The sequence below is a fragment of the Aegilops tauschii genome, chromosome 2 (genome assembly GCF_002575655.3).
Source record: "Aegilops tauschii subsp. strangulata cultivar AL8/78 chromosome 2, Aet v6.0, whole genome shotgun sequence".
NCBI lineage: Eukaryota > Viridiplantae > Streptophyta > Magnoliopsida > Poales > Poaceae > Aegilops > Aegilops tauschii.
This window is the reverse complement of record NC_053036.3, coordinates 578,060,077-578,131,756: the sequence shown is the minus strand read 5'-3', so window position 1 is coordinate 578,131,756 and position 71,680 is coordinate 578,060,077. Positions and strand designations below refer to the sequence as shown.

Below are 71,680 nucleotides of genomic sequence, written 5' to 3'. Positions count from 1 at the left end.
TACCATAATTGTCCATCTACAACTTGTACATTTTCACTTCATATAGTAAAATATTGCCGTGTCTTCTAAAATAGTTTTATTGTCGGAGCCTCCCATAGAGTCTTACCATATAAGTTAATTAGCAGGCTCACACAAATGGCTTGCGTCAGAGAATTGACAATTACCTGCGTCAAAATAGCACATCCACAAGCAAACTAATCAGCATCTGAATGAAATAAACCATCATTTTCATCAGAACGCTACCAAAAGGTTGAACCAACATAGCAGCATACACTTCTGCCTAAAGAGAAAAACGGTAGAACACTTACCGTGAAGAACTCTGTGTTCAGAATCAGATGCACTTAGTGGAGAGGAGGGAGGCCTGATTGCATGCAACTCTCCAGTCCAGTCCAGGTAAGATGTCACCGTCCACCACCATGGGGCTCGGCAGGGAGGGGGCGGCGGGGCTGGCTGGGAGAGGTGGGACGGATGAGTGGTGCGGCTAGGCGAGGCGGAAACGGACGGGGCCGGTCAGATCCGGTCGTCGCCATCGTCGGTCTGGTCGGGAGGAGGCCGGCAGTCGCGTGGGACGGTCCGGCGGAGCCCTGCAGTGCGGGAATGGAGAGAGAGAGAGAGAGAGATTAGTGAGGAGAGGGAGAGGGAAGGGAGGAGGAGGATGCTGGGTGCGGCTGACCGGCAGAGGGCGTCCGCGGCGGCTTGCAGGTGCGTGGGAGGCGACCGGAGGCGGGGTTGGCTCGGGGCGATCGGGAGGAGCGGCGGCGCTTGCTACGATCCGTTTTTTTTTTTCTTTTTAAACTGACCCATTCTTCTTGATAAGGCGTGATTCGGGTGGAATCTTTTCGGAAATCACGGGCGGGGCCGCGGGATCGAGGACGCGGAGCGCTGCGAGGATTGGCAGACGATGGCGTCTGCTTGGCAGGACATTTAATCTGAGACGTTGATCTAAGTGATAAACCGTTGACGCAATATGGGCAATAGGATATGTGTAAATTGCTCTGATCGAAGGGTCATAGTTATCCCGTGTACAGTTTGTTGTGTGGCTTTAGAAGCCAACTCTTGTTTTCATTCGCCTGTGTCGTTCTACTCTATTCCACTTCTCTCTGTGGTTACAAAAATCAGAGAATTTCAAAAAATAATAATATCAGAGGACTCGTGTTTATTGGAATAGACTTTTCAAAATCTCTCCCGGTCCAAACTACTCCGCATGAATAGGTAAACCAGTCTAACATCCAACAACACAGCAGTCAGCAGGTTGAGATACGATAGTACTGCAACGAACTAAGAATTGCGTACACTGAAAATAGATGCCCGTGCTGACAATACTCAATCAAAAAATCAGTCCTCTTTAGTAACATTCATTCATTCATAGGATAGGTACTACAGAAGCTAAAAAAGGAAAGAAGAAGAAACACGTGGGAGCACTGCACATTCTCTCTTCACTATACATTCTTGCTACAAAGATAAATACATGGTACTGTATGATGTATCTCAACATTCTCCCTGCCTTGCCGACTCCCCACTCAAGGGGAAAACAGTATCTGCGGACCGCAGTACATGGCATGGCATACCAGATTTCATCATGGGACCCGCGCTACTGAATCAAAGGGCCCATGTACTTCTAAAATTCCTGAAAGCTTAGCGTGGAGAGACTGCAAACAAGTGCTCATGTGCAACCAATTATTATGATCCTCATAGACTTCGGACAGAGGTACTTGCAACAAACTTATCAAAGTAACAATCTAGCAATTGAGCACAAGCTTAAATAACAGCTTCATTCATTGCCATGAGGGAACTCTCGAGTTCCAAGGACGGGTTTCAGTTTTGTGAGAGTGAACAACATCAACAATATAGCGATCAATGTTTTCGAACACTATATCGACGAAAAAGGGTTTCCCCTGTTTTGTATTATAAGTTGTTTGACTTCAATTTCAATAACAGAAGGAAACACGAGCAAGTGACTGGCCCAAGTAAACTAGGCCACGTTTTTTCTCTCGAAATAACTAATCATTCAACCAAGTTGAACTAGAAGTAACAGTAGTTTGTACGTCTATTTGGGGAGCTTCAGTACATGGATAACAGCAGTGGCAACGGCATAAAGCTGAAGCAAAGCGAGCCTTTACATTGATTCAGTTACTACTGTCAATATAGCAATGAAGCTTCTGCTGTTAATAGTTACACCTGAATTTTGAGTGTGAGTAAAATCTTAGAAATTAAACCACCAGTTGGGACAAATTCTGGCAGAGCAGGCATTCAACTGAAAAATGAAAAGATAGAGCTGGGTAGCGCAGCGGGGGATGCATCGATGGCAGAGATTCGTTGAGTGCAACTGTAGCGATGGCCCCAACCAACAGATACGAAATGGCTGTCAGCCAAGAACCCGGTGGCCCGAGCGAAATAGGAAAACGAAGACTGAGCTTCAAATCTCGCACCCAAGTCTTCATTCAGTCTTGAGCCGCTTACTTCACTCGTCACGTGGCAAAGCCATTGTTTTTCTGGGGTTCCTTCCTTCCCGATCTGGACGGAGAAGAGGTGCATGAGCACTCCAGTTCCAACGGGCATGGGCGCATAGACAGAGGAAGCAGAGCAGACGTACATCGTGAAACTGAAAATGGGGACTTGGCTCGGATCTAGCGTGTGGTTAGTAGAGTTTGCTCGTTCGAATGAGTGCTCCCTGCTGAACCACCTCGGCCCTAGGATGCTACTTCTTCAGTAAGGGCCCAAAAACAAACACAAATCTCAGCGGATCATATCCTGTACATGATAAGCACACTCATACCCTGTGCTCTGCTCACAAGACAAGCAATAGGTGTAGTGTGTCATGGCTGTGTAGCTTGTGCATTCGAATCTTGTGTTGTAAACAGAAATCACAGGATTTTTTTCCCCAGAAAAGAAAAACAACATGGCAACAACGATTGGTTCAGATTACCAATTGGGTATCAAAAGGTAACCAGGAAGACTCTGCAGTGAACCATTACAGTGTCTTTATCTAATTATGCGTTAGCACAGGCAATGCGCTAGAACTTTAGCTCGGAAACATAAAAGCACGGTCCTACAAAAATGGGGTTTTCTATTGATGCCTTGAATAACATATAGCTTACCTATAGACAAAAAAAATAAAAAAGTAATTATGTTTCGGAACCAGGCAAAACCAGATTGCTGTGCCATAGGAAGGATAGGCAACCAAAAGTGACACCCAAGCATAGGTTCAGATATGAAGATACTATTATCAAAAAAGGCTTTTGCCCCGCTTTATATATAAAGGAATGATCAACAGCATCCAATACAAATGCACACCCGCACAACACATCCAAACACACCCAAGGCAAGATACATAGGCACTAAGCGCAGCAACACCATCCCTAGCACTAAGCGAAGAAGTGAAGCCTCATATGACGAGCCGTGGGCTTCAAGGCGACGCCTTCAGGAAGGGGACGACACCAGAGTGCCGCCACCGCACGATCCGAGGATCAGAGTTTCCCCTGGAGCAACACGATAGGCAATGAGAGCCGCGGCGACACCTTCAAGAAGGGAACGAGCTTCACCGCTGCCGGTCCGTCCGAAGATAGAGCAGGTTTTCACCCCGGCTACCATTCACCGCCACTGAACGCCACACCCCAGCTACCACGCCGCCCACACGACCGTGGCAACTGGGCAGCACCAAGCCACAGGCTCTACCCATGAGCACCGCGGACCCACCACCAGGGCCGCCGCCCTGGCATCCAAGACCTTGACACCACCTCACCCGAGATTCGCCGCTACCCCAACCAAAGACACGAGCGGAAAGGATCCACCTTTCGACCCCCTGGGCTGCCCCCAGTGCCGAGACCCAATAGGCCGGCCAAACTGGCCTCCATCGCCCCGTCTGGCGGCACCGGGCGCGAGACGAGCTCGGTCCTGCTGTCGGGCGCGAGACGAGCATGGTCATGCTGCCGGGCGCGAGACGAGGTCGATGCTGCTGCCGGGCGCGAGACGAGGTCGATTCTGCACCACCGGGCGTGAGACGAGCGATGGACCGTGATACGTCTCCAACATATCTGTAATTTTTTATTGTTCCGTGCTATTATATTATCCATCTAGGATGTTTTATATGCATTTATATGCTATTTTATATGATTTTTGGGACTAACCTATTAACCTAGAGCCCAGTGCCAGTTTCTGTTTTTCCTTGTTTTTGAGTTTTACAGAAAAGGAACACCAAACGGAGTCCAATTGGCGTGCCAATTTTTGATGATTTTTTATGGACCAAAAGATGCCCCCGGAGTAAAATATTTGGGCCAAAAGAGTCCCGAGCCATCCACGAGGGTGGAGGGCGCGCCCTACCCCCTGGGCGCGCCCCTGCCTCGTGGATGACTCGAAGACCCCCCTGGCGTGAGACCGACACCAAAAATTCCTATAAATACATAAACCCCCGAAAAGAAACCTAGATCGGGAGTTCCGCCGCTGCAAGCCTCTGTAGCCACCAAAAACCAATCGGGACCCTGTTCCGGCACCCTGCCGGAGGGGGGATCCATCACCGGTGGCCATCTTCATCATCCCGGCGCTCTCCATGACGTGGAGGGAGTAGTTCACCCTCGGGGCTGAGGGTATGTACCTCTAGCTATGTGTTTGATCTCTCTCTCTCTCTCGTGTTCTTGATATGGCACGATCTTGATGTAACGCGTGCTTGGCTATTATAGTTGGATCTTATGATGTCCCCCCCCCTCTATCTTTTGTAATGGACTGAGTTTTCCCTTTGAAGTTATCTTATCGGATTGAGTCTTTAAGGATTTGAGAACACTTGATGTATGTCTTGCGTGGGATACCCGTGGTGACAATGGGGTATTCTATTGATTCACTTGATGTATGTTTTGGTGATCAACTTGCGGGTCCTGTGACCTTAGGAATCTATGCATAGGGGTTGGCACACGTTTTCGTCTTGACTCTCCGGTTGAAACTTTGGGGCACTCTTTGAAGTTTTTTGTGTTGGTTGAATAGATGAATCTGATATTGTGTGATGCATATCGTATAATCATACCCACAGATACTTGAGGTGATATTGGAGTATCTAGGTGACATTAGGGTTTTGGTTGATTTGTGTCTGAAGGTGTTATTTTACTACGAACTCTAGGGCTGTTTGTGACATTTATAGGAATAGCCCAATGGATTGATCGGAAAGAATAACTTTGAGGTGGTTTCGTACCCTACAATAATCTCTTTGTTTGTTCTCCGCTATTAGTGACTTTGGAGTGACTTTTTGTTGCATGTTGAGGGATACTTATATGATCTAATTATGTTATCCTTGTTGAGAGAACTTGCACTAGTGAAAGTATGAACCCTAGGCCTTGTTTCAACGCATTGCAATACCGTTTTTGCTCACTTTTATCATGAGTTACCTTGCTGTTTTTATAATTTCAGATTATAAAAACCTATATCTACCATCCATATTGCACTTGTATCACCATCTCTTTGCCGAACTAGTGCACCTATACAATTTACCATTGTATTGGGTGTGTTGGGGACACAAGAGACTCTTTGTTATTTGGTTGCAGGGTTGTTTGAGAGGGACCATCTTCATCCTACGCCTCCCACGGATTGATAAACCTTAGGTCATCCACTTGAGGGAAATTTGCTACTGTCCTACAAACCTCTGCACTTGGAGCCCCAACAACGTCTACAAGAAGAAGGTTGTGTAGTAGACATCAAGCTCTTTTCTGGCGCCGTTGCCGGGGAGGTTAGTTCTTGAAGGTATATCTTTAGATCTTGCAATTGAATCTATTAGTTTCTTGTTTTATCACTAGTTTAGTTTATAAAAGAAAATTAAAAAATGGAATTGAGGTTGCCACATATGGTCCATCTTTTTAATGTCTTTCGTGAAAATAAGGATTCCGATAATTGTGTCAAAGTGTTAGAAGAAGAATGCAATAAAATGTTTAGCATACAATCTTTGAATGATGAGCATGATTGCAATGTTGGTAGTATGAACTCTTTGAATATCCATAGTACTAATGATGATTGCACTAGTCATGATAAAAATATCTCTTATAAGCATGTCAATTTTTGTGGAGTGCATAGAGCTTGCAAACACACATCAAATAGGGGAGATAGATTTTGCAAGAGGCATAAGTATTTAGAAACTAAATGGTTGCAAGAGAGGCTAGATGCTTGTGCTGAAAATTTAAAATTTCTTTGCCATCCTTGTGAACTTTGCAATGAACGTGATCATTTAAATCTCCAATGCAAATTATTTCATGATCGAATAGTGTCCAAAAATTGTGATGACTTGATTCCCCTTGCGCATCATAATGAACTTAGTTTGCTTGTGGGTTATGAACAAATGAAACGTATAACTAATGATCTTCCAGAATTTCTTCTGGATAAAGTTCTTGATTTTGATCTAGAGGAAATTTATATGTATTGTGCAGTGAATTGCATTGAAAATCCTTATATTGTCAATTACATAAAGACAAGAAAACAAATAGAAGATGAAAATAATACTAATGAAAGGGACGAGATTTCCCAATATCCTCATATTCTTTTCTTATGATGAATCAGGTAACGAGGAGGAGCTTTCTATTCAACCAATCTCATTAATAAGGAGCTCCAAAAAGAGGATTAAACCCACACATGATGCGAAGAAGAAAAAAAGGCGAAGAAGCAAAGGTAAAAAGGTATCCCTTCCAAATGATGTTGCTCCTATTACTCGTTGTGATGATGATAATTGATATACTATTGGTGCTATCCATACTATTAATGATGAGACTGATTATGCTTATGATATGCAAAGGCCCAAGCTTGGGGATGCTATGTTTGATCAGAATGACATGTTTGAGAATTTATTTGCTGCAATTAATGTTTGTCCCAAGCTTGGGGATGCTATGTTTTATGAAGATGATATTTTTAAATTTCCCAAGTTTTTATATGCAAATTTATTACGATGATAGCATGCCTCTTATTTATGATGATTATATTGATGAATGTGGGTTTGGAAGAGTGTCAACTTTAGGAAGTAATGATCCCACTATTTTGGAGGGTGTTGAATCTTATTGTGACAATTATGAAAGTGGATTTGGAGAGGTCATGACTTTATTTAATAATGATTCCACTATCTTGGAAGAGGTTTCTATTGATTATGATGAGAACAAAGTTGCTACTTATAATGATTATTATGATGACACTTATGCTATAAAAAGTAGTGATGACTATATTTATAAAACTTGGCATGATTATGATTACCCTTTTTCTGAACATTACTCTTTTAATGTGGAAACAATTTATAGTATTCGAGTTTCTTATGATACTCCCACTATTCCGAATGAGAATAATTTTGCTTATGTGGAGAGTAATGAAATTTATATGCTTGTGCATCATGAAAATAGTGCTTTATGTGATAGTTATATTGTTGAGTTCATTCATGATGCTACTGAAATTTATTATGAAGGAGGAACATATGCTTGTAGGAATTGCAATAATATCAAGTTTCCTCTCTATGTGTTGAAAATCTTGAAGCTATGCTTATTTTGCTTTCCTATGCTAGTTGATTCTTGTTCCCATAAGTTGTTTGCTCACAAAATCCCTATGCATAGGAAGTGGGTTAGGCTTAAATGTGCTAGTTATATTCTTCATGATGCTCTTTTTATATTTCAAATCTTATCTTTTATGTGAGCATCATTGAAATTATCATGCCTAGCTAGAAAGGCATTAAAGAAAAGCGCTTGTTGGGAGACAACCCAATATTCAACCCTAATGTTTTTTTGTGTCCACATGATTAAGATACTGTAGTAATCATGTTTTATAACTTTTGTTTCAATAAAGTGCCAAGTAGAACCTTTGGGAAGACTTGAGTGAAAGTTAATGTGATCTTGCTGTAAAAAACAGAAACTTTGCGCTCACGAGATTAGCTGTCAAGTTTTACAGAAGAGTGCTTTTAAGTTGATTCTTTTTGCAGAAGATTGATAGACAAATTCCTCATGTCCACCAATTTATTTCAGAATTTTTGGAGTTACAGAAGTATTCAAGAGTTACAGATTACTACAGACTGTTCTGTTTTTGACAGATTCTGTTTTCTATGTGTTGTTTGCTTATTTTGATGAATTTATGAGTAGTATCGGAGGGTATGAACCATAGAGAAGTTGGAATACAGTAGATATTACACCAATATAAATAAATAATGAGTTCACAACACTACCAAAAGTGGTGATTTTATTTTCTTATACTAACGGAGCTTACGAGTTTTCTGTTGAGTTTTGTGTTGTGAAGTTTTCAAGTTTTGGCTAAAGATTCGATGGACTATGGAATAAGGAGTGGCAAGAGCCTAAGCTTGGGGATGCCCAAGGCACCCCAAGGTAATATTCAAGGACAAACAAGAGCCTAAGCTTGGAGATGCCGCGGATGGCATCCCCTTTTTCGTCTTCGTTCATCGGTAACTTTACTTGGAGCTATATTTTTATTCACCACATGATATGTATTTTGCTTGGAGTGTCATGTCATTTTATTTTGTTTTGCTTGCTGTTTGAATAATATCCCAAGATCTGAATTAAATGTTAGAGAGTCTTCACATAGTTACATAATTATTCAACTACTCATTGATATTTACTTATATCTTTTTAGAGCACGGCGGTGGTTTTATTTTGAAGAAATAGATGAACTCTCATGCTTCACTTATATTATTTTGAGAGTCTTTTAGAACAGCATGGTAATTTGTGTAGGTTATGAATTTAGTCCTAATATGATGGTCATCCAAGAGGGATATAACAAAAACTTTCTTATAAAGTGCATTGAATACTATGAGAAGTTTGATTCCTTATGATTGTTTTGAGATATGAAGATGGTGATATTAGAGTTATGCTAGTGGAGTAGTTGTGAATTTGAGAGATACTTGTGTTAAATTTTGTGATTCCCGTAGCATGCACATATGGTGAACCGTTATGTGATGAAGTTGGAGCATCATTTATTTATTGGTTGTCTTCCTTATGAGTGGAGGTCGGGATCGCGCGATGGTTAACTCCTACCAACCCTTCCCCTAGGAGCATGCTGTAGTACTTTGTTTTGATGGCTTGTAGATTTTTGCAGTAAGTATGTGAGTTCTTTATGACTAATGTTGAGTCCATGGATTATACGCACTCTCACCCTTCCACCATTGCTAGCCTCTCTCGTGTCGCGCAATTTTCGCCGATACCATACACCCACCATATACCTTCCTCAAAACAGCCACCATGCATACTTATTATGGCATTTCCATAGTCATTCCGAGATATATTGCCATGCAACTTTCCACCATTCCATTTATTATGACATGCTCCATCATTGTCATATTGCTTTGCATGATCATGTAGTTGACATCATATTTGTGGCAAAGCCACTGCTCATATTCTTTCATACATGTCACTCTTGATTCATTGCACATCCCGGTACACCACCGGAGGCATTCACATAGAGTCATATTTTGTTCTAAGTATCGAGTTGTAATTTTTGAGTTGTAAGTAAATAAAAGTGTGATGATCATCATTGTTAGAGCATTGTCCCAGTGAGGAAAGGATGATGGAGACTATGATTCCCCCGCAAGTCGGGATGAGACTCCGGACGAAAAACAATAAAAAAAGAGGCAAAAAAAGAGAGGGCCCAAAAAATGAGAGAAAATGAGAGACGGGGCAATGCTACTATCCTTTTACCACACGTGTGCTTCAAAGTGGCACCATGATCTTCATGATAGAGAGTCTCCTATTTTTGTCACTTTCATATACTAGTGGGAATTTTCATTATAGAACTTGGCTTGTATATTTCAATGATGGGCTTCCTCAAATTGCCCTAGATCTTCGTGAGCAAGCGAGTTGGATGCACACCCACTTAGTTTCTTTTTGAGCTTTCATACCCTTATAGCTCTAGTACATCCGTTGCATGGCAATCCCTACTCACTCACATTGATATCTATTGATGGGCATCTCCATAGCCCGTTGATACGCCTAGTTGATGTGTGACTATCTTCTCCTTTTTGTCTTCTCCACAACCACCATTCTATTCCACCTATAGTGCTATGTCCATGGCTCACGCTCATGTATTGCGTGAAAGTTGAAATTTTTTGAGAATACTAAAGTATGAGACAATTGCTTGGCTGAAACCGGGGTTGTGCATGATTTAAATATTTTGTGTGATGAAGATAGAGCATATCCAGACTATATGATTTTGTAGGGATAGCTTTCTTTCGCCATGTTATTTTGAGAAGACATGATTGCTTCGTTAGTATGCTTGAAGTATTATTATTTTTATGTCAATATTAAACTTTTGTTTTGAATTTTATGGATCTGAATATTCTTGCCACAATAAAGAGAATTACATGGATAAATATGTTAGCATTCCACATCAAAATTCTGTTTTTACCATTTACCTACTCAAGGACGAGCAGGAATTAAGCTTTGGGATGCTTGATATGTCTCCAACGTATCTATAATTTTGGATTTTTCCATGCTATTATATTATCCATCTAGGATGTTTTATATGCATTTATATGCTATTTTATATGATTTTTGGGACTAACCTATTAACCTAGAGCCCAGTGCCAGTTTCTGTTTTTCCTTGTTTTTGAGTTTTACAGAAAAGGAATACCAAACGGAGTCCAATTGACGTGCCAATTTTTGATGATTTTTATGGACCAAGAGAAGCCCCCGGAGTAAAATAGTTGGGCCAGAAGAGTCTCGAGCCATCCACGAGGGTGGAGGGCGTTCCCTACCCCCTGGGAGCGCCCCCCTTTCCTCGTGGATGACTCGGAGACCCCCCTGACGTGAGACCCACGCTAAAAATTCCTATAAATACATAAACCCTTGAAAAGAAACCTAGATCGGGAGTTCCGCCGCCGCAAGCCTCTGTAGCCACCAAAAACCAATCGGGACCCTGTTCCGGCACCGTGCCGGAGGGGGGATCCATCACCGGTGGCCATCTTCATCATCCCAGCGCTCTCCATGACGAGGAGGGAGTAGTTCACCCTCGGGGCTGAGGGTATATGTACCAGTAGCTATGTGTTTGATCTCTCTCTCTCTCTCTCTCTCTCTCTCTCTCTCGTGTTCTTGATATGGCACGATCTTGATGTACCGCGATCTTGGCTATTATAGTTGGATCTTATGATGTTTCTCGGGTTTTGGTTGATTTGTGTCTTAAGGTGTTATTTTAGTACGAACTGTAGGGCTGTTTGTGACACTTCTAGGAATAGCCCAATGGATTGATCGGAAAGAATAACTTTGAGGTGGTTTCGTACCCTACAATAATCTCTTCGTTTGTTCTCCGCTATTAGTGACTTTGGAGTGACTCTTTGTTGCATGTTGCGGGATACTTATATGATCTAATTATGTTATCCTTGTTGAGAGAACTTGCACTAGTGAAAGTATGAACCCTAGGCCTTGTTTCAACGCATTGCAATACCGTTTTCGCTCACTTTTATCATTAGTTACCTTACTGTTTTTATAATTTCAAATTATAAAAACCTATATCTACCATCCATATTGCACTTGTATCACCATCTTTTTGCCGAACTAGTGCACCTATACAATTTACCATTGTATTGGGTGTGTTGGGGACACAAGAGACTCTTTGTTACTTGGTTGCAGGGTTGTTTGAGAGAGACCATCTTCATCCTACGCCTCCCACGGATTGATAAATCTGAGGTCATCCACTTGAGGGAAATTTGCTACTGTCCTAGAAACCTCTGCACTTGGAGGTCCAACAATGTCTATAAGAAGAAGGTTGTGTAGTAGACATCAGACCGCAACTGGGAGAGGGCCAACCCTTGGACGAAAGTAGCGCCCCGGCGACGAGGAGAGGAATCGAAGGCCGATACAGGCCGCCTACGCGTCAGCCGATGCTGGAACATGCCAGCCGCCGCCACAGCCGACCTGCCAAGCACACCACGGTGAGCCACCACCACGCCGTCGCAGCTCACCCCACGCAACCACCGCCGCCACCACACGCCGGCGGTGCCGAAGCCTACACCCCGAGCCGCCCGCCATCGACCAGGGCCAGAACCAGGCGGATCTAACCAATCTCACCGGGCACCCACCGTTGCGCCCCCTTGCCCTGCCCAGCAGCCACTGAGAGGAGGAAGAGGGAGCCCACCAGCTGTCACTTCGCCACCCCCGCTGGCAGAAGCCCACAGCAGGGGCAGCCGCCCACGACCCGCACCGCCCCGGCCCGCAGCCCCTGAAGCTAGATCTGGACGACTGCAGCAGCCGCCGTAGCTGGCCAGGGCCGCACCTCCATAGCACCGCCAGTCACACCGCCGACCAGACCCCGGCGCCGCGCGCACTGGACCTAAGCCGTGCTACCACGCCCGTCGTGAAGCGCAGCATCCCGGCGAAGAAGACTCAGCCCGCGCCAAGACCCCGACGCGAGGAGACAAGGCCTCCCCCCCACACCACCGCCGCCACCGGCGGGGCTTCGCCCGACCGCGCCCTCTGGCGGCGGCGAGGGAGGAAGAAAGGGAGGAGGGGGGCCTGGCGGCAGCGGTAGGGCTAGCCTCCCCTGTCGCTCGCGGGAGCGCCAGTGGAGGTCGGGGAGGAAAGCGGCAGAGGTCCGCTCGTTAGTCCTGTTTGCCAAACAGTCATGAAGATACTATTGCAAAGAACTGCATTTCATTTCACTGAATATACATGTCCACACCAAGAGAACAAATGAATTTTGTTGCCCTGTTTTCGTACCACCCATCGAAACTGCTACAGGTTGAAGCTACAAGGGAAATAGTACTAGGTGTGGAAAAACAACCATTCTCTCTTCCTTATAGCATTACTAGTGAGAAAGTGGCTACAAAGAGAAACAAAAGGCACGATTCATCTCAAGCTTCTCCCTTTCTGATTCTTCCCTTGAGAACAAGAGTCTCCAATCGCGGGCAGATGATTTAGGCTCCTGATTCAGTCTGCCCACGTGCTTGCGAAATACCTGAAAGCTTAGCATGGCTAGATTGCAAACAAGTGCTCATGTGCAAACAATTATTGAAATCCTCATGAACTTCAGGCAGAGACACTTCCAACAAACTTATCAAAGTAGCAAGCTAGCGATTGAGCATAAGCTTAAATAGCAACTCCTATTCATTGCCAATACAGAATGGGTTCCATTTTATGAGAGTGGACAGCATCAACAATATAGCAATCCAGTTTTTGAACACAAGTCACTAGGAGGTTTGACTTCAATGTCAAGAACAACAGAAAACAAGAGAAGTTAACAATTTTATTCCTTTCTGAACCTTCCAGAGCAGGTATCTAGTCAAATTACCTCATCATGGCCCAGAATTACTCTCATCACATAATTATAGTCCTCACTGGCCAGTGGCCGAAGTGTTTCCTATCTACTTTAGATTTGTGGAAGCCTATCTGGATCTTGGTAGGGTAATTAAAAGAATGGGCAAATCTGAAATCTAGATTGTAAAGCTAAATAAGAGTTCAACTCCAGTGCAAAGAAGTCTTCACATTCCAGTCATTGGAAAAAAATTGTAGTGTCTAGGGGATGTGGGAGGGAATGGACTCACGCCAAAGAAATGATCCGAGGATGCGACTGATACTCAAGCTATCAATATTGCATAGGTAGTAGCACGATTAGCCATTCTGCATTCTACACATGAATATGGAAGCACTGCTGACTATTTCTTCCTGCTTGAGGATGAACCTTTGATCTTTTGAATGGCGGCCCTCTCTCTTTTTCTTTATTTCTTTTTTTGATTTTTGTGAGAGAGGCATCAATATTGATGAAATTTGCAGGGTCAATGACAACAAAGCGCTTTTGAGTCTTCTGTAACTTGATGAGTGTGCTTATGGAATAATCAACTACTGGGGGATAGCGAGAGATGTGCTATATAGGTAGGTAGGTATGGTGTGACATATGGAAGAAATCATTTATTTTCTTGTATTTGTATATGTATACCAGCAGAGTTTGTGATATCCTGATGAGGGAATGCAACGCCGGTTGTTGAAGAGGCTAGCAAACATAAGTTACTCAAAAAGAATGACTGGATTTCAAAGACTTCAGACTAGAGGAACATCAAACTTAACAATACGCACTAAAAATTCAGATTGCAATAATCAAAGGCGAATGAAATATGCTGTTTTTGGCATTGGTGGGACAGAAAAAATACTCCGGATCAAGAAAAGAATAAAATCACCTTCACCATACTAAACTCAGGAGGTTCTAGGAATAAAAATTAGCAAGCTCGAGTCTTTTTGTTCAATCAATGTTCATCAATCACCTAGTAACAAGTGTTCTCTACCTTTACAACTATATGTATCAGCTCAAAACTCTCTTGTGTTATTTAATTCAGCATGACAATCATCCAGAGATTATGAGAGTGCTCAAAAGCTAGACTGCCAACTTATGAAGGAAGCAGGAAGTTCTCTAACCTAGGTCTCATGAGGCAATAAGAGTTTGACAATTGCACATTGAATACAACCTATCATAGCTAAAGCGATCATGAATTTCAGCAGGGGTTTACCAACCTTTCCACATATGTGCTACTACTGCATTGTTGAATTCCAAACCTGTCCACAGGCCACATCTATCAAGCAAGCAAGAAGCTTAGTTCAATCTAAAAATTTTGGAACTTGAGATAAATACACGAGTAACCATTTAGACTTTTACAAGGATATGGATAGAAAACATTGGGCATACCAATTAATGACAGTCCAAGATTTCAATTAGCTCCAGGCAACACACAATCACTCTGATGGTATGAAAGGTATCCTTGTAAAGGTCCTGTAATTAACCAAATTTCATTAAGAAACAATAATTATGACGAATGGAAGAGCACCTTGTATCAGTATCAATGTAACACCGAACTGAAAGAAACTGCAAACCGTAATTTCAGTAGCAAATCAGCAATATAACAGTTATTTCACCATTATGATCCTCCGCCGAACAAGCTAAGTACACCAGCGAGTCTTATTGAGCGACGATCAAACTGTAACTGCAAATTATCTTGAAACCAACCAGAACAAGCATAAGAACACCTGCAAAAGAAACAAATAAAATGTTGAATTCATAATAAAATTGTTCATGAAGGAAGAGAAGGAAATCCTGAATGGGATCGGCTGAGGATCACGTTCGTTTTCTTGATATTTCTCAGTTCAAGAAAAAACATCTAGGTATCAGTAATATCATTGGAGGAGTTGAACATGTACTTACCAGATTTATCTATGATTTACAGCAAGAAGATGCCACACAAGATCCCCATGTGCGAACTGAGGATTCGACAAGGCTAAAAAATGTACAACTCCAAAGTCGCAAGAGAACCTGTAAAGAAGATCAAAAAACAGTGTTAGATTTTGCAGTAATGAGGTAAACCGATCCAAAATATGACTTGATATGCGAGATCAGGAAAAAGCAAGGTAATGTGGTATTGGGATCAACAGGAAGCTTTCTTTTTACCTTGGATTAGTCTAGTGCTCTAGTATGATTTTCAAGATAGTTCCTGATTAACTGTTGTTCTAGCTCCTCGATGATGCAACATGGTGCTTAGTTCTCGCAAATCAATGCCAAAACAAGCACTGAGAGCATCGCTGCTGTACAACCTATCAATGTTCCATGGTAAAACTGTTTTCACCACTCAAATGGCCCTTTCTCAAAATTGCACTATTCTGAAACTGCTGCTCTCTGCGAAATCCCTGCAGATCCAGTGCTCATATGAAATAACACTGAAGAGACTACAAATTTCATGTCCAACCTTGCATGACTTTGTCCGTCGACTTGATGAAGAAATGGGACTTTCTCTTCTCCCTCCACTTGTTTCCTTGACAAACACAAGGAAACCTGCACAACATGCCAAAACAAATGGTGAATACATTATACGCCCTGGGATGGAAAGAAGAAAAAGAAAACTAAAATCCTAACAGTTGACAGACACATGGAAACCTGCAGCAAAAAACAATGGTGAATCTGAGGGAACAAAGAACTAGTCCTGTGCTACGCCAAAAAGGAAACAAGGTAAGTTTTGAGAATAATTAAAATTTCGCATGATCTCTGGACAGATACCAATAGATACAATATCCTCAAATTAGGATAACAAGGTTAATTTTGTACAGACGAAAGGAAAAAAAATCTCACTTTCGTGTATTATTCTGCTAGGAACACACTCTCGTATTTTGTGTACTGAGTACTGACCAATTTACATAAGCATAATGGCAATAAATTTTCACTTGAATAGACAGGCTCTCCAATTGTTAGTCACACACTCGTATATTAATAAAAACCATGCGCTCAAGAGCACTGATTTAAAGTAATAGAACTAGGAGCAATTTTTATCAGACAGATAACAGTAAGCAGATACTTCTTCAGACAATTTGCAGGTACTTACCATATTATGTACATGAAGAAAATACCACACGGGACCCTCATGCACTGCTGTCCATGTATGGAGAGAATCCCAAAAGGGTAGAAGAATGCACAACTCCTAACAGAGAGACTCAGAATAAGAGGTAGACCAAACCGAAAGAAAAAATGAGTTGGCCTCTGTGGGATTAGGAAAAAGCAAGGGCAATAGTGGAAATCAGGAATAGGTACGAGTAAGGGAGTGTCTGTTACCTTGGATTAGCATTCGGGATGGTTCCCCTTAACCGCCTGCACTACTTTGATACCTCCTCGTTGCGGCACCCAATGACAATTAATTGTCGAAGTGAACTTGGGAGGCCTTCCTTAGGCAGCGAGAGGAGGGCTGGACAATCGTAGATCTGTAATGTCTTGAGGTTGGTGAACTTGTTTAGCCCTGCAGGGAGGTGTTCCAGCTTGCCGCAATTCCAAAACTCAAGTTGCTGGAGCGAGGTGAGGAGGTGAAAGGCCTCCTCCTGCTCCTTTGTGAAGCGTGTCATCCTCGAGTCCCCATCAAACTTCAAGTCGGTGAGGGAGGAAGAGAGGAGGCTACAGAGAGCGGGCGTACCGAGGAAACCTTGGATGTCATCTGTGTCGAGCTTCTGCAGTTTGGATTCTGTCATCCCCCACATGGGATTGGGATCCCACCCACCAAAGAAATTGGGGCTTTTAGAGACTTCTAATCTGCTGAGCTGGCCCCGAGTAAGGAGAGGCAATAGGCCCTCGCATCTTAAATCCTCTCCGCAGTCAGATATGTTTAATCGGGTGAGAGAGGTGAGGTTTGAAGGGTCAGCACGCCCTTCACGGACGTAAGTTGCAGGTCCAGCAGGGAGGAGGGGAAAGGGTGGCGAAAAGAGGAACCTTCTAACCAAAGGGTAGTTAGGGCTTGGAGGGCTTCGAGGGAATGAACTACCAGACCAGCATTGTGGATGTCCAACGCCTGCAGAGAGTTGGAGAGATGTGCAGGGAGGAGCAACAGCCCATCATCATCCACCGTGTTCGCCTCCTCCTCCACATCTGCTATTTCTTGCTGCTCATCTTTTGTTTGTGTATCATCAATTGTAACATCTGAATATGTTGACGATGACACTGGTGCTCTTGTTTGCTGCAAATCCACCCCCACAGCAAACTGTGTTATGTTTTCACAACGATATACTTCCAGTGTGGACAGCTTTGGGAGGTGAGACAGGAACTGTGTCTATTCCTTTCCACTAGGACCAGACCATCCAATACTAATGTACTCAATAGGATGCTGCCATTCGACTCCACTCTGAACTTCTGATGGCACCACCCCAAGATTTGAAGACCATGCCGTAAATTTCTTCAATGAGGTCAGCATTAGAAAATACTTCAACTCTAGAGATGGGCAATTAACAATTTTCAATTCCTGAAGCTCTGTTAATTTACTGAATAGCAACAACTGATCTAAGTTATGCAGACCACCCTTTCCACTAATTTCCAATGATAGTCCAGAAGATGATTTTGAGTAGACCAACTTGTCCGGTAATTCTGATCCCACATCACGTATCTCGACAGAGCATAGAGATTGAGTCCATGGGATAGGAGGTAGTAGCAAGACTTCAGGGCAGTTTTGAATCCTAAGCTCTTCTAATTTGGGAAACCAATCTATGTTACAATCTTGTTTCAGTGGGTAAACAATGTGGCTTGTACATGGCAACTCTGAGAGTTGAGGGCAATCTTTAATAATCAGTACTTGCAAACAAGGGAACAAATGACCAGCCCCTGGTACCCATTTTTCAAAATTCTCTAAGCCAATGAGTGCTATGTTTACTAGCTTGCAGAAGCTTTGCTCTAGAGGAAATTCCTTTATTGTGGAAATATTCGACAATACTAGTTCACGAAGATTCCACATCTTCCCAAATGAAGGAAAAATATCCCAAGAAACAGAGAAGAGAAGGAGAGATTGTAGAGCCTGAACAACCAGGTTATCACCCAGCCATGTTGGACAAGAAGGGCCACGGTGTCCTGTAATTCTCAGCTCCTGAAGATTTCTATGTGGTTGAAGGCTCTCAAGAACCACTACTTCCGCGCCAGGCTCACTATTAGGGCGCGCACTATCCCAAGCTAGTGTTAATTTGTGCAAGTAGTCTTTCTGTATTAGTTTTGCTTCAACCGCTTCTTCTTTCGTGTGTATCTTCTCAAGGTTATAAATGCTAACTTCCCTTAGCTCGGTAAGATGCTCTAGTTGATTGAGTTCAAACCCTTTGATTTCCTTATTGACTGCAAAAGCCTTTAACTCCTGTAAGAGTTTTAGTTTCCCCACATTATAAATACCCAAAAGAAGCTCATCCTGTTGGGCGAGAAAATGGCATAATTTTGCAAGGTTACTCATGTCTCTAGGTAACAGAAGAGAACCATACCATTCTTGTAGATCCAAAATCTTCAAATGATAAAATGTAGATAAAGTCGTTGGTAAATTCATATGGCTCATAGAAGTACCTAGCTTTAGGTATCGTAGGTGCAGAAGTGATGAAAAGTTATGCAAAATGGATTCCAAGGGGTATGATAATGTGGCAAACAAAGAACATGGAGAGCATTTGCTTCCATGAACAAATCACCCAAAATGTTGACAGAACTTTTGTCTCCTCCTCCAAATATAATTAATGTTTGCAAGTTTTCAACCTTCAATTTTGCCTTAAGTTTCATTAACTCACTCTTAAATTTTTCATCAGTTATCCCATTACTATCATCTGGACCATCTATTACGATCGACAAGTGACGGATATATGGCCGAATTTCTATTGATCTCACATTAGAGTGATGCAAACTAAGATATTCATGAGATGCAACCTTTAAAGCGAAATCATGCAATAGATCATGGATGACATAATGCCCCTCGGTTTCATCTTTTTTGAAAAATCCACTGTTCACCAAATCATTTAGATTGTCCAGACCTACATCTTTAATTGTTTTATTTTGATCACCGGGATGTAAAATATCTAGTCCTATCCAGAAATGAATGAGTTCTTCACTGTGAAACTTGTAATCTTCAGGAAACAAAGCACAACTAGAAAAACATTGTCGCAGATGATAAGGTAGATAATCATAGCTAAGTTTCAGTGCAGGCATAATGTCACCCTCACCGGTCTGAACTTCCCATTCTCTACTTTCTAGGACTCTTGTCCAATGATGCACATCAAGGTGGTTCCTCAATAATCTACCAACAGTTTTTGCTGCAAGAGGGGACCCCTTTAGCTTTTCTGCTATTTTATCTCCAATATTAAGCAAGCCGTCATGATCTTTTTGTGATTGCTCATCGCCAAATATGCATGCTCGGAAAAAATTTCTAAACTCACCGTGTTCCTTCAGATCTATTGAATTATCAGTTGTTTTAACCATTTCTGCTATAGCTGGAAACCGAGTTGTAACTAGAATTACGTTACCCTTTGCTTGTCCTTTTGTGAGTGGTACTAAAAGCCTCTTCCAATCCTCAGATTCACACTTCCATATATCATCTAATATAAGCAAAAACCTTTTAGAATTTAATCTTTGTTCAATCAACTCTTCCGCTCTACCCTTTTTTTCACCTTCCACACTAGGTATAGCTTTTTCAATATCTTCAATAAGCTTATTAACAATGAAGTTTTGGGACACACATATCCAGATCTTGATCTGAAAATGTGTTTTCACTTCTTGGCTGTTATATATGTGTTGTATAAGAGTTGTCTTCCCTATGCCACCCGGACCAACAATTGGCAAGATAGTTAGGTTATCGCAACTATATTTATCATCAGTGATAATATCTATGATTCTCTTCTTCGCAGGGTCCCTCCCGTACAATGTTGATTCTATAATGTCAGAGGTGGTGGTGGGAGGACTCTTGGGAATGTCTGTGGTGGTAGTATGATTAGAACCCAACAACTCAAGATTAAGAATAACTGTTACCTTTGCACATAAGGGCTGCAGTTGCTCTACAATATGCTTCATTCTTGTAGATAAATCCACCCTATCAAACTCTAATTTTCGTGCTTCCTTCACATGCTTTTGCTGTGGTGCCTTGCGTATGCAGGCACCACAAAGGACTGACTTGCCAGAAACATCATCATGAACGGGTGGGAAGGATGAGCAAGGGAAGAGTTTACCGACAGTACGCACGGTGTTGAGAGCACCAGAAGCAAGCTTGCGAATGCATCCGCTGGCCTCCCCATCAGCTTGGTCTGTGTTTGGGACCAATGGGGTATTGCCACTTGCAGTTCTCCCGGCACATGGCCAAGTGCAGCACTGAACTTGCTGCCTTGTATCTTCTTCCGATCTCAGCTCCCCGGGATGACGAGGGTTAGCAGCAGCACACGAGCGTGCAGAGCACCCAAGCAGTTTGCCAACAGCTTTGGCGGTGTGGTGAGCGTGGAGGAAGAGGTTGCATACACAACCCTTGGCATGTTCATCAGCAGCCTCCGAGGTGCGGTAGAGACCGTCCTGGATGCGGAAGTAATCCAGCTCATCCAGCACGTCCTCGGCCCCGTACGCTAGCTGCCGCAGCTTTTGCAGCAGCTCGTTCAGGGCCGGGTTGTCGATCTCCCTGCCACGGGTGTTGTTCAGCATCCCCTGCACGTACAGGAGCTCCATCTTGAGCGCGTCGACGTTGGGACCGAGATCCTTGCTAGCAGCCCAAGCCTCCAGGAAGCCATCTGAGACAGGGCCCAGTGCCTTGCCTACCACCCACCACGCCGCACTGACGGCAACGTCCATCGGCCCTCACGCTGCAAACCATTAGCAGAAGCAGTTAGTCCCAAGTTATGCTGATATCACATGGTGCTGCTAGAGTAACTAGAAAGAAAGATTTACTCACCGGTATGAAGTATGAACTCCCTTGCCGTGAAGGCAGGCGATGTGATGCGACAGAGGGAGCAATGCCGGAGAGGGTGTTTGCTGTGCAAACTGCAGAGAGATGTGTAGGAGTGACAGAGAAATGCAGGACGAGGGGGATATAAAGATGTGAGTAGCGTCGAGTGAATTCATTTGAGTGGTTGGGATCAATAAAATAATCCCTGCCAATTAACTAAGCACTCAGTGATGCGGTCTCAAATAAAATTAAGACTTGGGTTCAGACCTCGCACTGGCTCTCCTAGCTAATTTTTGTGCCAGTGGGGATCATGGGAAGTAACTAATCGCTGGGGTCCCTCGGCTGGCCCTGCCTCCCTTTGGAAGTTAATTTCTTGAGGTGCTACTTTGTGTTAATTGTCATGCAGCCAAATTAGCGAGAAGGACATGGAACCTTGTGCTAGTGTTGTATAAACAATGATGTTCCTCCCTAGCTGTGTTACTCTGATTCAGTTACTACTGTTATTCTTCTCTTGTTAGTTGTTACTGAAGACGATGGCAGGTGTACACTGAAATTTTGACTTGGTGAAAACTTGGAGATTAATTAAACCACCCGCGGATAAAGCTGGGTAGGGCAGTGACAGTGAATCGTTGTCAGCTATGTGGTGAGTAGTAAAAGTACGAGGCAGGGCCAGCCGCGGGACCCCGGCAACAACAACGTAGCGCTCAGTTTTAGGCCTCGCTGGTGTCGTACGTGATGGATGGACTAACTGCCCATGACTGTTTATTTTACTGGCTGAAAGCATTTGGGAATAAGCCACGCTGCAGCGACGCGATTATGACGATGCTCCCTGTGGGCGGCGGCCTCAAAATCTGATGTATAAAAAACCCAAAGCGGCGGTCGACGTGTAATTGTGGGAGGGGAGAATTTACAAGGGCACCTGCAGGCGCGTGCCAGCCAGTTTTGGTGATGGCTCACCATCGTGGCAATCAGGCAGTGTTAAGATGCAACTTGCAAATAAAACATACGAGAAAAAACATAGGGCACTGCAAGTGCCCTGAATTTCAAAGGACTGCTAATCAGATCCAGACAAAATCGTGCCATGCAGGAGCGTGCTTATTTTACCGGTCGCCGGTCCGGCCAGCCTGCGAATGGGCTGTTCCCGAACATGATCACGGGGACAGCTAGGATTGCAGCAAAGTTTCATGGGGCGTCAGATTTAGAACAAGAGTGGGTGAGAAAAAAGAAAGTTTAAATGCATGGAGTGGGTCTGAATGATTGGGATGAGAGAGGGTTTATAAAACGGAGCAGGTACTGAATCCTCCAATGGCAGCGCAGACGCATGTGTTTGGGTGATGGGCGCGAATTTTAAAAGAAGAGACGACAGGGTTCCTTTCCAGCATATAGCACCCTTAATCTAGAAAGTAAAACAGCAGATACGACGCTGCTCATACCAACGGAATATTGCGCCACTTGCGTTAATCTAGCTAGTGGCGTGGATTCCCATTCGTATTGGATGGCTTATTAGGCGTTTTATCTTTTGCTTGCACGCAAGTTTGATGCATGCTCGCGAAACAGATTCGAGACCCCATGTACAGTTCAGTCAGAGAGAAATAGCGATGCTACTCATTGGCAATCCAGCCGCTGCCTGTGTGTTTTCCGGGGTAGGACGAGAGATGTTTGGTTTGTGAAATTTCTCATGCATTGCAGCCTCCCAATGTAGCCTGTACTCCTGCCGAAACCCTTGCTTCAAATCAAACTGACAAAACAGAATCCCCAGCAAAGGAAACTAAAGAGGGAACAAAACATTCCCAAATGTTGAAGAAAAACTGCAAAATCGCATAAACTAGGACCTACAGTATATGGAATACTCATTAATCTATAACAAAAACATCCTCACCTTCACGGTTGCAATCACGCCAACACATCTACGTAGTTAATAACAAACCAAACGACCCAAAAGGGGGCCTCCACAGGGGAGAGAAGGGCTAAGAGGGAGATGCGCTTACAGCGTTGCGTCGGATGCGGTGAAGAAGAGCGATGGGAGATGGAGGCCGTAGCTGCCCCCGCCGGTGGTGGCTCCGGCGAAGCCATGGGCGGCCGCCTTGTTTCGTCGTCTTCCTTGTGCGACCTCGTCACTGACGAAATGGGAAAGCTACGGGCTTTGAGCCCTAGCATTTTACTTCTGACCGAACCCAATAAGAGCCCAAGTAACCTACACATCAAGCCCATGGATTACAGCCCAAGGTCGGCGATAGTGTGGGCTCTCCAAATTTGGCTCAAGATTTTTTTTATCGCTTTACTCCTTTTTTAGGGGTTTATCACTTTACTCCACAGTCATAGGCACGCAGGCCTTGTGCGCGGAGTGGGAGTTGAGATCCTAAAGACTAGGGTTAACACCCCCCCCCCCCCCCCCCCGCATTCGGAACTCTGCCTGGCCGGACGTTCAGACTGGTACGAAAGTCGGTGAAGACGACAGATGGCAGCCCTTTGGTGAAGACATCAGCAAACTGTGAGCCGGATGGTACGTGAAGAACACGAGCCTCGCCCAACGCAACACGATCGCGGACGAAGTGGAGATCAATCTCGACATGTTTGGTCCGCTGGTGCTGCACGGGGTTGGTGGAGAGGTACGTGGCGCTGACGTTGTCGCAGTAGATGATGATGGCGCGCGGCGGTGGTCGATGAAGCTCGTGGAGGAGTTGGCGCAGCCAGGTGGTCTCGGCGACGCAGTTGGCGATGGCTCGATATTCTGCTTCAGCACTTGATCGAGAAACAGTGGGCTGACGCTTAGAAGACCAGGACACGAGATTGGGCCCAAGGAACACGCAGAAACCCGACGTGGATTTGCGTGTGTCAGGGCATCCGGCCCAATCAGCATCGGAATAGGCAAGCAGGTCCTGAGAAGGAGAGCGGTAGAACAACAGGCCATAGTGGGAGGTGCCTTGGAGATAACGGAGTATGCGTTTGACAGGAGTGAGATGCGAGGTGCGGGGCGCGTGCATGAAGAGACAAGCCTGTTGAACAACGTAGGAAATATCGGGCCGAGTTAGGGTGAGATACTTTAGGGCGCCGGCGAGGCTTCTGTAGTGTGTGGGATTGGAGAGAGGGTCTCCATCGAAGGCAGAGGGTTTTGCCTTGGTGTCAATGGGAGTCGAGATCGGGTTGCAATTGAGCATGTTGGCCCGATCTAAAATCTCCAGAAGGTACTGCTGTTGATAGAGAAAAAGGCCAGAGGAGTTGCGAGTCACGTTGACACCAAGAAAATGATGGATGTCACCTAGGTCTGACATGGCAAATTCAGCCTTGAGAGAGGTGATGACAGAGGATAGGGTGGAAGAGTTGTTGGCGGTGAGAATAATGTCATCTACGTAGAGAAGCAAGTAAGCCGTGGAAGAGCCGCGGTGCAAGATGAAGAGGGAAGTGTCACACCGAGAGGAGACAAAGCCCAAGGAGAGGATGAAGGACTTGAACCATAGAAACCATGTGCGGGGAGCTTGCTTGAGGCCGTAGAGGGATTTTTGGAGGAGACAAACATGGTTGGGGTGGGAAGGATCCACAAACCCAGCCGGTTGAGCACAGTAGACTATCTCACGGAGATCGCCGTGGAGAAATGCATTTTTGACGTCAAGTTGGTGAATGGGCCAAGCGTGCGCGGTGGCAATGCTGAGGACGACCCGAATCGTGGCCGGCTTCACCACTGGACTGAATGTCTTCGTGTAGTCAACTCTTTCCTGTTGCGTGAACCCTCGAAGAACCCCCCGCGCCTTGTAACGTGCCAAGGAGCCGTCCGGATGCAGCTTGTGCCGAAAAATCCATTTGCCGGTGACCACGTTGACACCTGCAGGGCGTGGAACCAAACACCACGTTTTGTTCTTTACCAAAGCATGAAATTCATCGAGCATAGCATTGTGCCAGTGAGGGTCTTTGAGAGCAGATTTGTAAGTGGCAAGAAGGGGTGAAATGGCGTCAGAGGTGGTGAGTGTGAAGAGGCGACGAGGTTGTGCAAAGCCACGTTTGGCGCGGGTCGTCATTTTATGTGCGTTGGCAGGGGAGCAACCGGAACGACGGGACGACGTGGCGGAGACGGAGTGGCCGGTGCGGAATGCGAGGAGGATTTGGTGGGGCATGCAGGAGAATTGGGGAGCGATTCTGGGATGGATCCGAGGCGGGCTGGCGATCCAAGACGGTCGGTGGGGGAGGTGGGGGAAATATCCGGGAAGGACGCGTGGGGGGAAGGCACGTGGTGGGTGGTGGGGCTAGGAGCATGCCCGGTCGGGGTAGTGGGGGTGCATGGCGCGGCGTGTGGTGCGTGGTTGGGTGGCGATGAATCCGAGGAAGATTGGGGGCGCAGGCTGGCGTCCGAGGAGGGGGGATCCCGATGGGGCTTGCGCGCAGGTTGGTGGCAGGGGCAGGATCCGAGGCAGGATCCGGTGCGGGGGAGGGGGAAGTGGCCGGGCGTGTGGGAGGTTCGTAAGGAAAAACGGATTCGTCAAAAATAACATGACGGGAGACGATGACTTTGCGCGTGGTAAGATCAAAACATCGATAGCCCTTGTGTTCAAGAGGGTAGCCGAGGAGAACGCAGCGTGAAGAGCGAGGGGCAAGTTTATGGGGGCTGGTGGCATATAGATTAGGGAAGCACAAGCATCCAAAGACTCGAAGATGGTCATATGTGGGGTGGGCACCGGTGAGGAAGAAGAAGGGTGTATAAGGGGTGGTGTGAGTGGAAGGGCGTCGATTTATGAGGTGGGTCGCAGTGTGGAGTGCCTCAACCCAAAATGCAGGTGGTAAACGTGCTTGGAGGAGGAGAGTGCGGACGACATCGTTCGTTGTATGGATCATGCGCTCGGCTTTTCCATTCTGGGGGGAAGTGTGTGAGCAGGAGAGACGGTAGATGATGATGTACGTGGAGAAAAAGGAGCGAAGAGAGTTGTTAATGAATCCACCACCATGGTCACATTGCATGCATTGGATGATAGTGTGAAATTGAGTGTAAATGTAAGTGAAAAAGCGTTGAAGAACAGAGGAGGTCTCGGACTTATGGCGAAGAGGAAACGACCAAGAGTAGTGTGAGTAATCATCGAGGATGATGAGGTAATAGGAATAGCCAGAAAAACTCACAACAGGTGAAGTCCAAAGATCACAATGTATAAGTTGAAATGGTGCGGTAGTACAATTATTTGAAGAAGGAAATGCTAAACGGGGTTGCCGTCCTAGTTGACATGAGGAACAAGGAGAGCTTATATGTTTATTACAATCGGGAAGAAAGGTGCTAGAGAGAGAAGCTAAAGTTGATTTTCTTGGGTGCCCTAGACGCCGATGCCACAGATCGCCGGTGGTGGTGAGGAGGGGAGAGAAGCCAGCCGCTCGATCGCCGTAGAAGGGGTAAAGCTGGCCGGAGCCACTGGACGTCAGAAGTGGAGTCCGAGTGGGAAGTGCCTTCACAGAGAAACCAACAGGGTTAAAAGCAACTTCAACATTGTTGTCGCGAGATAATTTGCGGACAGAAATGAGATCCTTAACAATGCCCGGGGCGACAACTACATCACGAAGAGAGAGGGAGGAAGGGGGAAGGGTGGTGCAGCCAGTGCCGATAATTGGAAGGCGATGGCCATTGCCAACAATGATGTTCGATGAAAAATGCGAAGGTAAAGAGCGAAACAAGGAGAGTTTACCAGGGTGCCCGGTGACGTGCGTGGCCGCGCCGGAGTCAAGTATCCAATCGCTGCTGGACCCGGGAAGTCCATGCTGGCTGTAGGCGTGGTTGAAGAGGGCGGCGTGGTCCCAGGACGGCGCGCCGTACGGGGAGGGTGGCGAGGGAGCCGCGGGTTCAGCGAGGACGGCCCGGTCAGCATGAGGGGGTAGGCCTGAGAGTGGACCCCAGGGCGAGGGGCGAGGACACCGGCGGCGTTGGGAGGGATCCAGGCAGGGCGAGGATGAGGAAGTCCCATGCCGAACGGGGCGAAGTAGCCCGTCCAGGGTGCCGCCTAGGGCGGCTGAGAGCCGCGTCCGGAGTCGGGGCGGCCACGACCACGGCCGCCGCCGCGGCCACGACCGCGTCCACCACCGTAGCCGTTGTTGCCGCGGCTGCCACCGTTGCCGCCGGTGCCGCGGCCACCGCCGTTGCCGCGGTCACCGCGATCACCGCCGCGGTCGTTGTTGGTGTTGGGGCCGCCGGTGATGGTGAGTGCGGCGGCGCTGGCCTCAGCAGCGCGAAGGTTGATGTTGTACTCAGCCAGCTCGACACAGGAGCGGGCGACGTCGAACAGTGGGAGAGGCACCGTGTCGCCGAGGATGGTGCGGATGGTGTCGAAGCGCGCGTCAAGGCCGTGAAGGAACTGCATGCACAGATCACGGTCGGAGACGAAGGCACCGGTGTCCGCAAGCCCATCGGCAAGGGTCTTGAGACGCCGCACGTACTCAGAGACCGTGAGGTCCCCCTGCTTCAGATTGCGGTACTGCCGCGTGAGATGGAGGTACTGCGCCCCCTGGTTGGCGAGGAAGTAATCCTTGATGCGCTGCCAGGCGGTGTACGCGTCTGTCGCGCCGCCATGATGAGCTCGAGGAGGGAATCCGCCAGCATGAAGAAGATCCAGAGGACGATGCGGTGGTCGACAGCGAGCCAGTCGGCGTCGGGGTTGAGAGGAGGACGGCGCTCGATGTGGTCCTGGACCCGGTGCTACATGAGGACGCAGGTGAAGAAGGTGCGCCACTTGATGTAGTTGTGCTCCGCTGGATCGAGTTTGAACTTGATGTGGTTGGAAATGTGGTCATTGTGGAAGTTGTGGAGAAGAGGATTAGTGGGCGGGGCGAAGGAGAAGGCGAGGGCAGTGATGAGAGCAGCGAAGGTGGCCGAAATGGTGGATGAAGGACGAAGGAGGAGGTGAGGTGCCAGGATGGAAGATAAGCCACAAAAGATCAATATATCAAACTTCATTTTAAGGTCATTGCTCTCTTTTTTTAAAACAAAACATACCAGACTTTATTCATTGAAAATAATAGTTACATCGTTTATAAGCAATGGTACAATCTCACTCGCGAGTTCCTCCAACCAATCAAACATCAAAGAAAATCTAGCCAAACTAGCAAGCCCGTGAGCAACTTTATTTGCTTCCCTGTTACATTGTTGAAACCTAGCAATAGTAAAATCACAAACAGAATTATAGCAACCATCACAGCTGCCCCCAAAGAAAGACCACTCTTCTTCATAGTTTCAGTGACCTCCAGATTATCAGAATTAATAATGAGTTGGTTGCATCCTACCCTTTGCGCAAGAGCAAGACCGAATATGAGCGCCAAAGCTAATCACACGGCTTAATTATCTGACGCTGGCAAGGTTCCATTTATGTTTCTATTTTATCTAATTTATGAAATGTTCCATCAAATATCTGTTTTTGCTCATTTTTTGCCATTTTTTTGGTATCTGCATCTCACGCCAAATTATATGACGAAACACCAGTTTGGTTTCACGCCCGAGTCTTACTGTTACTTACCCGCGAAGACAAACAGATTCTTACACTTAACCATATTATCATCAAGTTGATGCTACGGTACAACTGGTTGCGGCCATTTCCATTTTCACGATACAGGGTGGGGAGGGACCAAAGTAAAACATGAGAATCCAAGACGCACATGCACGCACGCATGCGTGCGTTTTGTGGCGCACATCTTGAAACCAGATCTACATGTGGACTGTCGACTGCGGAGTCTTGCCTCGAAGAACCACCCTGCATGGTGGGTGGCACTATGCAACAGCATCGGGCCAAGTAATCAAGAGGCGCTTTGTGTTTACTACAATTTACAACTTGTACTCCAGTGGTTCAAGCCTCTGTTAACGGTGGCATGCAACTTAGACGGTGGCACAACCACTATTTTATCAGGAGAGAAATAACTAAAGAATGGGTCTTATTAGTATGTAAGACTACCTCGGGGAACAAATTACGAAAAAGGGTTTCCCCTCGCTTTATATTATAAAGCAACGGACCGAGCATTCAACATGACAGTACAGAAAGTAATCATGTCAAAGTCGCGCTGGGGGCACAGCAAGACAAGCCCCAAATAAAGCTAAAAAACAAGCTAATCCGGCTCCGGAGGGGGTGGTGGTGGTGGCGGAGGCGGCGCAAAAGTCGACGCCGAAGAACGAAGGCCCTCTATGATGTTGTCGATGGCGTCCCGGTCTCGCCGCTTGCTAAGCGGTCTCCAGAGCTGTAGAAGGCCACACAATTTGTAGATCGCATCAGTCACACGCCAAGGAATCACGCGTTCTATGACTAGTTTATTACGATTACACCAGAGGGTCCACGCTAGGGTGCCCAAAGCCACCCACATGGATGGGCGGCTAGAGCCGGGGAGCCTGAGCACCTCCCCAAATAAGTCCGGGAGGTTGTCATGGCACCAACTGCCACCGACCACCTCCCGGAAACAACTCCATAGGAATTGTGCCATAGGGCACTGGAAGAAGATGTGGTTGCAGTCTTCCAGTACCAAACAAATGGGGCAGAGGCCATCCCCAGGGCCATTACGTTTGCGGACCTCCGTACCCGAGGGTAGGCGACCGCGGACCCATTGTCAGAGGAAAATGCGGATCTTCAAGGAGAGTTTGATCTCCCATAGCACCGAGAGTTCCACCAGGCCAAGAGTGGGGACTATCGCCTGATACAGGGATTTAGTCGAGAATCGGCCACTTGACTCGAGGTGCCAAGACACTAGTAGAAAAAGGGGCTTTCGTTCGGGCCTGGCCAGCCCATTAGTCCCGGTTCTGCCACGAACCGGGACCAATGGAGGCATTTGTCCCGGTTCGTGAGCCCAGGGGGGCGGCCGGGGCCTCGTGGGCATTGGTCCCAGTTCGTCTGGGCCCATTTGTCCCGGCTCTTGGCACGAACCGGGACCAATGAGCCTCGCTCCTGGCCCACAACCATTGGTCCTGGTTCGTGGCAGGAACCGGGACAGAAGGATGGCCTTTAGTCCCGGTTCCAGCCACGAACCGGGACAAATGAGTTGCCTATATATACCCCATCGCCGGCGAGCAGAGCACTCCACAGTGCTCTGTTTTTTGCTGGCCGACGAGGAAGGGCATTTGGGTGCTCTAGCTCACCTCTTATCCATGTGAGGTGTTCGATGAAATGCCCGAGCCACACTAGTTAAGCTTCCTCCTCTCGAAGCTCGACCTCCGAGCTCCATTTTTCCGAGATTTGTCTAGGTTTAGCGGTCCGTCACGCCCCGTCCTCGTCTTCACCGCCGTCGATCGCCCGCGCCAATCTCGTCGCCGGCAACACCGTGGTGAGCCTCTTGTTCTTATCTTCTTTCTGAAAGAAAAAAATCTTACTTTAGATAGATACTTGTCTAATTTTCTTACTTTTGACACGCAGATGAACCGGCAATGGATGTACGGTGACAGACACACCTCTGAGTACATTAAGGGCATGCATAATTTTCTCGAAGTGGCTGAGGCAAACAAGCAGAATGGTTTTATGTGTTGTCCATGCCCTAATTGTGGGAATACGAGGTCTTACTCTGACAAGAAAATCCTTCACACCCACCTGCTTTATAAGGGTTTCATGCCACAATATAATGTTTGGACGAAGCACGGAGAAATAGGGGTTATGATGGAAGACAGCAAAGAAGAAGAGGACGATAACAACTATGTGCCCCCTGAATACGGTGATGCTGCAACGGGGGAAGCTGAAGATCAAGAGGAAGCTGAAGATCCAGAGGAACTAGACGATGTACCCGATGATGATCTCCGCTGGGTCATTGTTGATGCAAGGGAAAAGTGCGAAAGTGAAAAGGAGAAGCTGAAGTTCGATCGCATGTTAGAGGATCACAAAAAAGGGTTGTACCCCAATTGCGAAGATGGCAACACAAAGCTCAGTACCGTACTGGAATTTCTGCAGTGGAAGGCAGAGAATGTTGTGCCTGACAAAGGATTTGAGAAGCTACTGAAAATATTGAAGAAGAAGCTTCCAAAGGATAACGAATTGCCCGACAGTACGTACACAGCAAAGAAGGTCGTATGCCCTCTAGGATTGGAGGTGGAGAAGATACATGCATGCCCTAATGACTGCATCCTCTACCGCGGTGCGTACAAGGATTTGAACGCATGCCCGGTATGCGGTGCATTGCGGTATAAGATCAGACGAGATGACCCTGGTGATGTTGAGGGCGAGCCCCGCAGGAAGAGGGTTCCTGCGAAGGTGATGTGGTATGCTCCTATAATACCACGGTTGAAACGACTGTTCAGAAACAAAGAGCATGCCAAGTTGATGCGATGTCATAGTGAGGACCGTAAGAAAGACGGGAAGTTCAGAGCACCCGCTGACGGGTCGCGGTGGAGAAAAATCGAGAGAAAGTTCTGGGCTGAGTTTGCAAGTGACCCAAGGAACGTATGGTTTGCTTTAAGCGCGGATGGCATTAATCCTTTCGGGGAGCAGAGCATCAATCACAGCACCTGTGTGACGTCCCCGATTCAATCGTACACTAATCATGCACGCAAACGTGTACGATCAAGATCAGGGACTCACGGGAAGATATCACAACACAACTCTAAAACATAAATAAGTCATACAAGCATCATAATACAAGCCAGGGGCCTCGAGGGCTCGAATACAAGTGCTCGATCATAGACGAGTCAGCGGAAGCAACAATATCTGAGTACAGACATAAGTAAACAAGTTTGCCTTAAGAAGGCTAGCACAAACTGGGATACAGATCGAAAGAGGCACAGGCCTCCTGCCTGGGATCCTCCTAAGTTACTCCTGGTCGTCGTCAGCGGCCTGGACGTAGTAGTAGGCACCTCCAGTGTAGTAGGAGTCGTCGTCGAGGGTGGCGTCTGGCTCCTGGGCTCCAGCATCTGGTTGCGGCAACCAGGTAGAAGGGAAAGGGGGGAAAGAGGGAGAAAAGCAACCGTGAGTACTCATCCAAAGTACTTGCAAGCAAGGAGCTACACTACATATGCATGGGTATATGTGTAAAGGGCCATATCGGTGGACTGAACTGCAGAATGCCAGAATAAGAGGGGGATAGCTAATCCTGTCGAAGACTACGCTTCAGGCCACCTCCATCTTGCAGGATGTAGGAGAGAGTAGATGGTAAGTTCACCAAGTAGCATCGCATAGCATAATCCTACCCGGTGATCCCCTCCTCGTCGCCCTGTTAGAGAGCGATCACCGGGGCACAGGCCAGGCACTGTGCACTTGGCCCAGTGCACAGTGGCCTGTGCTCTTTCTCTTTTCTTTTTTTCCCTTTTGATTTTCCCCTTTTTAGCAGCTTTTGCATGTTCTTTTAGCCACAATTGACTTTGCAAAAATATGCCACTGGCCAAAACAATTTTAAACAATTATTGGGCACTACCACAAAATGTTTGGGGTCATCAGGAGTTGTCCAAGCATTTTTAGAAAATGAAGAGGACATCTTAAATACTGCTGGTCCAGATAATAAATTCCCAGGGGCAATTTGGGAATTCCAAAAATGTTGGCTTCAACATGACAAATATCTAGGGATTATTTGCCATAGGATGAACTATTTTATTTGCATGAAAGAAGAAGCAAATATTTGACATGCAATTTGAATTTGAATTTGAAGCAGATTTTGGACAAGTGGCATTTTGGCATGATGACATGACCTTCATTAGGGGGAGATTACTGTAGTGTGGTTGGAAACACGTCTCAGAGGTGACAACACTGTTTGTGATGAGCTATACTCGTTGTCCAGGGGACCATCTTCGACTGTATTGACTTACAAAGGATACAAGATAAATGGGAATACATTTTACATGATCGCCCAAGATCAAAAGAGCACCAACGAAAACAGCGGTGTCCGCTTTGATGCAGCAACCGAGAGGGGAAAGGACACATATTATGGTTACATAGTGGACATATGGGAACTTGACTACGGACATGATTTTAAGGTCCCTTTGTTTAAGTGCAAATGGGTCAATCTGTCAGGAGGTGGGGTACAGGTAGACCCACAGTACGGAATGACAACAGTGGATCTGAACAATCTTGGGTACACTGACGAACCGTTCGTCCTAGCCAATGATGTGGCACAGGTTATCTATGTGAAGGACATGTCTACCAAACCGAGAAAAGAGAAGATAAGGAAGCGAATACATCATAAGATGAGCCAAAGCGCCACATAGTTCTTTCAGGAAAAAGGGACATCGTGGGAGTGGAGGGCAAGACAGACATGTCTGAAGATTATGAAAAGTTTCATGAAATTCCTCCCTTCAAAGTCAAGGCTGACCCAAGCATCCTGATAAACGATGAAGATTATCCATGGTTACGGCGCAATAAGCAATTCATACAAGCGAAAAAAGTGAAGACTTTCTCTCCACAACTATTATGATGATACCATGCCAACTTTCAACCTTTTCGTAGTTCATTTGAAATGCCTGTTGTAACAGACGAGTTTCCGTATGAAATCATGATACTTCGAAACAGATTGTCCGTTTTGTACATGAAGTGCATCCAGTTTTTGCCGTAACCCTCTCTACTTTCTTGCACATGCTATGTGGGTGAAATGATGATACCATGCCAACTTTCAACCTTTTCAGAGTTCATTTGTAGTGTTTTTCAATTTCATGGTCTTATAGCTCAAAATAATCAGTAAATGCATGGAAAATAACAAATGAAGTCAGAAAGGGTTGAAAATTGATGATGTGGCTTTGAATGGTGCATTTTGAACACAAAAAAACAATGGAGTTCAAATAAGTTCTAAAAAATAAAATCCCTTTGTAACAGACGAGTTTCCGTATGAAATCCTGATACTTCGAAACAGATTGTCCGTTTTGTACACGAAGTGCATCTAGTTTTTGCCGTAACCCTCTCTACTTTCTTGCACATGCTATGTGGGTGAAATGATGATACCATGCCAACTTTCAACCTTTTCAGAGTTCATTTGTAGTGCTTTTCAATTTCAGGGTCTTATAGCTCAAAATAATCAGTAAATGCATGGAAAATAACAAATGTCATAAAATAAATTAAATAAGTAATTAGAAAATAGAATAAAATAAACTTTAATAAAATATATAAGTAGAAACAAAATAAAATAAACTTTAATAACATAAATAAAATTTATGAAACTAAAATTATCAACGTATTTTCTGTTCAAAACATTATAAGCAACCTCTAGTATTATTGAAACTAAAATTATATAAAATTGATGCAACTAAAATTATCAAAGTTTTTTCTGTTCAAAATCATTTAAAGCAACAAGAATTTTCATAAAGAACTTTTTTGTTAGAAACTTTAATAGCAAAAAGAATTATCATAAAATAGAATAAATAAGTAATTAGAAATAAATAAATAAAATAAATAAATATTTTGTTGTAAGTAGAAACAAAATAAAATATATAAAGCAAAAAATAAAAAGAAATAAACTGGGAAAAAATAAAAACAAGCAACCTACTGGGCCACCACGGCCCGAATACGACTAGAAACCCACCCATGGGCCAGGATTCAGGCCCATAGAAGGCCCAATATAGATACAGTGTGTTTAGGCCCGAAAGCCTGCATTTGAGAGGAGCTCGAGAGGGCAGCGGGAGTGGGGCTTATAAACCACTCTCGAGCTCCCTCAGCTAGCGAGGTGGGACTAAACTTTCGTGCCGCGATGCGGGCAGCACAAGGCCTTTAGTCCCGGTTGGTGCCACCAACCGGTACTAAAGGCGTACATTGGTACCGGTTCATGCCAACAACCGGTACCAATGCGCACCCTTTAGTCCCGGTTTGTGCCACCAACCGGGACCAAAGGCCTCTGCTTCCCGCCCTTTGGGCTGCTGAAAAGCGACCTTTGGTCCCGGTTGGTGGCTCCAACCGGGACTAAAGGGGTGCTTTGGTCCCGGTTGCAGCCACGAACCGGGACCAAAGGTCTGTCTATATAAGCCACACTTGTGAAATTTTCGGTTCAGTTCTTCTTCCCACTGCCCCGACGCCGTCGCCGTGTGCTCCCCTGACCCGACGCCGTCGCCGCGCGCGCCCCTGCCCCGACGCCGTCGCCGTGCCGCCCCGCGTCGTCACCGCCCCGGTCCGCGCCGCCCCGCGTCGTCACCGCCCCGGTTTGCTCCGCTCCTGCCCCGACGCCGTCGCCAATGCCGCCCCCAGTGAGCCCCGGCCCCCGCGCCCCTGCCCTGCCCCCCGCCGCCGCCGTAAAAAATATATGATTAGATGATTTGTTTTGTTCATAGATGTGATTTTTTTGTTCATATATCATATGATGTTTTTATATTGTTCATAGATGACCGATCATATTTGTTCATATGTATGCAAGCGAAGTCGTTGTAGTTAGTTGTACTGTTTAGGGTTAGGGTCGTCGAGGAAAGAAATTAAGGAAAGAAGAAAAGAGGAAGAAAAGAGGAAGAAGGAAGAAGAAGAAAAATATGAAGAGGACGAAGAAGAAGAAAAAAAGAGGAGAAGGAGAAGGAATAGAGGAGAAGAAAAAAAATAGATTTTAATCTATTTTTTTCTTCTCCTCTGTTTCTTCTTCTTCTCCTTTTTTTCTTCTTCTCCTCGGACATGTGATGAGGGGGGAGAGGAAAAGGGAAAATAAGAAGAGGAAAAGGAGAAGGAGAAGGAGAAGAAGAGGAGAGGAAGAAGTGGAGAAATAAATAAGAAGATGAAAAAAGAAGAAGAAAAAGAGGTGAAGAAGAAAGTAATAGAGGAGAGCCTCTATTCCTTTCTTCTTCTCCTCTTTTTTTTCTTCTTTTTTTCTTCGATCTTCTCCTCTATTTCTTTCTTCTTCTCCTCTTTTTTTTCTTCGTCTTCCTCTTCTTATTTTTTATCGGGTATGTCGTTGTCGATATACCCCCTCCCCGATAACTTCGACATGAGGGGGGGTCGATAAATAATAGAACTAGTTAAACAAGTTTATTTTTAGTAAGTACTACTTTATTTTATTTATAGTAAGTGCTTAGTAGTTGAACTAGTTGATTTAATAAAAACTACTTTATTTTACTATAGAAGTAGTTTATTTTTAGTAAGTACTACTTTATTTTATTTATAGTAAGTGCTTAGTAGTTGAACTAGTTGATTTAATAAAAGTACTGTATTTTACTATATATAGAAGTAGTTTATTTTTAGTAAGTACTACTTTATTTTATTTATAGTAAGTGCTTAATTAGTAGTTGAACTAGTTGATTTAATAAAACTACTTTATTTTACTATAGAAGTAGTTTATTTTTAGCAAGAAAATTAATAGAACTAGTTTATTTTTTTAGTTCAAGCAATTATTCCCGCATCGACGTCGACGATGCCTATCCCGCATCCTCGTCGTCGACTCGGCGGAGGAGGCCGGCTTGATCAGAGGGGCCATGTCCGGCACTGGGCTCCGCCGGGCTGGTATTGGGAGGTGCTACCTTCCCAGGGGCGTAGGTTGGTGAGGAGCTAGCCCGTCGTTGACCCGATCCTTGTTTGGTGGCGGTCGCGTGGGCCAGTGACGGTGCCTAGGCTTCCGGACACCGCGGAGGTGGTACGTCACCGTGTCAGCGAGGAGGACGAGCACGTTCGTCGCTACATGGTTGCGTTGGAGGGCAGGTTCGACAATACCTGGCAGGTTCTTCAAGGATCTCACTGGAGCTATGATCATGTGATGGTTCCTTCCCTTTGGGTGTCCACCGCCCGCGCCGATACCCGTCGGGCGCTACGGTTCTAGCTGTGCTAGCGATGCTATATATATGTATGATAGTATTCGAGGTGTATTAGTGATAATATTCGACGATGTACGGACGGAAGAGATGATGTAGTTTTGCTTATAATTGAATGCATGCTCATTTGAATACTACTTTATTTTACGATTTGGTTTTGCTTATTGAATGCTCAAATTGGAAAACTACTCCTACTTTGAATGCTAAAATTGGAGAGCACTATGCAAGGCGTATGCATATGATTAGTTGATAGCTTGTAGGGTTTTTGTTGTCGCAGAAATCTAGGAGCCCCCCTCCATCATCCCCGCCGTTGTCCCCGTCACCGACCCCCTCCGACCTCGAGGTGAGACCAGCCAAATCCTTTTTTAGAAAGATAATTAAATTATATTTCGGGTTGACTTTAAGTCTGTCGAGTCTCCACCATATATGAGAGGACGAAGAATCCCGACGGTTGTCGTGGGGTAGCTTCTCCTTCGTTCCCGTGTGCTAGACAATTTGGTGTAATGCACTTGGGAACGAAATGAGGAGCTACCATCACCGACGGTCACAAATGTCAGAGAGGAATCAGTGAGGGAGAGTTCCACCATATATATATGAGAGGACGAAGAATCCCGACTGTTGTCGTGGGGGTCGCTCTCCTTCGTTCCCGTGTGCTAGACATTTTGGTGTAATGCACTCGGGGACAAATGGAGGAGCGACCATCACCAACGGTCGAATGTATACACCACGTGAGCTGAGAGTTTTCAAGAAAAGACTCGACAAACTGATAGTCACCCCGTGATGAATAATAATGATCTAATTTAGTTTTTGTAGTACATATATTTAATTGTACAAGTTTAATCTTTGAATTATGAACGTAGGAAATGTCGTCATCGGATGACGAAAGTCTCTTGGGGGAGTGCGGCTAGTGCCACGATGATCGAGGTTTGTGCGACAGGCCTCACCTGGACGATGATCGGCGCTTCAGCATTAAGCTCGAGGAGACCTTCGATGTTGAAACGGCACGCAACGGCGACAAGTGTTTTTTTGTAATTAAGTATGACTTCAACTATTTCAACGTGTAATTTTCATCTTTTACAGTTCAAGTATAGCTTATCCCATGCCATGCAAGATGCTATGTCTTGGAGAGGATGGATTTTGAAGACCATGAAAATTTTGAAATGAAGAAAATTCACCTAAGGACCCATCATGATGTGGATTTTGAAGTAAATCTGTATAATGGTGAGAGCGTAACCCATTTTGGTTGCAAAAATTGGGAAGCATTTTGCAAGATGTATGGTTTTGATGAGAGTATGCTTGTCACCATGGATCTTGGTGATCCTGACATCGACCAAGACAATATGGACATTTGGGTCCTTGTTGATACGCCTCCAGTTCTACCGCTATGTGAGTTTCTCAAACATAGTTAATTATAAACTAATTTATATTGTTTATTTCAAAATAGTTGACAGCTTATTTCCATTGACAGCTTATTTTGATTGTTCAAACAATGTGCAGAACATGGTAGACAAAACCCACTACACCGATGGCTCCGAGTTAACTTATCAGGAGAAAAATCATCTGGTCGGATTTTGTACTGATCTTGAGAATTACAATATCTACAATCAAACTCCTCAACATTATGGTCAATACATGCCACTAGTGCACGTGTTGAACTACGGTAACTACCATGGAGATACCCTGATAAGATTTTTTACTATTACGACATCCGTGCATCTTTTGCATACTTCTAAAACTAGTACATCATTGCTAACTATGAAGTTATTACTATGTTTTTCAACAGAGAATCCCAGAGGATTGTGTGCCTCATTTGATGTATCAGAATGATAGCCTTCGTGTTTTGAACATATATCCAGGTCATCCTACGAATCTCAACTGTCCATACCGGATTTCTAAAAGAAGTGGAGGCATGCTAATCAGAGAATGGAAAAAAATGTATGGACAGTCGTAAGGAGGTTCTTGGAAGCAAAAGGAAGCGCCGCGCAAGCATTGGAGACAGGATGATCTCCATTCTCCATAATGGAGAGTCAGGGTCTATATTGTTTTATGCTATTTTACCTTAAATAGGGTATTTAGGTCCTGCATAATACTGATGATCATGTGCTAAGAACAATTAAGTACGGTTGGTTCGATGACTATCAGAATGATGATCGTATGACTTGTTATTAATAACGAGTAGAAGTTGTATGATGATGATTAGTAGGACTTGTTATTATGATGATGCATGATGCGAGCATGAAGAGTTATTATATTTCTGTGGGTGAAATGAACATGGATTGGATTGAAGTGAAGGCAACATGCATGTGGTGCATGTCGAAAGTAGTACAATCCAAACTTGATCAAGTTAGGATTAGTATTACTTTCGACATGCACCACATGTTGCCACACTTCAATCTAAGTCATGTTTAGGCATAGCAGTAGCAGTAGCACGGAGATAAGAGAGGACACATCTCTCTATTAGCTACCTATAACAACCTAAATTAACCCCCAAAATCCCTAAACCACCTCCTTTAAAAAAACCAGCCCCTGAATTGCTGACGCGTGGAAGCTTATTGGTCCCGATTGGTGCTACCAACCGGGACCAAAGGCCCTCCTGCCTGGGCTCGCCGGAGCGGCCACGTGGAGGCCCATCTATCCCGGTTGGTATAAGAACCGGGACTAAAGGCCTAGGGCATTAGTAACGACCCTTTAGTCCCGGTTCCCCAACCGGGACAGATGGGCCTTATGAACCGGGACAAATGGCCCTTTTTCTACTAGTGAGATAGCGAATCGGGTTCCAGCGAGGGGGTGTGAAGGGCAATACAGTCAATCAATTCTTCCCATTGCTCAAGTTCCACGGCCCCGAAGGTACGGCGAAAGGCGATAGCGCCCAAGTCAGCTAAGGCTAGAGCCAGAGAGAGCTGTGGCCGGACGCAGATCACAAACAATGCTGGAAAGCGTTCTGCAAAGGGCCGGGTCCCTGCCCATCGATCTAGCCAGAACAGGGTACTGGTCCCTGAACCTATCTTAATGGAGGTCCCAATGCGCAATATCGGCATCAAATGAATCACTGATTGCCAGAATTGGGACCCACCAGTTCTATTCGCGAATGGCAGTGGCTGCCCACGAAGGTACTTCGCGCGGATAATCTCAAGCCATAGGCCGCCCTCAGCAGTCTGAATCCGCCAAAGCCATTTGGAGAGGAGAGCAATATTCATCCGCTCGGACGAAATAACCCCAAGACCTCCTTGGTCTTTCGGCTTGCAGATCTCAGACCACTTATGTTGGCTAACTAGTAAAGAATGCGTCTTATGTTGAGGGCAGTCCAGTGACCATTGAGAGCATCAGTAAAACAAGTATAGGGCATGGACAATGAATCGGGCATCTTTCACGGTTTGTAGAGTTAAGCACACGGCTTGATTATCTGACGCTGCCAAAGTTTCATTTCCGTTTCTATTTTATCTAACGAAATATGTATTTGGCAACCCTGTGCCCGATTGCAAAAGTGCCAACCGACCTGATCTCCGTCCGATCCGGCCTCACACGCTTCGGTTGCTCGATATGCCTCCTACGCGATCCCGTCGTTAGTTCCTTTTTTCCACTTTTCTCTCCAGGTGCGGTCTCGCTCGCTCCGCCTTTGCGCCTATGGATTTTTCCTCCTTCCTCCTGTCGGCGTCGTGAGCTGCACCAGGCCATCGGCCGGGATCCCCCGGCGTGACCTCCCCGATTGATGCTCCGCGGTGGCGCGATGGGAGACGTTGCGGGGTCGGCGCCCCAGCGCCTGCTCCAGCTGCATGCCGCCGCCTTCCGCACCTCCCATGCAATCATCGCCGTCGCTGTCGGCACCCACTTCGTCGGTACACCCGCAACCCCCTCTCTCGCATCTCTTTCTGGGTGCCACGACGGAGCTAACTCGGAGAGCGGGTTCAGTGATCCGGTCCCTGCTGTTGATCTGGGTATGACGACGCCTGAATTGGATTACTGAATGTGGCAACAGAGCCTTTACATGTGTATACATAGGTTGAATGAACTAACAGAAACCGAGAATTGTCACATTAGTATTGATCTGATTACTGGTCCTAGCATTATTAGCTCAACAGTCTCTTGCGCCTAAGATGACGGAGTGGTTTTTTTTATAGTAAGTTGTTAGCTGGATGTAATTCTATCATGTGTAGACAGAAGTATAGATTTCAAAGTCCAACCAACCTTTTGCCTATTTTTCTTACTGGGCTAAATGCCATTTTCTATCTCAATGTTGGTTCTTATTTTTGTTCACCTCCACGCTGAAGCACTCAAGGCTGGGGTGATTAAGGAGGCTCAAACAATACCGTCATTCAGTAGGACAGGATGATCCAACTGTTGAAGGAGAAGGATTGTGATGGCTGAAACATAAGAAAAATAAAAAATCAAACAATACTATAGTCATCCAGTAACCTTCTCCTTGAATTAATGGCAAAAGCAGCATATAAGGTCTTTAGTCTGAAGGAAGAAACGAGATGGTGTAACCTAATCTAATGTGGATAGCTACTAGTACTATTCTAATTGCAACTTTATCCTTCTATGCCTCGAGAAGAAAAAGGAGAGAAAATGTTATGGAGTTGAACTCCTGACATTACTGAATGTGGCAACACAACATTTACATGTGTATATATATGTCGAATCAACACAGCCTTATGACCTTTGACATTGTTATTCATATGATAATTTGTCATGACATTATTAGGCCAATAGTCTCTCTCTTTCATGTTGAGACAAGAGGCCAGCTTTGCTGACTAGTATGATCCATGCATGAATCCACACTAGTCATTCTTGATTGCACCTAGGACACCTTTTGGGCCTTAAAGAGTTATTGACTCAGAAAAAATGTTATTGCAAACAAATCCCTAGTAATTTCTAGTAATAGCACGGTAATATACGCAATGCACATTTGATAACTTACACAAAAACACTACGGTAACTTTAACCTGGGGAATAAGGTTGTTAGAAACATACCCAGGGTAAATTCTGTGTAAGTAGCATGGTAATATCTCCACCACAAACCTGATAACTTAGGTACAAACAGCGTGGTAATTTTAACCATGGGAAAAAATTGTTGAAAAGATTTCCCCGATAATTACTGACTCTTTTAATCGCTACAGTGGCCCTTCCTGATTGAAACTGATTGCATTGTTCCTATATGGTGGATGGAATTTTTTTGCAAATACAAAATAGATCGCTCCCAACCAACCCCTACCCTTTTACTCTGTCGCCCACCGTCCAAATCCATGAGTTCATCCATGCGTGCATACCTTGGTAAAACAGGAAACACTGACTTGATAACTTGGGTGCAAACACCATGGTAACTTTGTCCAAAGAGGAGAAAATTGTTGAAAAAATATATCCCGATAACTTACAATAGAACGTTAATATAAGAATCGTATACCCGATAACTTACGTAAAAACACCACGGTAATTTTGACTAAAGGGCAAAAAAGTTGTCGAAAAACATACCCGCGATAACTTAAGTGAAAATAGCATAGTTATATATGAACCGCAAAACCCGATAACTTGCGTACAAATACAATGATATGTTTGATTCGAGTGGATGAAGTTGTTGAAAATATACCTCAGGAACTCATGTGTAAATAGCACGGTAATAGTCTTGATTTGAGGAAGAGTAGTAAATAGCATAGAAATTACACACCACAACCTTGATAATTTAGGTCCAAACACCGCGGTAAATTTGATCTGGAGAAAAAAATTGTTGAAAAGATACCCCCGGTAACTTCTGTGTAAATAGCATAGTAATATACTCATCGCATACCTGATAACTTACATACAAATACCATGGTAATATTTGACTCGGTGGGGAAATTGTTGAAAACATACCCCCGTAAATTTTGTGTAAATAGCATGGTTACATACGCATCACATACTTTACGTACAATCACCATGGTAATCTTGATCAAGCAAAAAAATGTTAGAAACAAACCCCTGGTAACTTATATGAAAACATCATGGTAATATACGAACCGCAGACCTGAAAACAACATGGTAATATAAGAACCGCAGGCCTGATAACTTATATGAATAAAGCATGGTAATATATGAACTGCCACTACAAGAAATATGTCAACTTGTGACCTTGACTATTGGTCACTGAATGGTCATTATTTTTCATTTGTGACCTTTTTGTAACAAAAAACAGATGGTCAAAAGCTGACAGTCGTAAACTGAAATTAATGACCTTCTCCGTGAGAAGGTCGTAGACGTTTACGACCAAAATATGCCTATTGTTTTGTTTTGGTCACTAGCAGCCTCCCCAGGCCACGTAGGCATCCGACGTGGCAATCTGATGTGGCACAAGAATCAGCCCGGTCCAATTCAGTGTTTTACATGGGCCGAGCCCATTAATTCAACCCATTTATATATTTTTTCCTATGAATTTTTTGTCAGCTAAATGGACCAAGCCCAACATTGCAGCCTTTTTATTTTTTGGGCCATGGCCTTTTTGTCTCAACAATTTCATTTTTTTCTTTTTTTCTAAATTGGGTTCACTAGTCAGGTGGGTTCCCATTGTCAGGTTCTAGTACTGGGTCCTAGCCGTCAGGGCAATATTCTTCATTTTTTATTTCACGCAAATAAATACCTGGTATTTAAATTGGCGCACAGAAAACACACGAAATACTTCAAATATTATCAACCATCAAAGTGCTACATCATATAACACACATACAAATGTGATAAGCATCAAGTTTACAATCATATAACAAGCTCCACAAGTGTACAATCACATGAGCCAGTTCTGCTCCACAAGTGTACAATCACAAGTTCTGCTACATCATACACACATACGAACTATGCTTCACGAAGAAACATGAGCAGTATAAAGGGCTTCATTAATGCAAAACTTGACAGTTGACAACAATGTTAGCACTATGCTTCCTCCGAATTCTTTATCCTGATCAGCATCTGCACGTTATAGAACAATATTGATCAATTATAAGCCACAACTTCAAATGCCCATACAATTTGTAGTTGCTTAAAAAAACAAAGCAAGCGAGTACCCAGGAGCTTTGGTTAAAACCCATCTAAATAGAGATAAAAACTGGCAAACTATACATCCACTTACAACATAGCAAAAGGAAAGAAAATTACACATGATTAAGTAATATATATCATTCATGTTGGAACAAAGAGCAGACTAACTGACACAATGTGGTAACTAAATCATTCAATCCTTGAGACTGATTGGATGTCAGTTTCTTTTACTGCCAGTACCTATTGGTAAATTAAATTACTAATCAGAGGAAATATTTAAGCAGCCCAATTACCTACCAGATCATTGTACTTACACTTCCTAATCAGATCACCTAATAAGAGATACTATTAAGAATGAAAAGATGATTGAACACTGAAAGAGGTTAGCAAGTTGCTTGTTGGTTTCATCACAAGTACCAGGAGTATTTTTAAACCTACGCAAGTCATTTTTAAACCTATGCAAGTACCAGGCGTATTTCAATCCTTTCCAGTGCAAGTACTCAAAATTTGTTTGAGTAGCAAATCTAGGAGTACTGGAGAACTCCAAGTTAAATGTACTCAAAGCAACCAGCAAAATCTTTCAATACCGGTCCCTACAAGTAATCAGAATACAGCAGCAACAAGTACCAGGAATAAATCAAATAAGTAACTAGAACAGAGAAAGAAAATGTAGAAGTGGCAGCGGGGCATGAATGGTGTCCTGAGTTACTGCTGCATCGGCCGTAACAGAGGCCGAGGAACTCGCTGTGATGGGTTGCAGTATCAGTGCTGATGCAGTCTCAGCCACAGGCTCCTCCTCACACCTGAAGTTAAACACGCGGGTTGGTCTGCAGAACTACAGCAGTTTAGCTTTTGGAGATGACGAATAACTCAAATTACCCTTGATATCTGTTTTAAAAAAATTAACCTTCTAGTATGGCCATGTTAATAGATAAAATTAACCTTTTCCCTTTTACTTTCTATGAAAAAGGTAAGAGACCAGAATTCTACATGCAGCTTCTTATAGACATAAATCCAAGAGAAATACATCGTTGTAGTGCATGGCAATGGCAGTTAGGATCAAGCAGGTTTTACATTCGAGTCCAGAAATATCAAGGTTCTATAAGCTTAAATTTCAGAGACCTGATTGACACTGTAGATTCTATAAGCTTAAATTTCAGAGACCTGATTCAATTCAGAAAAGGAGTGGGAGCTTATTTTAGAGGCAAGTGAGTGAGTGAACATGTTATTAGGCTTAATTACCAGGATTTGGAAGAGAACGCTGGTGGAGAAGATGCACGCAAGGCCACCAAGCCAGCTGTAACAGCAGCAGGAGCAGCAGTTAATTGGAGGAAACAAACCAAATGGGATAGCTGATGAACGCGGAAAACAGTCGAACAATGGATGTACTTACACTGTCAAGGCAGAAATCGATCAAGAGTAAATTGATACAGCAGCATCATCATCCAGGCAGCCAAACGTGCTCCCAAACCAGGCAGTTTACCTAATATTGACCATCCAATGCCACTGTAAAGACCTGAAATACATGCAATGATTTAACAGGATATTTTTGTGCAGAGCAAAGTAACATATGGGCATCAGAAATATGTTGCTTTAGAATGCAGAGCAAAGTAAACCTCTCAACTCCACTAGTTATTATTATGAGTACAATGATTCCCTTTGATACCATCATACATGAATTAGAATCTCTAAAGTATGTCAATCGGGGATGATAACATGAAGCAGGCACAACAACAGAATGAAGTGAAATCTTTATGCAAGCCCATGTATTTTGGTATAAAGAAGCATTGAAGCAATTAAAAGCAAGCTTCTAGATCTATGTTTGGACGACAAAAAATTGTACAAGCTGAGTTATTTGATGAAATAATCCAAGCCTTTAGGCTCCTACTGGATATGCTCTTAATGTAGCCAGTGCGTAGAACCACTATGGACAGTTGGACACAATCACAGTAAGATCTTATCTAATGTAGATGTATTGTCTTTGTCAGGATCACAAGCTATATGGATCATGATGGACTGTTACTAATAGCTGAATGGCAATCTAAGATGGGATGGAATGATTATAAAAAGGAAATCTGAAGGGCGGAAAACTGAACCCCCAACCCACTGAGACCAGCCAACCAGGGATGCTCAGCACATAAGTCAGACCATATAATACAAGTCGGACAGATGAATTTTGAGTCATCTACAGCGGTCGATCACATCAGTGGCGCTCCGAATTGCATTCCTAAACTAGAGCACGAGCATGAGGTGAAGAAGCCCATCGGAAGGAGGAACGAACGGGTCACCTGCACGGCTCGGACGGCGAAGGCCGGGCGCTGCGCCAGATCCTTGGCCAGCTCGAGGAGGCGCTTGTGCGTGACCACGTCCTCCACCCTCTCCACGTTCACATCCATCGCGTAGCTGCACACAAACCCGAAACGCCAAAATCGAGAATCATCACTCATCAGCACCGCCGCGTCGCAGCCGTTAGCAGGAGGGACCGTGAGGAGGGCAGGGCGCGTTACCGTGCGGGGAGGCGGTTGAAGTGGCTCCAGAGGTCGTCGTCGAAGCCGGGGGCGCGCTCCTCGGTGGCGTGGAGGCGCGCCAACACCTCGGTGTAGACCTCCAGCTTGTGGTGGTGGTGGTGCTGCTTCCTCGACTACGGCCCCGCCCATTCCAGCAGCACCAACTCGATGAATGGGCGGCCCGATAGGAGGAGAGGAGAGGAGGGACGATGGGCGGCACGTGCTCGGAAGGAGTGGTGGTGGTGGCGGCGTGAGGGAGGGGAAGGGAGAGAGGAGGGCGGCGGGGAGCTCCGCCGGAGGGAGGTGGCGGACGCGATCTGGAAGGGAGGAGGTGGCGGCTGCGATCTGGAAGGGACAAGCGCGGATCCGACCGCGGCCGTGGGAGAGAAGGGGAGGGGTGGGGAATCGCCGCGGCGCTCCCCACCGACGAGATCGAGGGGAGGATCGGTGGAGCTGGCGGGGAGGAAGGGGACGGGATCGAGAGGAGCTAGGGTTTGTGCTGGTGAGGAAGGGAGGGGATCGGGGAGCGAGGGAAAGAAAGGAGGCGGGCGGTGGATGGAAATTGACCCGGAGGACATAGCTAGGGTTTCGCTAATTTTTTTTAAATAACACATTTTTTTATTAAATTACAGAAATATTACGCTGAAAAATAATTTTCAAAAATAATACACCGTCGGCCCGCTGCAGGCCGACTGAGCCTAGTCAGCCCACAGCAGGCCGACTGGTGGCCTATCTGCTTGCTGCTGGCCGATTGGGCTGTCGGCCACCAGATCAAGTCCAGTCGGCCTGCAGTTGGCCGACAGGGTCTAGTCGGCTTGCAGTTGGCCGACAGGCACTAATTGGCCTGCAGTGGGCCGACAAGGACTAATTGGCCTGCTGTGGGCCGACTGGTGCATGCCATTTTTTTCCCGAACGATCCCCGTATTTTTTTTAAAACTATGACGTATTCCGCACAACCCTTTCCCGCCATATGTTCCCGCAAACTCTTTCCCACCATATGTTCGCGCCAACTATTTCCCGCCACTCGTTTCCCGCCACCCATTTCCCGCCAACCCTTTCCCGCCATACCGCAGTCGTTCTTTCCCGCCATTTTCTCCTCTCTACCTATAAAACCCCCTTCAGATGGAGGTGGATAAGCATTCCAGTGTAGTGTAGTTGAGATGTCCCATTATCCTTTCGATCGTAGTTTTCACCCTGGGATGAGCAGGACTCTTCTGAGGCTAGCTACCGATTTCAGGATGGATAATAGGATAGTTCCATGGGACGAACTCACCGGTAGTGACACCATAATGAATGAGTTGGCTCACCAATTACGTAGGTCTGGGTGGCCTGAAAGGACCTATGAGGAGGTACGTAAAGAACTTCTTAGGTTGCATGACAGGTGGAAGAAGGTAGTGGTGCCGAAGAGTGAAACTTTCAGAAGGACTGCAGCAAATAATCCATGTTTATGGACTGAGGAGAGCGAGGACGAAGATGATATCTTCATGCCGCCGCTTCCAGGTTCTGCATCGTCGAAGGGCAAGAGTTCTTCATCATCGAAGGGCAAGGTTTCTGCATCATCGAAGGGCAAGGTTTCTGCATCATCGAAGGGCAAGAGTTCTTCATCATCGAATGGCAAGGTTTCTGCATCGTCGAAGGGCAAGAGTTCTTCATCGTCGAAGGGCAAGAGTTCCGCATCGATCGAGGATGACGATGATGACTTCATGTAGTTTTTATGCTGTATGCTATATGTAGTTCTATCTAGTTGTTTGTAATGTCTTGTTGTATGAGTATTATGTTCTATCTAAATATGATCTTGTAGTTCGGATAACAGAGTACTAAAATAGAGTAGGCATATGTCTCATACATAAGTACATAGTCATTTGTCTCATACATAGAATAGACATAAGTCTCACACAGAAATAGATGGTAATGTCTCTACTGATAGATAGAAGCGTCGGTGACGACATCTGGCCTGGCGGGGAGGCGGATCTGGAAGCGGCGACCATCCCCACCTGTCGGGTGCCCTAATGTGACGAGGAGGAATCTCAGACTCTCCCTGGTCATGCTGTGTATCCCGTGTGGGGCCTGGTGGAGGAGTCGAAAACATGTTCATCCACTGGGTGTGCTGCGACATCTGAGCTTGTATGTTCTCCTCGGGATGTTGATCACTCCCCCATGTATCATGTGATGCCGACATAGACGCCTGATATCCGTAGGCTCCTACGCGATGGAACATTTCATCATGAAGAATGAGGTCGCGTCAATTAATATTGAAAACAATAAATATGAAGACACATACCTGCTGGCTGTGATGGCTGCTCTGGCTCAAACACGAAACTGGACGAGGGACCGTGCTGCTGTGGCTGTGGAGATAACACGAAGCTCGACGAGGGACCGCGTTGCTGTGGCTGTGGAGAAAACACGAAGCTCGACGTGGGACCATAGTGCTGCGGGTGCCACGTAGAACTGCCAGGTTGATCAGGACGGGGTGGCCTGGTTGTCGGCTGATGTGCTAGACGTGGACGTGGTTGATGTCGGTGCATGGAGTGACGCGGCTGCTGCTGCTGGTGCTGAACAACATCGGTTCTCCGGGTGCACGTGATAGCCTCATACACAGTCCGTATCTTATTCTGAATTCTTTCCAAGAAGGGTTGTAGCACTGGACAATGCTGAAGAAGAGGTCCAGACGATAGTGATCGTCCAAAGGTGGTCACGTCGTCGTAGAGTTCGCGTGTCAAGGTAGCCTGCAAATTTCCATGACGATTAATAATGCTGTCTCTTGCACGTCAAAGTATGTGACAACATTACGTAAAGAAAATATATCTTACCGCGTACTGCCTAGAGCCCGAAGTATCATAGCTCGGGTACATATCCGACGGAGTAGGACCCGGTATCTCCTCTGGGTGGGAGTACTCAACGATGCATAACCGTGTTCCGGTCATGTAGCGCCGCAAATAGAGATTGAATTCATCGAGATCGAAATTGTGATTCTCGTGCCATAGATTTGTGTTTGCTGTCTCCCATTCTATAACATACGGCTCTAGTCTAACTAGCCAGTCAGCAGTTGTCCTGGTCATGCCCTTCCTTGTCGTCCTAAAATTGTGGTGTCTATTCAACAATTACCTAAAGCTTCGAATGGAGTACTATGAAAGATAATGCAACATTGAAAAACTGGTTAATACCTGTGGATGTGTGCTGGCACCGGGTTCTCTATAGGGGGAGGTAGCTCCAACTGCAGAAGACCAAATTGCCTCATAACCCTCTGTTGTGCCATCTCCTCGACGAAGACATCGAAGATGATCTTAGATTTTGTCATCCAGTAATCTCGGTCCCTTGTGCATAGCACAGACATACCACCAGGGTATCTCGCTTGTATGGCTGCTTCCGTGTAGGGCTGCCAGATGACCCCGGTGTACGCATCGAACTGCTCGTTCAATGCTGTGTATGCCTTCCTGGTCTGATCACTAGCAAAGCGTCTCTGCGGAGAAGAAAAGTTAGTAGCCGCTAGCATCGAACTATCTCTTGTGCAGAAAAAAGTTGTATTAAACTACAACACGGTGCATACCTCGCGACGTGTCCAACACAGACCGAAAGTAGGCATGTCGATGCCGTCAACATCAAACATGGCGTCTATAGGCTCATGAACACGTACATCTGGTCGCCCTATAGAGAACCTCTCCCACGACCACAGCTGTAGGAATAGAGGGCATCCAAGAAGGGATGGCTTTCTCGATGTAAGCTGGCAACCGTTGCACATACCTCGGTATGTAGCCGCTAAGACCGCCGAACCCCAACTCCTCTGTCTGATCTGATCCGCCGTCTGAGCGCTCGCTATCTCGAGTGCCATAGGAATGTAGAGCGCGCTAATAGTGGTGACATGGTTCTCCGTGAACATCACCTTGCCGAAAAGCCACATTAAGTAGGCCTCCAGGCTCCGAGTGATCTGTTCCGCAGTCAACGGCGCCCGGAAGTTCTGGATCTGCATTAAGCGAAGAGAAAGTTTTAGTAAGCCGCAATTATTTTCTGTAAAACTGTATGCACGATAACTTGAAGATAATAGGTAGGGGAAATTACCCGGAAATTTAGCAACCACTCATACTTAGGTCCGTGATGCTCCCATACCGGATCCGGAGCATCCGGAAAAACACCATGAAAACGTTGTGTAAGAGCTCGCTCCCAACCAGCCGGTGCGTCCAACGGTCCTACGGCATGACCTGCCAACGGTAGTCCGAGCAAAAGTGACACATCCTCCAGAGTAGGAGCCATCTCTCCCCATCTGAAGTGAAACGTGTGGGTCTCTGGCCTCCAACGGTCCACTAAGCAGCTCAGCAAGGACCCATCGATGGCGAGGCGTTTCTCACCCGGGATAGACTCAACCAGACGCGCGAAAGGTAAAAGGCCGGCCCATTTCAACCTTCATCAGAGAACATTTTAGTTAGTGTCTCCCATTAATATGCATGTCAGTGTGCAAATTAATAAAGCACGTACCGCTGAAGCCATCCTGAGTGTATCATCCAGTTTTCCTTAGGAGTGCGAGTGACCAGAGGCTCAAGCTTGCGCTCATACCATATCGCAGCACGATGACCCCTATCAATGTCCCCATTCAGCAACCACAATCCCGACATTCCTGCACATACAAAATTCAGAACATAGTGCCACACTTAATACAAATCTCCTCTCAAGCGCCGCATGCATACAAATTCAGAACATAGTGTCACACTTAATAAAAATTCAGAACATAGTGTCACACTTATTACAAATTCAAAACATAGTGCCACACTTAATAAAAATTCAGAACATAGTGCCACACTTAATACAAATTCAGAACATAGTGCCACACTTAATACAAATTCAGAACATAGTGCCACACCACACTTAATACAAATTGAGAACATACTACTGCTAGCTTAGCTTCTTCCTCTCGCCCTTACTCCTCTACTGCCTCTACCTCCTCTTCTTCCCCGGTTGCCTCGTCCACGCCCAGTGACGAAAGTGGGACAATTAGTGTCCCTATGGCCAAATTCATTGCATAGAATGCATTGCCTAGTCGGACCTCCTGCTTCAGATTCATCCATATCATTCCGGATGCGCTGACACTGCCGTCTGCCTCTACTTGTACGCATATGCTCTGGGTTTGGAATGTAACGCCTTTCGGCGGGGTTGACGCTGTTGAAATTACCCATTGATCGAAAACCCATCAGCTCACCTGTCCAGGTATTGAGGACAGACTCTTTCAGAAAAAATGGAGACACAAACGATATTGCGTCCATTCCAAGCTGCCCGCAAGCAGCAAGTACATGTGAGCAAGGTAGGTGAAGCAATTTCGGTTTATTGCATGTCCACTCACACGTTGGCCAGGCTTCATTGCCAATTTTCACCTCATGCGTCCTCAACTCATTTGCACATCCGAATTTGTTGTTGGCTAAGCGGACCTCAAACCTTCTTTCTTGATTACCGATGGCGACTACAGTGTGTGACCTAGCTTTTTGCATCTTGTTGTCCATGTACTTCGTGACTCTTTCACAGTACCGTGTATTTGGGTTGTTCAAGATATGCTGCTCTGCTTTTTGACGTCTATCTCTGAAATACTTGACGGTGCCATAGAAAATACCCTCAACGATGGTTGTAAGTGGTAATGCCCGGTTTCCTCTGAGGACAAAGTTGTATGTTTCCGCGAGGTTCGTTGTCATGACACCGTACCTTGCTCCATGTGTGTCATGTAGCAAAGACCACCTCTCCAGAGGCTCATGCTCTATCCACTGCTCGAAGGTTTTAATCGACCTCCCGAGCCTTCTCCTAGTACCAGGTGGGTCAAAGCCTGGCAGGTCACATAGCCCAACAGGCTCCTCCTCCACGGCCGTTGTTCCTGTTGCCAATTGTGCAGCTACTGCTTCAACATGTGCCCTCACCGCTGCATCTCTTGCAGCTTTCCTGTCCCTCACGTGTCTCTGTGTGCACACATTAAGTCTGTCTCGTATCAAATTGTACTTCCATAACTGGTTCTGCTTGCAGAGTTTTTTGAACAGATTCATCAGGTTCTTATTTCTAAACCGCGAGAAGAAATTAGCCCCCAGATGGCGCATGCACCAACGGCTCTGCAAGTCCTGCCATGGAACTTGTTCCTCAGGGCCTGGGTTTGTCAGTGTCCTTATCGCACTGAGTATACCTACATGCCTGTCATGAAGGATGCACACATTGGGCTTCTCCTTCACAACTGATATTTTCAACTGCCTGAAGAACCATGTCCAACTTTCAATGTTCTCACTCTCCACAAAAGCAAATGCCAGTGGGACAACTTGATTTTGGCCGTCTTGACCTATGGTTGTCAGGATCTGACCCTTGTACTTGCCTGTGAGAAAAGTACCGTCAACACATATCACCGGTTGGCAATGCTTGAAAGCTTCGATGCATACACCGAAAGAGAAGAAGAGACGATGCAACACCCTCACAGTTGGGAACTCTGGCATGAATATGTCTTGGATATCGATATAGGTGCCTAGATTCCGCTGCTGCAGGGTGTGGAGGAGGTGGTCAACAGAGTCATATGCATCAAAATAAGAACCAAATCTCCTCTCAAGCGCCGCATGCTTAGCCCTCCAAGCCTTGCCATAAGAAATTCTGTACTTGAACCTGGCGAAGACTTTTGTCTGGACTGCCTTCACTTCCATAGCTTTTCCCTGCACTATCTCATCGTAAAACAATAGAGCAATAAGCGTGGATGAAAGGTTGGCATGATCTTGAGGGATGCAGGGAATAAGACAAGTGTGATTAACTAAGTCACTTATCACCCAACTTGTGCCATACTTAGGGAGAAAGCCGTGCACCCTGGCGGGACAATCTGCGTTCTTGCATACCATTGTCAGGAATTTCTAACTGGACACCTGAGCTGTGAAAACCCTTTGCGTGGACATTGCCCAATTAATTATTGCATCCTTCAGGGCTTGCTTGTTCGGATACATAGCACCCGTCGCAATATTGTTCTGGTGATATTGCCAGGCTGAATCATGTCCATCATTCACGGTCATTGCAGATGAGAAGTCATGATTCCACGATGCAGGATTCGGGACCTCCTCTGCATTTTCTTCTTCATCTGACTCGTCAGAATCATCGGCATGACCCCTTTCAACATCGGTGTCTTCTTCTTCCATCTGGTTCTGCATGTGCCCATCTACCTCGTCAGCGTCCACCCCGCCATTGTAATCACCATCGGCATTTCCTCCTTCTACCTGACTACTCTGCCCTGGTTCATAACCATAAGCATTTCCTCCTTCTACCTGACTGCTCTGTCCTTGTTCGTAACCATAAGCATTTCCTCCTTCTACCTGACTGCTCTGTCCTTCGTAGCCACCCTCGCCTTCATGTGCAGTGACCTCCTTCACGACGGGAAGCACTAAAGCAACAGGATTGCATCCCCTTCGTTCACAACCTTGTAACCACCGCACCCAATCGGAGTCTCCCTCTATTGGCCTCAAATAAAAGTAAATTATTGAACTTGACCGTGTCCACAATGCATGAACATCGACGGTGTGTGTTTCAGTATCAAGACCTAAACTTGCCGCAATCCATTCTTTCAACTGACAGACAGACCATGTTTGTGGTGCGCTCATTGGCACCTCTATGTGAGTAAATTCACTCAGATCTGCTCCCATCTCAGTTGTTTGGACAGTACCAGGACTGTAGTAAAATCTGAACTTCACTACATCGGACATCTCGACTCACCTATTTTTTTTCAACAACGAAATACAAGTATTAAGCAACAACTTAATATACCCCCACTAACAAATATTAGACATGTCTATATATTAGCTAGCTATATATTACAGAATATTAACGGAGCAACTAATACAATTCACACACCTACAAGTATATTACGAATATTTGCCACAACAACTACAAATATTGACAGATTAATATATTTGACCGGACTGCCTATATTACGGACCTTTTTTCGGAAATACTACAAATGTTGACACTCCTAAATACTTGACATCCACATATAATACGGAATATTACCGGAGCGACTACACATTTTTACACAACTAATTAGTTGACATCTAAATATATTTACGTATACTACCGGAGCAAATAACAATAATCGCACACCTAATTTATTTCACATCGAAACATATTAACAAATACTACCGGAGCACCTACGAAAAATAAAATGTTTGCTGAAATATACCCTTGAAGCGTGCGTGCGAACCAAGAACGACGAACGGCGGCCACCAAACTGCCGGTGCTCCGCCTCCAACGAAGAACGACGAACGACGAGCTTCACCTCCACCACCTCCACCACACTGCCCCAACTTCACCACCACCACCTCCACCAAAATGCTCACCACGACCACCACGAGCTACCCCATCAGTAGATCGAGACCTCTTTTGGCTGCCCTAACTGAGTTGAATCCATTCACGGTGCCAAAATCGCGAAAAACTTGCTCATTTAGGTGTATAAATTGGTGGCATTTTGTGTAGAGAGAGGAAAAGGTAAGAACAGAAGAAGAACATAAGAAGAAGGGAGGAAGGGGAGGATAAGGCCGCAGAGAGCCGGCCAGCCGCGCGCGAGGTGGGGCCGCACCCTGTCGGCCAGCAGCAGGCCGATCGGCCCGCGGTAGGCTGACAGGGGCGCGCCCGCGCCGACAGCTCCCTCCCTCCCCCTCGCGACGTGGCCAGCCCAATCCGAGGCCGACGCGTGCCAGTCGGGCCAGCAGTCGGCCAGCAGCAAGCCGATCGGCCTGCTGTCCGCCGATTAGGTCCAGTCGGTCCGCTGCGGGCCGACGATGTATTATTTATGAAAATTATTTTTTTGGCGTAATATTTCTGTAATTTAATAAAAAAATGTATTATTTAAAAAAATTAGCTAGGGTTTCGGGGTTGGTGTGGATGGGTCGAGGACAGCCGTTGGATCACCGAGCATCCGACGGTGTTGGATTCACGATCCGTGTGATATGTCCACGGACCTATCAGAATGCAGTACGATTTTATGACCATCTAAATTGGTCGTAGTTGATTTAAAATAATGTGTTAAAATCATTTAAGCTACTTTATGATCTGAGAAATTCTAAAACAAATGAAAACCTTCTCATTGTGTCACCAAAATTTGAACAAGTTTTCAGAAAAAATAACAACATGGAATAAGATAAATATCTTTAAAAAGGTGTCGTCGGAAATGAGTTTTTTGCAAAAAAACATTTTCCGTTTTTCGAGTGCCCAAAATGAGTTTTTTTATGAAGGAACTACAATATATTTATTGCAAAATTGGATGAAATCAATTTTATAAACTATTAGTCCATATTTAATGCACAAATGACCAAATAGTTGGGTGTCAAAAGATTTATCCACCTCTGGTAAAAAGACAAATTTTCGCTGATCCAGCTGGAAGCGGGTCAAATTTGAACTGTAGCTGCCTCATAGTTTGCTATTTATTTTTTCCAAAAATCATTTCTAGGTACATAAGTATCTATTTAATAAGAGAAACATCAAATGTTTTCCAAGATTCAACCACTAGCTAGGAACGGTCAAGCCCGCTGTTTTGACCGCATTTTGAAACGGGCATAAGAAATTCAAAAAAAATCAAAAAATTGGAAAACCTTCGCATTGTGTTATTATATTTGACCGAGTTTACAGGAAAAATAATAAACTTGTAATACGACAATTCTTTTAAAAAAGTGTTCTCAGAAACGAGCTGTCATGCGTGAAGATTCATGGCTTTCAAGCCAAATGATCAATCTTATGGCCACATTCATGGCATAGTTTGTTCAAATGATCTCATATTGTGCACAAGGGTGCATCTTGGAATTCCAAACAATGTCGCCTAAGGGAGTTTTCAATTTCTTTGCACGGAACATTCATTTTCCATTTTCCGAGTGCCCGAAATGAGTTTTTTTGTGAACGACCTACCATATATTTGTTGCAAAATTGGACCAAATCAATTTTATAAAATACTAGGCCATATTTAATGCATAATTGACAAAATGTTTGGGTGTCAAAAGTTTTTATCCACCTCTGGTGAAAAAGACAAATTTCCGCCGATTCAGCCGGAAGCGGGTCAAATTTGAACTGTAGCTGCCTCGTAGTTTGCTATTTATTTTTCCAAAAATCATTTCTAGGTACATAAGCATCTATTTAATCAGAGAAACATTAAAAAATTCCAATATTCAACCACTAGCTAGGAACGGTCAAGCCCGCCGTTTTGACCGCATTTTGAAACGGGCATAAAAAATTAAAACAAAAATAAAAAATTGGAAAACCTTCGCATTGTGTCATTGTATGTGGCCAAGTTTTCAGGAAAAATAATAAACTTGTAATACGGAAATTATTTTAAAAAAGTGTTCTCAGAAACGAGCTATCATGCGTGAAGATTCATGGCTTTCAAGCCAAATGATCAATCTTATGGCCACATTCATGGCATAGTTTGTTCAAATGATCTCATATTGTGCACAAGGGTGCATCTTGGAATTCCAAACAATGTTGCCTAAGGGAGTTTTCACTTTCATTGCACAAAAGAGCCATTTTCCATTTTTCCGAGTGCCCCAAATGAGGTTTTTTTGTGAAGGACCTACCAAATAATTATTGCAAAATTGGACCAAATCATTTTTCTAAAATACTAGGCCATATTTAATGCACAATTGACCAAATGGTTGGGTGTAAAAAGTTTCTATCCACCTCTGGTGAAAAAGACAAATTTCCGCCGATTCAGTAGGAAGCGAGTCAAATTTGAACTGCAGCTGCCTCATAGTTTGCTTTTTATTTTTTCCAAAAATTATTTCTAGGTACATAAGTATATATTTAATCAGAGAAACATCAAAATTTTCCAAGATTCAACCACTAGCTAGGAACGGTCAAGCCCACCGTTTTGACCGCATTTTGAAACGGGCATAAAAAATTCAAAAAAAATTCAAAAAATTGGAAAACCTTCGCATTGTGTCATTATATGTGAACAAGTTTCCAGGAAAAATAATAAACTTGTAATACGGAAATTATTTTAAAAAAGTGTTCTCAGAAATGAGCTATCATGCGTGAAGATTCATGGCTTTCAAGCCAAATGATCAATCTTATGGCCACATTCATGGCATAGTTTGTTCAAATGATCTCATATTGTGCACAAGGGTGCATCTTGGAATGGCAAACAATGTTGCCTAAGGAAGTTTTCATTTTCTTTGCACGGAAAATTCATTTTCCATTTTCCGAGTGCCTGAAATGAGTTTTTTTATGAAGGACCTACCATATATTTGTTGCAAAATTGGACCAAATCAATTTTATAAAATACTAGGCCATATTTAATGCACAATTGACAAAATGGTTGGGTGTCAAAAGTTTTGATTCACCTCTGGTGAAAAAGACAAATTCCCGCCGATTCAGCTGGAAGCGGGTCAAATTTGAACTGCAGCTGCCTCATAGTTTGCTATTTATTTTTCCAAAAATCATTTCTAGTTACATAAGTACCTATTTAATCATAAATACATGGTTTGGTGGCGATACGTCGAGGTTTGGACGGTGGCCGAGGGCCCCAACTCTAGAGCGCTTAAACTCGCATGCCCGCCACGTGGTCACCGCGTGACCGTGGCGTTGCCATGTGTTCTGGGCTGCCTAGGCATGTCTAGTGGGTTGGGCACTCCCCAGGTAGGTGCTAGGAAGAAAATCACAACATAAGATTCTCACGAGGAGACCGATCGATGCTCAAACATGAATAAGCAGCCAAGTGTTTGATTAGCGGTACGGGAAATGCACATGGCTAATGGGTGTGAGTTTTGGCTGCGGATGATCAATTACTAAGAAGACCGTCTTCACAAATTTTCAGCTCAAAAGGAGGAGCCTAGGTGGTACTTGCTTTGCAAAGTACCACACTGGACATAAATACGAATGTTGAAGCCGGGCTCAAAATAATGAATGGATTGAGCTGGCATTTGGTGGAGGATGGTTATTTGGGTAGAGGAAAGCACTGTAGAAAATGGATACCATTTGGACATGCCAAAGTGGTACTTCCTTCACAAAGTGTTTTCCTGAACAGAATAGGAAAATGAATATTTTTGAATTATTTTTGAACTACGCAAGGAAGTTTTTTACATATTTGACGAAGATATGACCCAAAGAATTTATGAGATTTTTTTGGGAATTTTGGGAATGACAGAAATATAGGTTGCTTCACAACCTAGGGCAAAAACTGCCACATGGACATGACACATAGGCAAAACTGATGAGGTGGCGCCTAGTCATAGCAACCCACCACAATTTACAAGGTTATGACCATCTATATTGGTCATGATCAGCTAGAAATAAGGCAGCGGACCAGTGCTATCTGCTTTATGACCATTTCGTGTAAGGAAATTACGACCTTTCTGACCAAAATGGTCGTTATAGTTTAGGGTTTGGAGCCCCCGAACAGCTTTTGACCAATTGGTCTGAAATAGTCATAGATCTATGACCAATTCTTCCAGGGTCACTGACAGAAGGTCACTAGTTGACATATTTCTTGTAGTGTGCAGGGTCGGTGAATTATTTTTATGCCTTCGATAACTTATGTGGAAATAGCACGGTAACTTGCATATAATGGGCATGGTAACTTATGTAGCCTAGGCGTGATAAATTTTGGCTGAAAAAAAAGTCATCGGAACATGCCAACATGGGATCTACTTTCGAAGATCTCGTCGCGACGAATCTTTTATGTAAAAACAGTTTTTACATCGGACCGACGGTTTGAGCTACAAAACATTTTAAATTTTTGGAATAAAGAGAATCTAAAATGACATCAACTTTTTTGTCCTCTAATATATGCATATAATTAGAAGAAGAAATGCACGTGAAAGGAGAAAGAATGTTAATGTATGCATGTATTTAAAGTGAAGGAATTAGAGGTGTAGCAGTTTTGCTTATATGGCACACATGTGCCAAATATCACAGTCCTTTATCTAATGCATTAAAATGTTATATCAAATATCCGTTTTAGCTCGTTTTCACCATTTTTAACCATGTGCATCTGGCACCAAATTATATGAGGAACACCAGTTGGTCTCATGCCCGAATCTTGCTATTACTTTCGCGTGAAGATAAACTAATTTTACACTTAGTTTACTATCATCGTGCATCAAGTTGATCTAGTATAAACTTTACTGTCAGCAATGCACACAGACGTTGCGGACGAATACTATGTACTCCTAGGTAGAGGAGAGTATTTCATTAGCGACAATTCGTTGCAGTACAACTATGCACGTCTATTTACATTTTGACGCATGGAGCAGATGATGTGTACGAGGAGGGATCGACCGCCTTTGGAGGGACCAAAACCTCCCGCGTCCGAGACGCACATGCTCGCACGAGTGAAAACCAGATCTGCGTGTGGACTCGGAGTCTCGCCTCGAAGAACCACCGTGCGTGGTGGGTGGCACACACTGGCACAACACGGCACTAAGCGACATCATCGGACCAAGTAATTAATAGGCTGGAGTGCTTGCCGATGAAATTGCCGGCCGGAGGCTAGCTGGCGCGATCCACGAGTCATAGCACGTGAAGCCACGCGAGAGGAATGCTACATGGAAAGACGCCTTGCCTCTGGAGTGTACTTGTTTTACGCACTACTTTACCCTAATTTTTATTATGGGAAAGTACTTTACCCTAAATAAACAGCTTGTTTATCGTTGGCGTGATCAGTAAAGAGTGGTGCGTGCATGCACATGCATGCATGACCGTTGCCTCACATAGTTGGTCGATTTACCTGAGAAAAAAAATTAATCATAATAGTTGGCCGACTTGTAAATACCTTGGTGGGCAAGCAGAAATTTTGGCAGTGACCCGGCTGAGGGCGTTGTTTGCGTTGATGTATATAGACGTTAAGAAATTATTAAAGTTGCTGGTGGCAACAGGACCAGTATATAGCCGTTAACTAAAGTTGCTGGTTGCACCTAAAAAGGCTCAGCGCGAGGACGGAACGAAAAGAAAAGAGAAGAAAAAGTAGCTGCGGGCCTTGGCTAGAGCTAGCGTCCATCTATGTCTGGCGCCAATTGACGACAAGAGGTTGGTCTCGCATATTGCGCTTGCTGCGCCCCGCCGAGTGTTGTTGTGAGTACTCCCTCCCTAAACTAATATAAGAGCGTTTAGAATATTAAAGTAGTGATCTAAACACTCTTATATTAGTTTACAGAGGGAGTACTTTACTGTCACCGGCCGGTGTACGGCGGCGTGGGCGCTCGCACACTTGGACGACGACGAGGGGGTAGCGGCCGGAGAGACACAAAGCTCAAAGTCCCAGTCTCAGATCCGATCGAGACCTGCGTTCGTTTGGCGGAACGCCGGAACCAAATACAGTATTCCACTTGCTAGACTGAATCGCACCTGCACCTGGCGCCAAGTAATCAAACCACGGGATGCACTGCACGTGAAGCCCGCACGCCCATACCAGTGCGGCGTGCGAATGAAGTTGCCTTTGCCCAATACAGCGTCAGCTCCAAGATCTCTCAAAAAGAAAACATGTACTACGTACTCCCTCCGTTTCTAAATACTTGTCTTTCTAGGCATTTCAAATAACTATCACATACGGATGTATGTAGACATATTTTAGAGTGTAAATTCACTCATTTTACTCCGAATGTAGTCATTTGTTGAAATGCCTAGAAAACAAGTATTTAGAAACAGATGAAGTACTACTCTACGAAGAAGTTACAGACCCTCCACTTTTATTATCTTCATGGAAGCCTAATACACATACATCCGTATCTACATAAATCTAAGACAAATAATAAGTACAATTTACAATTTGTACCATGTAAGGTTCGTAAACAGTATTGAGAAATTTCTATTCTAGTGGTTTGAGCCTCTGTTAACAGTGGCATGCAACTTAGACGGTGGCACAACCACTATTTCATTATGAGAAAAATAACTAGAGAATGCGTCTTATGTTGAGTGTCGAGACTACCTCGAAGAACAGTAATTATATTTAGTAATAATTGGCTGACGAGTTATAAGAGGGCAGTCTAGTGACCGTTGAGAGCATCGGTAGGACGAGTGTAGGGCATGGCCAATAAACCGGACATCGCTCACGGTTTGTAGAGCTAATCATACGGCTTGATTATCTGACGATGCCACACAGTTCCATTTCCGTTTCTATTTTGTGTAATGTATTGAAACGTTCTATCAAAGAACCCGCAAGAAAAATTTGTCCTATCAAAAGTCAGTTTTCGCCATTTTAAACCATGTGCATGTGATGCCAAATTATACGACGAACACCAGTTGGTTTCACGCCGGAGTGTCAGTAGTGTTACTTTCCCATGAGGATAAACCGATTCTTATACCTACTTTACTATCACCCAATGCATCCAGGCGTTGCGTACGATTACTCTATACTCCTAGGCGGAGGAGAGTGTACCATTAACAACAATTTCCCGGCTGGATTACATCGTCGTGCGCTGGTCGTCCAAATTTCATCGTCCGCATAGCACTGCTCTTTACATTTGGACGCATGGAGCAGATGATGCGTACGAGGAGGGATCGATAATCACTTTTGGGTTGGGGAGGGACGAAAGTGAAACCTTTGAATCTGAGACGCACATGCACGCACGCATGCATTTTGTGGCGCACATCTCGAAACCAGATCTGTGTGTGGACTGTGGACTGTGGAGTTTTGCTCGAAGAACCACCGTGCGTGGTGGGTGGCACTAGGCGACGGCATCAGGCCAAGTAATCAAGAGGTTGGAGTGCTTGCTGATGCAGTTGCCGGCTGGCGGCTAGCGCCACTCCACTTTTACTTGTCGGAGTGGCGCATTTTACGGACAATGACCGGCAGAACCCACGAGCCACAGCACGTGAAGCCACGCGAGAGCGATGCTATATCAAATTTGTAAAGATCTTTCTGCGAGGAATATCAAATTTAAAAAGATGCCGGGGTTTGGGCTTTCATTGCCCCGGAGTGTGCTTGTTTATCGTTGGCGCGGAGTGGTGCGTGCATGCAGGCATGACCGTTGCCTCACATAATTGGTCGACTTGCAAAGACCTTGGTGGCGGGCAAGCAGAAATTTAGTAGTGATCTGGGGGCGTTGTTTGCATGGATGTAGCAGACGTTCATGTTGCTGGTGGCAACTTGAGCGGAGACTGGATACTTGGTACTGCACCTATTAAAAGGCTCAGCGCGAGGGCAGAACCAAAAGAAATGAAAAAGTGAGGACCTTGGCTGCAGCCAGCGGCCATCCACGTCTCGCATCTTGCGCCCCGCCGGAGTGTCGTTGTGAGTACTTTCTCCGTCCCAGACAAATCTAAGACAAGAATTTTAAGACGGAGAGAGTATTTTAGTGTCACCGGTGTAGGGCGGCGTGGGCGCTCGCACACTTTCTTTCGACAACGACGAGGAGGTAGCGGCCGCAGAGAGACACAAAGCTCAAATTCCCAGTCTCGGATCCGATCGAGACGGCGAACGCCAGAACCAAATACTATTCCACTAGCTAGATTGAATCGCACCTCCACCTGGGGCCAAGTAATCAAACCACGGGATGCACAACCCAACCCACGCTGCACTCGCACGCACCAGCGCAGCGTGCGAGTGACTATGGAGAAGTTACAGACCCACCCTCCACTTCTATTATCTTCACGGAAGCCTGAATACACATACATACTAATTGAAACGCTCCACTTTTATCTTCAGAAGAAGAGAACGCCCTGAATACAAGTCTCTTATGGAGAGATCCATCATAATCCATTGCAAGTCAAAACACATACTCACATACCAATTGGTTATACATTCAAAAATCACGTCTTCACTTTTCTTGTGCTGCTAAAATTAAATCGGACGATCCGTTTCTCAGAGAGAGAGAAAACAGGGTGAATAATCCAACATGCACCACAACAGTTCTTTAGAGGCAATTGGATATCAAAAGCGAACAAGAAAGGCCAAGTTTTTGAAGTGAACAATAACAGGCGCATTATTATTTTAGCACAGGTAACCACTGTGACATGCAAGCATAGTTTCAGATATGAAGACATTGCACATTACACTGAATGTTGATGTCCACATTGACAAGAACAAATGATAAAATTGGCCTGTTTTCGTACAATGATGATTCATCGACAGACTACTACAGCAGATTGAAGCTACAAGAGACATAATAAGTGGGGAAACCCCATCCTCTCTTCCTTATAACATTGTTAGGAAGCAAGTGGCTACAAAGAGAAAGAAAAGGTATGATTCATCTCAGGCTTCTCCCTTCCCGGTTCTTCCCTCGGGAAAATGAGTCTCAGATTGCGGTCAGTGGCAGGTCAGATGATTTAGGCTCCTGATTCAACTTGCCCACGTGCTTGTGAAATACCTGAAAGCTTAGTATAGCTAGATTGCAAACAAGTGTTCATGCGCAAACAATTATTAAAATCCTCATGAACTTCGGGCAGAGACACTTCCCACAAACTTAACAAAGTAGCAAGCTAGCGATTGAGCACACACTTAAATAATTACTCTTATTCATTGCCAATAGGGAATAGATTTCTTTTTTTTTTGAGAGTGAACAGCATCAACAATATAGCTATAGAAGTTTTCGAGCACCTGTCACTTGGTTGTTTGACTTCAATGTCAAGAACAAAAGGAAACGGGAGTAACCAACAATTTTGTTCCTTGTTAAACTTACGAGAGTAGGTATCTAGCGAAATTACCTTGTCATGACCCAGAATTACTCTCATCACTCATTATAGTCCTCACTGGCCAGTGGCCGAAGTTTTTCTATCTACTTTATATTTGTGGAAAGCTTATCTGGAGCTTGGTTGGGTAATTCAAAGAATGAGCAAATCTGAAATCAAGTTTGTAAAGCTAAATAAGAGTTCAACTCTAGTACAAAGAAGTCTTCATATTCCAGTCATTGGAGAAAGGTAGTGCCCAGGGGATGTGGGAGGGAATGGACTCACGCCAAAGACATGATTGAGATGCCTGTGCAATGCAAGCTGATCCCAGGATGCGACTGAAGCTCAAGCTATTAATATTGCATAGGCAGTAGTTTGATTAGCCATTCTGAATTTTGCACATGAATATGGAAGCAATACTGCTGACTATTCCTTCCTGCTTGAGGATGAACCCTTGATCTTTTGAATGGCGACCCTCACTCTTCTTCTTTATTTCTTTTTTGATTTTTGTGAGAGAGGCATCAATATTGACGAATATGGCTCTTCATAATGATGAAATTTGCAGGGTCAATGACAACAAAGCGCTTTTGAGTCTTCTTTAACTTGATGAGTGTGCTTATGAAATAATCAACTACTGTGGGATGGCGAGACATGTGCTATATAGGACATAGGTAGGTAGGTATGGTGTGAACACAAGGAAGAAATGGTTTATTTTCTGGGATTCGTATATGTACACTGGCGGAGTTTGTGATATCCTGATGAAAGAATGCAATGCCGAGTGTTGAAGAGGCTAGCAAACATAAGTTACGCAAAAAGAATGACTGGATTTCAAATACTTCAGACTAGAGGAACATCAAACTTAACAATACGCACTAAAAATTCAGATTGCAATAATCAAAGGCTAATGAAATATGTTGTTTTTGGCATTGGTGGGATAGAAAAAAATACTCTGGATCAAGAAGAGAATAAAATCACCTTCACCATATTAACCCCAAGAGGTTCTAGGAATAAAAATTAGCAAGCTCGAGTCTTTTTGCTCAATCAATGTTCATCAATCACCTAGTAACAAGTGTTCTCTACCTTTACGACTATATGTATCAGCTGAAAACTCTCTTGTGTTATTTAATTCAGAATGACAATCATTTAGAGATTATGGGAATGCTCAAAAGCTAGACTGCCAGCTTATCAAGAAAGCAGGAAGTTCTCTAACCAAGGTCTCATGAGGCAATAAGAGTTCGACAATCGCACACTGAATACAATCTAACATAGCTAAACCCAGCATGAATTTCAGCAGGGGTTTACTGACCTTTCCACAAACCTACTACCACTGCATTGTTGAATTCCAAAGTTGTCCACAGGCCACGTCTATTGAGCAACCATGCAAGAAGTTTAGTTCAGTCTAAAAAGTTGGAACGTGATAAATACACGAGTACCATTTTAGTCTAACCAAGGTCTCATGAGGCATACCAATTAGTGAAAGCCCGAGATCTCAATTTGCTCCACGCAAGCACTGAGATGGTAAGAAAGGTATTCTTGCAAAAAGTTCCTGTAATTAACAAATTTCATTTAGCAACAAAGCTTCTGACGAATGCAGGAACACCTCCTATCAGTATCAATGTAGCATCGAACTGAAGAAACTGCCAACCTTAATTTCAATAGAAAATCATCAAAATATCAGTTATTCCCCCATTACGATCCTGACAGCTGAACAAGTACACCAGCAAGCTTTGGTGAATGATGACCAAAATGTAACTGCAAAGTATCTTGAAACCAACCAGAACAAGCATAAGAATGCCTGCACAAGAAATAAAAATTATTGAATGCATATTAAATTTCGTCGATGAATGGAATGGCATTAGCTGAGGATCATATTCGTTTTCTAGATATTTCTCAGTTCGATAGCGAACATCTAGCTATCGATAATATGGTTGAAGAAGTTTAACACGTACTTACCAGATTTGTGTACTATGTATAGTAAGAAGAAACTCATGTGCAGAATTTGCATGGATGAGGAGGATTCAAGGAGGCTAAAACATGTACAGCTGCCAACGCAGAGAACCTGTAAAGTAGATCAAAACACATAGTGTTCAGATTTTGCAGTTATGAGATAAATCAAATCCCAAATATGACTTGATATGCGAGACCAGGAAAAAGCAAGGCAACGTTGGGTATTGGGATGAACGCAGACAGTGAAGCTTCTTTTTTTTACCTTGGTACTCTAGTATGATTTTCAGGATGGTTCCTGATTAACTGCTGTTCTCACAAATCAATGCCAAAACAAGCACTGAGAGCATCGCTGTTGTGCAACCTATCAGTGTTCCATCCTAACACTGTTGTCACCACTCAAATGGCACTTTGTCGAAACTGCACTGTTCTGGAACTGCACTCTCTTTAAAATCCTTGCAGAGTCACTGCTCCTCTGAACTAATACTGAAGAGACTACAATTTTCATGCGCAACCTTATATGACTCTGTCCGTCGACTTGATGAAGAAATGGGACTTTCTCTTCTCCCTTCTCTTGTTTCTTTCGCTAACACAAGAAACCTGCAGATCATCCAAAACAAATGCTGAATACATTATACGCCCTGGGATAGAAATAAGAAAAAGAAAAGCTAAAATCTTAATGGTCGACTAGTTATCAATAAAGTTTTCTGTGGCAAGTAGCAAATGGTAATCTGAGGAAATAAAGAACTAAAATGCTCCATAATCTCTGGACAGATACAAATAGATACATTAAAAAAACTTCATATCAGGCTAACAAGGTTAATGTTGCATGGACGGATTTTTCTCTCACTTTAATGTATTATTCTGCTAGGAACACACTCGTATTTTGAGTACTGACCAATTTACATAATGGTAAGAGTTTTCCAATTGAATAGACAGGCCCTCCAATTGTTAAGTCACATACTCGTATAGTAATTAAAAACATGCACTCAAGAGCAGTGATTTAAACTAATAGAATTGGGAGAAACTTTTATGAGATAGATATAACTATAAGCAGATACTTTTTTTTTTTGCAAACACGCAAAAACTTTGTGTGTCGATATTTTAGAATGAAGAGAATTTACAGGTTTTGGCGGCGCATCGCAGTCGAATTACAACAACTGCAGGGAGTAATGGGTGGTTGGGTAGACTACATCCCCAGCTATGTACACCCTATGGCTTGGTGGCTCTATCTCCATATGAAATAACAAAAAATAAGTTCACCTATAACATATGCAACATAAGCAGTTCAAAGTGGAAAAGTTGTAAAGAACAATGGTAACCTATAACATATGAAACAACAAAAAATAAGTTAAAATAGCAAGTCAATCTTCGCATGCACTTACCAGATTGATTTATGTACAGGAAGAAAATACCACACTGGATAGTCATGCATCAACTGTCCACAAAGATGGAGAGAATTCCACAAGGCTAGAAGAATGTACAACTCCACGACAAAAGATACACCAGCTGCACGGTTAATGGAAACAAACAATGTCAAGCAAGGTAAACCAAACCAAAATAAAGATGATTTGGCATCTTGGGTATGGTGGGAATCCGTAATTGGTATGAGCAAGGGCTTCGAGGTCACACGCCCCCCGCTCCCCTTCCGCCTAGGGTTTCCGTGCCGCCGCCGCCGGCTCCCCCGCGCGGAGCCGCCGCCGCGGCCGGAGCCCGCGGTCGCCGCTCGCCTCCCCCGCTCCTCCCTCCACCTCCTCCCGTCCCTGTACCCCCCGCGTCGCCTCCTGGGGCGAGGCGACCGGGGGCCCCCGACACCGCTCCCCTCCCGCGCGCCCCCAAGCTCCTCCCTCCTCACGCCGCCGCCAGCGCGCGCCGCCGGGCCTTGCCCGCGTGGTGCCGGCGGCGGCGGGCCTGCCTGTCCCCGCGCGCGGCCTCCTCTGCTCGGGCGATGGTGGCTGGCGGCGGTGTTCTTCGGCTGGCGATGGTGCGTCCTGGCGGCGGGGTCCGCGGGGCGCGGGCGATTCTGATGCGGCGGCGCGGCCGTTGGCCGCGGGGCGCGCGGTGGTGCGGCTAGCCGCCAGCCTCCGCTCCGCCCAGATCTGGGATCTTCTGGGCCTCAGCTGGGTTGGGGCGGGCCGGCGCTCCGGCGTGCGGCGGCGTGGCTCCCTGGGGTGTGGCGCGGCGTCGAGGGATGCGGGTGGTGGCGGCTTCGTCGGCCGATGTGCTGCAGCGTGGCGGCAGGGGTTGTCCGGATCCTTTGGGGTCCGGCCGGGCCTGTGCGGGCCTGGTAAGCTCCTGTCGTCATGTCCGGTCGGCTCCGCGTCGGCGGTGGTGGTAGTCCCCTCCCATCGGCTGAGTTGCGGCTGCCCCCGAGCCCGTTGGCCCCTCGTCCCTCCTCTAGGTCTCGTGTCGGTGGCTCAGCGAGACGGCGATGATGGTTCAGTGACTGTGGTGGCACATGTTGGTGGGCGGCAGTTCTGGTGGAGCACTTCCGATCGTCCGGGGTGGTGGTGGTTGTTTGGGTTGGGAGAAATCCCTGGTGGCTCGTCCATCACCGACGCGATGACGCCTGCGGGCGCCGCCGGACCTTCCTGAAGGGCGTCAGATCTGCCCCTTCCCCACTGCCCTCTGAGTACCGGGGAAAACCCTTGGACTCGTCCGGGCAGCGGCGGCGTCGTCGCCGCATTCCTTCTTGAAGGTGCTGCTTGGTACGCGACGCATTGGAGTGCTAGAAGTGCGGTGGTACTTCTCCGGTGGGTGCAGCGGTCACTGGTCATCTTTGTTTCGTCGACCTGCCGTTGTCGGCATTTGTTTCTTTTTCTTTTCTTTTGGGCGTGCTTGTGCTGCTTCCGCCCCAGTACCTATCATTGGTTGTTTCGGATGGTTGCTTTGTAATACAAAGCGGGGGGAAACCCTTTTCTCAATTGGTATGAGCAAGGAAGTATCAGTTACCTTGGATTAGTCTATAGTGTGATTTCTGGGATGGTTCCAATTAACCGCCTGCAGTGTTCTGTTAGCCCCTTGTTGCCACAATTTCTGACATCTAATATTTGCAATGAGCTCGGGAGGCCTCCCTTGGGAAGCGACCGGAGGGCTGGACACTCCCAGATCCCTAATCTCTTGAGGTTGGTCAGCTTGTTTAGCCCTGCAGGGAGGTGCTGCAGCACTTCGCACTGGATGACCATCAACTCTCGCAGTGAACTCGGGAGGCCTTCCTTAGGTAGCGAGAGGAGGGCTGGACATTGACGTATACTTAAACTCTTGAGGTTGGTCAGCTTGTTTAGCCCTGCAGGGAGGTGCTCCAGCTTGCGGTAATCCGAAAACGCGAGTTCCTGGAGCGAGGTCAGGAGGTGAAAGGCCTCCTCCTGCTCCTTTGTGAAGCGTGTCATCTCATCGTTCTCATTAAAGAACAAGTTGGTGAGGGAGGAAGAGAGGATGCTACAGAGGGCGGGCGCACCGAGGAAGCCCTCCATGTCATCTGTCTCGAGATTCTGCAGTTCGGCGGGCCCGGAAAGAAGAATCTTGTCTTGCTCGTCCTGCACCCCCCGCATGGGATTGGGATCCCACCCACCAAAGAAATTGGAGGTTCCTCGGACCTCTAATTGGCTGAGGTGGCCCCGAGTAAGGAGAGGCAACAGGCCCTCGCATTTTAAATCCTCTTCGCAACCAGATATGTGCAATCGGGAGAGAGAGGTGAGGTTTGAAAGGGTCAGCACGCCCTTTACGGACGTAAGTTGCAGGTCAAGTAGGGAGGACGGGAAAGGGTGGCGAAAAGAGCAATCTTCTAACCAAAGGGTAGTTAGGGCTTGGAGGGCTTCGAGGGAATGAACTACTACCGGACCACTATAGACGATGCCCAACGCCTGCAGAGAGTTGGAGAGATGTGCAGGGAGGACCAACAGCCCATCATCATCCACCGTGTTTGCCTCCTCCTTCTCCACCTCTGCTATTTCTTGCTGTTCATCATTCGCTTGTGTATCATCCATTGTAACATCTGAAGAGGTTGACGATGATACTGGTGCTCTTGTTTGCTGCAAATCCACCCCCACAGCAAACTGTGTTATGTTTTCACTACTATATAAGTGCAGTTTGGACAGCTTTGGGAGGTGAGACAGAAACTGTGTCAATTCCTTTCCACTAGAACCAGACCATCCAATACTAATGTACTCAACAGGATGCTGCCATTCGCCGCCTCTCTGAACTTCTGATGCCACCACCCCAAGATTTGAAGACCATGCCCACAATTTCTTCAATGAGGTTAGCATTAGAAAATACTTCAGCTCCAAAGGTGGGCAATTTTTTATCTTCAACTCCTGAAGTTCTGTTAGTTGACTGAATAGTAACACCTGATCTAAGTTATCCAGACCGTCCTTTGCATTAACTTCCAATGCTACTCCAGAAAATGATTTTGAGTAGACCAACTTGTCCAGTAGTTTTGATCCCACACCACTTATCTTGACAGAGCACAAAGATTTGGTCCAAGGGATACGAGGCAGTAGCAAGATTTCAGGGCAATTTTCTATCTTAAGCTCTTGTAGTTTGGGAAACCAATCTACGTTGCAGTCTTGTTTCAGTGGGCAAACAATGTGGCTTGAACATGGAAACTCCGAGAGTTTAGGGCAATCCTTAATAATCAGTACTTGCAAACAAGGGAACAAACGACTGGCCTGTGGTGTCCATTTTTCAAAATTTTCTAAGCCAACAAATGTTATCTTTACTAGCTTGCAAAAGCTTTGATCTTGACCAAACTCCTCTATTGTGGAAATATTCGATAATCGTAGTTCACGAAGATTCCACATCTTCCCAAATGAAGGGAAAATATCCCAAGAAACAGAAAACAGATAGAGAGATTGTAGAGCCTGAACAGCAAGTTTATCACCCAGCCATGTTGGACAAGAAGAGCCCCGGTGTCCATTAATTCTCAGCTTTCGAAGATTTTTAGGTGGTTGAAGGCTCTCAAGAACCACTTTTTCCACGCTGGGGTCAGGGTCAGTATTAGATCGGGCAGAGTCCCAATGTAAAGATAACTTTTGCAAGTACTCTTTGTGTATTAGTTTTGCTTCAAGTGCTTCTTCTTTTGTGTGTATTTTCTCAAGGTTACAAATGCCAACCTCCCTTAGTTCGGTCAAATTCTCTAGCTGATTTAGTTCAAACCCTGTACTTTCTTTTTTGACTGAAAAAGCTTTTAACTCTTGTAAGAGTTTCAGTTTCCCCACGTTATTAATACCAGAATGAAGCTCATTACGTTGGGCAAGAAAATGGCACAGTTTTGCAAGGTTAATAATGTCTCTAGGTAAAAGAAATGAACCACCCCATTTTTGTAGATCCAAAATCTTCAAATGATAAAATCTAGATAAGGTTGTTGGTAAATCCATCTCGCTTATAGAAGTCCCCAGCTTTAGGTATCGTAGGTGGAGAAATGATGAGAAGTTACGCAACATGGATTCCAGAGGATATAATAATGTGCGCAAACAAAGAACACGAAGAGCATTTGCTTCCATGAACAAATCACCCAAAATGTTGGCAAAGCTTTCATCTACTCTTCCAAATATAATTAATGTTTGCAAGTTTTCAACCTTTAATTTTGTCTTAAGTTTCCTCAACTCACCCTTAAAGTTTTCATCAGTTATTCCATTAATATCATCTGGACCATCTATTGTGATCGACAAGTGACGGATAGATGGCCAAATTTCTACTGATCTCACATTAGAGTGATGCAAACAAAGACATTCATGAGATGCAACCTTTAAAGCTAAATCATGCAACAAGTCATGGATGATATAAAATGAATGCCCGTTAGTTTCATCCTTTTTGAAAAACCCACTATTCACCAAATCATTTAAACTGTCAAGACCTACATCTTCAACTGTTTTATTTCGACCGCCAGGATGTAAAATATCTAGTCCTATCCAGAAATGAATGAGTTCTTCA

The 71,680-nt window shown here is 45.1% G+C and overlaps 3 protein-coding genes and 1 long non-coding RNA gene across 11 annotated transcripts in view; all 4 read right to left on the bottom strand.

The window, feature by feature from the left end:
* The window catches only part of LOC109750929 (uncharacterized), a 9,279-nt gene extending 7,785 nt beyond the window's left edge, over positions 1 to 1,494 (bottom strand). For 2 of the 3 annotated variants that reach the window (XR_012203353.1, XR_012203354.1), the window contains exons 1-3: positions 674 to 1,494; positions 309 to 584; positions 1 to 164 (exon numbers count right to left, since the gene is read on the bottom strand). The exon at positions 1 to 164 is cut by the window's left edge and continues 1,527 nt beyond it. This is a non-coding gene — a long non-coding RNA (uncharacterized lncRNA). The remainder of the gene's footprint in view (positions 165 to 308; positions 585 to 673) is intronic. The other variant, XR_012203355.1, reaches the window with a different exon arrangement.
* An 11,098-nt stretch (positions 1,495 to 12,592) lies between these two features.
* Positions 12,593 to 21,247, bottom strand: LOC109750920 (putative disease resistance RPP13-like protein 1). The gene is given in 11 exon segments (XM_073509054.1): positions 12,593 to 14,503; positions 14,617 to 14,700; positions 14,844 to 14,954; positions 15,130 to 15,237; positions 15,373 to 15,670; positions 15,673 to 15,763; positions 16,576 to 16,897; positions 16,961 to 17,095; positions 17,098 to 18,840; positions 18,843 to 21,029; positions 21,119 to 21,247. Coding segments are annotated over 6 exon segments (4,572 nt in total). The 5' UTR covers positions 21,019 to 21,029; positions 21,119 to 21,247; the 3' UTR covers positions 12,593 to 14,503; positions 14,617 to 14,700; positions 14,844 to 14,954; positions 15,130 to 15,237; positions 15,373 to 15,565.
* A 5,834-nt stretch (positions 21,248 to 27,081) lies between these two features.
* On the bottom strand, positions 27,082 to 50,958 carry LOC123497159 (uncharacterized). Its single transcript, XM_045233324.2, has 8 exons — positions 50,705 to 50,958; positions 50,291 to 50,630; positions 49,782 to 50,195; positions 49,399 to 49,694; positions 49,045 to 49,309; positions 46,235 to 46,368; positions 46,009 to 46,130; positions 27,082 to 27,653 (listed from the first exon to the last, which is right to left on the bottom strand). The coding sequence occupies exons 1-8, from the start codon at positions 50,839 to 50,841 to the stop codon at positions 27,082 to 27,084; spliced, it is 2,280 nt and encodes a 759-aa protein (XP_045089259.2). The 5' UTR covers positions 50,842 to 50,958.
* A 12,205-nt stretch (positions 50,959 to 63,163) lies between these two features.
* LOC109750922 (uncharacterized) overlaps positions 63,164 to 71,680 on the bottom strand; it is a 14,073-nt gene continuing 5,556 nt past the window's right edge. For 4 of the 6 annotated variants that reach the window (XM_045233320.2, XM_045233321.2, XM_045233322.2 and 1 more), the window contains 6 exons: positions 67,135 to 71,680; positions 66,015 to 66,349; positions 65,759 to 65,864; positions 65,451 to 65,600; positions 65,273 to 65,351; positions 63,164 to 65,170 (listed from right to left, as the gene is read on the bottom strand). The exon at positions 67,135 to 71,680 is cut by the window's right edge and continues 1,710 nt beyond it. In XM_045233320.2, coding sequence (XP_045089255.1) covers positions 68,713 to 71,680 — 2,968 coding nt within the window. In that variant the 3' untranslated portion in view covers positions 63,164 to 65,170; positions 65,273 to 65,351; positions 65,451 to 65,600; ... (1 more) ...; positions 66,015 to 66,349; positions 67,135 to 68,712. The remainder of the gene's footprint in view (positions 65,171 to 65,272; positions 65,352 to 65,450; positions 65,601 to 65,758; positions 65,865 to 66,014; positions 66,350 to 67,134) is intronic. The other 2 variants (XM_045233323.1, XM_073509053.1) reach the window with 2 other exon arrangements.

Coding starts and splice junctions, on each gene's coding strand:
- LOC123497159 (XM_045233324.2), bottom strand. CDS start 50,841: ATGTCGGGATTGTGGTTGCTGAATGGGGACATTGATAGGGGTCATCGT. Junction 50,196..50,290: donor AGTGGTTGCTAAATTTCCGG/GTAATTTCCCCT, acceptor CGCTTAATGCAG/ATCCAGAACTTCCGGGCGCC. Junction 46,369..49,044: donor CGGGCTCTAGGCAGTACGCG/GTAAGATATATT, acceptor GCGGGGCCGTAG/TCGAGGAAGCAGCACCACCA.